This window comes from Megalobrama amblycephala, linkage group LG22 (genome assembly GCF_018812025.1).
Source record: "Megalobrama amblycephala isolate DHTTF-2021 linkage group LG22, ASM1881202v1, whole genome shotgun sequence".
Lineage (NCBI taxonomy): Eukaryota > Metazoa > Chordata > Actinopteri > Cypriniformes > Xenocyprididae > Megalobrama > Megalobrama amblycephala.
In genome coordinates, this window is record NC_063065.1 from 32,257,676 (window position 1) to 32,329,764 (window position 72,089).

General features: G+C 36.5%; 1 protein-coding gene across 5 annotated transcripts; it reads left to right on the forward strand.

Annotated features, from left to right (window-relative positions):
• Positions 1-9,640: 9,640 nt before the first annotated feature.
• Positions 9,641-59,969, forward strand: dipk2ab (divergent protein kinase domain 2Ab). 5 transcript variants are annotated; one of them, XM_048174050.1, is made up of 6 exons: positions 9,641-9,766; positions 16,865-17,437; positions 17,804-17,905; positions 25,899-26,782; positions 45,198-45,501; positions 58,226-59,969. In XM_048174050.1, the coding sequence occupies exons 4-6, from the start codon at positions 26,129-26,131 to the stop codon at positions 58,555-58,557; spliced, it is 1,290 nt and encodes a 429-aa protein (XP_048030007.1). In that variant the 5' UTR covers positions 9,641-9,766; positions 16,865-17,437; positions 17,804-17,905; positions 25,899-26,128; the 3' UTR covers positions 58,558-59,969. The 5 variants fall into 5 exon arrangements, with proteins under 5 accessions (XP_048030007.1, XP_048030006.1, XP_048030009.1 ...); XM_048174049.1 differs by lacking the exon at positions 17,804-17,905; XM_048174052.1 differs by lacking the exon at positions 17,804-17,905 and having other exon boundaries at positions 16,865-17,258.
• Positions 59,970-72,089: the final 12,120 nt, after the last annotated feature.

The window sequence follows — 72,089 nt, forward strand, 5'->3', positions numbered from 1 at the left end:
GCTGGCTAAAGACTGCAAATGACTCATTCTCCAGAACTCTTTCTGCTGCGTGTCCAGAGGGACAGGCTGGGTAATTGGAGTCTTACCAATGAAGAAGAGCAGTTAAGAGACTGAAAGCTTCTACAAAAGACTGCATACAGCTGATGATATAGAAAATTAAAGAGCTAAGACAAGTGACTAAGACAAGTTATCCTCATTCTCATATCCACTCTGGTCATATAAATAGCCTTGACTTGCAACAGTGCCTCATGGTGGGGCTTGAAAGTGACAGAAATGATCTTTTCTTCATTAATCGTGAGATATTTGCCCCTTTAAATTGATTTCCAAGGGCATTTTTTACTTCCTTTTTTAATCTTATTACATTTTACCAGTTTTGTACTTGGTGTAGCCTACTTCTGCCATCTGTGGGAAGAAAATAACTGGTATCAGTACGGTTTGAACTGTCTTAACAGATACGTATATGTAATACGGAATATGTTAATACGTAACTTTTGGTGCTCTATTGGTTAATAAAGAAAACTGCATGTGTCTTGCTGAAGAACATTGTAGCCGGAGTTACTTCTCTCTGTTTATGTCTCCGAGCTCTCGACTCTAATACATTGCATAAACAAAGTTCACACAGTTAATATAACCTTCAAAATAGATCTTTACAAAATCTTCATCATGCATGCTGCATGCATGCATCAGATCATGTAAGTACAGTATTTATTTGGATGTTTACATTTGATTCTGAATGAGTTTGATAGTGCTCTGTGGCTAAAGCTAACATTACACACTTTTGGAGAGATTTATAAAGAATGAAGTTGTGTTTATGAATTATACAGACTGCAAGTGTTTAAAAATGAAAATAGCGATGGCTCTTGTCTCCGTGAATACAGTAAGAAACGATGGTAACTTTAACCACATTTAACAGTACATTAGCAACATGCTAACGAAACATTTAGAAAGACAATTCACAAATATCACTAAAAATATCATGTTATCATGAATCATGTCAGTTATTATTGCTCCGTCTGCCATTTTTCACTATTGTCCTTGCTTGCTTACCTAGTCTGATGATTCAGCTGTGCACAGATCCAGACGTTAATACTGGCTGCCCTTGTGTAATGCCTTGAACATGAGCTGGCATATGCAAATATTGGGGGCGTACATATTAATGATCCCGACTGTTACGTAACAGTCGGTGTTATGTTGAGATTCGCCTGTTCTTCGGAGGTCTTTTAAACAAATGAGATTTATATAAGAAGGAGGAAACAATGGTGTTTGAGACTCACTGTATGTCATTTCCATGTACTGAACTCTTGTTATTCAATTTTCAATTCTATGGCACCTTTAACCCTGGTTGTGTCGAAATATGCAATGACCGTTGTAATGACACTCATTTAACGGGAGATGATCCTTCAATATGGCCACGTCACATCTCTAACTCAGTCTGCAATGCAGGCAAACCTAGCAGACGTGAAATTATGTTATCAGAGCAAACAACAGTAAATGTAATTTTTAAACCTACAAATGTGTATACACAAGTGTACCTTAAAGTTATTCAGGAAGATCACCTCAGGAAGTTTTCTCTCAGGAGAAGAGAAAAAAATACCATTACCAATCCAGTTTATTCCAGTTTGGCAAATCAGCAGTTGGTTATTATAACCCAGCAGGCTGGGTAGTGTAGTTCCCACGAAAGGTGTTCCTAGAACTAAGTTCGTTCCCAGTTCCTGCAGTGCGAACATGCCAAAAAGTGGGTACTTCCGCCATTAGTTCTAGGAAATATGAAAAGGTTCATGATGAAAATGAAAATGTCACGAGGCAAGAATGATAATGAAGTGGCTTGGAGATCATTACTTTGAAATGTTGGATCCGTGGCCAATCAACTCCCTGCATATGAATGCTATGGTCAGTCCTCAAAAGGCGAGTCGACAAGCAGAAGCTTAAGTGCAGGTATTGGGTAGGATTAAGGGATGTAGAATAAGGTCATGCAGAATAAGGCATTAATATATGCTTAATAAGTACTAATAAACAGCCAATATGCAAGATAATAAGCAAATAGTTAAAAGTGAGAATTGTTCCCCATACTGAAGAGCAAACATAAAACCATTGAAATATGGTATTTTTCCTGCCATCTCATATTTTTATCCATCATGTCTCATTAAATTTTTGACCTCGGGCTAGACAAATATTTTCAAAAAAGATATCCATGTTCAATTTCAAATTCATTTAACCATAATAACAGTTATGAACACAAGCACAGAGAAAAACACTCACAGTCTGTGCTATTGTCAGTGTTTTCACATTAATGTTTCAGGAATCTGTCAGACCCCCAAAGAACTCTGGTAATGATGATAAATGGTTCTTATGAGGAACATGAGACTGTAGCACTGCTGCAGTGTGAACAGATACTGGCTAGAAAAATCATTACATCCTATATTTAGACCAAAAAGATCATAAGAAAATGTGGTGCAAATGAGAAGTTTCACTGCAATACTCACCCATTAATATTTAACTGCTGAATTATGCATTATTGCACTGTGTATACTCGCACACAAATTATTGATTTGCAAAACTGCATGCAATGACAGGATGTTAGCAGTGAGGTTTACATTTACTTCTCTTAAGGAGAGACCTCTGTACAAGGGGCAATTGTGACGCACTATATTTCTTCTATAGTGTAGAGTGATGACAAGGATTCAGAGCATGACCAGTAGAGGTAACTCTCTGCCTCAGGGAAACAATATGCTTTTGAGGAAGAAAATCACTTTTTTTCTCTTGCAGGTTCAGTGTTTTTCTTCTTCTATGTAGTTTTGATACATTTAAATTTAAACTTGGTTAAAAGTCAACATGAATGAATGGAGTTGATTCATCTCTAAAGTTAAAAAAAGTGAAATTGTAATCAAGGACCCCTTTAACAATACTTCAGCAGCATTTATTAATCTTAGTTAATAATTGCAGCATTTACTAATACATTAAAATCATTTGTTAATATTAGTTAATGCACTGTGAACTAACATGAACAACCAGCGAACAGCTGGATTATTATTAACTAACATTAACAAAGATTAATAAATACTGTAACAAATGTATTGCTCATTGCTAGTTCATGTTAGTTAATACATTAACTAACATATAACATATAACTAACAACTAACATATAATATAAATAGATCTTTTTTTTATATAATTTATGTTTATATTAATATTATTATACTCTAGTAATAAGTTATACTCTAAATAATAATAATAATAATACACTCTAAAAATAATAATGACTTGTTATTCCTCGAGTAATTAACACGAGAGAAGAACAGGGTTCCCCGACAAAGACCAAAATTAAAAGTCTGCCAAAATTTAATATCTAAGTGACCAATTATTCTAATTTGACATATTTTCAACACCATTGCATTCTCATAGGCTATATTACTTACAAATGAACACTTAAAAGAAGATGCAAGCTTTCATTTCAGTGATCAGCTGCACAGCTGAACTGGAGCAGAATATTGCAGATTACTAGCGCCATCTAGTGAAAGATGTAAATGAACACCCAAAGCATCTACCTGTCCAACATGACAGCATGAACAATAATGTCATCGATAACGTCATCATGAATAGTGTCGTGGAACTCAGAATCAAGCATTGAAAAGTGTATTTGAAAACAAATCACACACTTTATTTTCTAACTGTGTGAACGCCTTGGCAAGTACATGTAACAATCTGACATTCGTAAAATGTAAAAATCTCACATTTAAAACTATAATTAGCACATTATGCATAAATCAGGATGTTATGTCATGACCTACAGTACATGTTGTATCTTCAGGAGGACAATTTTTGTTTTGAATGACAGAATCTGTAACATAAGCTGACACTTCCACAAACAGTATGAGGCACATAAGAAAGATGTTCCCAAGCTGAAAAAAATGTGACAATACATGAAAGACAGCAATCTGAAGTCATCACTTACAGCTTGGTAGTCCATTTTTGTCCTGCAACATCCTCTCTTTTCTCTTATCTTATCAGAGGCATTGCAATTTGGTCTTTTGTGCAATTTTGACAAGTGACCTTGTGTGTCTACGGTCTATTCTGGGTGACATTTGTCAGATATAATCAGAGTTCTGGAGAAAGCTTGTTATTTCACATGAAGGATGAACAATTTCAAATGTACTGAGTCCCTGAAGGGACTAATGCCTCTTGTGACTTACGACTTTTGCCTCGACTCCTAATTACTGCTTATTAATAGTTAGTAAGGTAGTTGTTAAGTTTAAGTATTGGGTAGGATTAAGAATGTAGAATATGCACTGTAAAAAAAAGAATTGTTGGTTTAACTTTAAAAAGTTGCCTGGTTGGTTTAAAATTTTGAGTTCATTAAAATTAAAATGTGAGTTAATTCAATGAAGGCAATTGGCTTAATTAAGAGAAACTCAAAATATGTTATTTAAACCACATTAATTATTTAAGTTGAATTATTTAAGTTGAAAAAAATGTTGTGATAAATCATGGAAATATTTTTTATAGTGTGGTCATGCAGAATAAAGCATTAATATGTGCTTTATAAGTACTAATAAACAGCCAATATCCTAGTAATATGCATGAAAATAAGCAACTAGTTTATAGTGAGAATTCGACCATAACTAAACAAGAACAACAAAAAACATTTCTTGTAATGAAATATTAAAAAGTAAAACACGATCAGAAACTAAGATAGAAACCAACATGGAAAATATAAGTTACGTTTTCTGGGTTAGATACTATTTAAAGGGATTGTTCATCCAAAAACAAAAATTATTATCATTGACTTACTTTCATGTGTACATGGAAAACATAGCAGATGTTTACTTATGTCTGAGCAGCTCTTTTCCACACAATGCAAATATGGAGAGACTGGACACAGTTGCTGTCAAACTTAAAGGTGAAATATCATGAAAATCAGACTTTCTTCGTGTTTAAGCGCTATAATAGGGTCCACAGTGCATCTACCAACTCAGAAAATGTGAAAAAGAACAACCCAGTAACTTTGTTCTGGCAAGTCTTTCTCTGCAAGCATGTGAAAAAATGAGCCGCTCAGATTTCGCTCCCCTTAAGGGGATCTTATTATAATATTACCGCCCGTTAATTCTGGAATATCCCTTTAAGTGAAATCCACACATTTGCAGTATACCATTAAGAAAATTGAATCTCTCTCTCTCTCTCTTCTTCTCTTCTTTAAAACTGACTTTTCATTTTTCCTTATTTAATAGCTATATTGAACACAGTGACAAAACTTATCCCAACGCTTTGGTCTCTGTGTATCAGACACTTGCAGTCTGGATTTCAGATCCAATTAGATGTGCAGCTCTGCACTGGAGGGTTTATATGTGTTCATTAGAGTCAGTCAGAGGAATGCCCTCAGAACAGATGGTCCCATTAAAAACAAGTCTCTATATTTCAAGTGCAGAAAGAGAGAATGCATTGGAGGACATGACTTGTATAAGTGTAATAAATGTTTATTGTGTATAATAAAAAAATGTATTTGAAAATTCTTCCAGAATGTCTCGCAGGACACATAAGATTTTATGCAAACCTGAGCATGAGTGTGTATTTATTATTTATGAATTTAATATTATATTACCAATCATAAGTTTGGGCTCACAAGGCTTCATTTATTTGACCAAATATACAATAAATAAGCAATATTGTGAAATACTATTGGAAAAAACTGGAAAAAACTAAAAAATGCTGGGTTAATAACAAACCAAGTTGGGTTGAAAATGGACAAACCCAGTGGTTGGGTTAAATGTTTGCCCACCCTGCTGGGTAGTTTTATTTAACTCAACTATTATTTAAAAATGACTATATGGCTTAAAATGACCCCAAAATAGGTTGGAGATTAAAAATCAGACACATAATTACTAGAGGAAACAATAATAATAACAAAAGGTGAACATTTATTACACTCTAAAAAATGCTGGGTTAAAAACAACCCAAGTTGGGTTGAAAATGGACAAACCCAGCAAAAGTTAAATGTTTGCCCAACCTGCTGGGTAGTTTTATTTAACTCAACTATTGTTTAAAAATGACTGTATTGCTTAATTAAAATTAACCCAAAGTATGTTGGAAATTTTACATTTATTAATGTTCAATGAATAATTATTAAACAATAAACATGTATTAAATTGCTTATTAATAAATGTATATTAATAAACTATTAAACTATTAAATTTATATTAATAAAATATTAAAGCTTATTAATAAACATTCACCTTTTGTCTATTATTGTTGCCTCTAATTGCATCTGGTTTTTAATTTCCCAACTATTTTGGGTTCATTTTAAGCTAGCCATATAGCAATTTTTAAACAATAGTTGGTTTAAATAAAAACTACCCAGCAGGTTGGGCAAACATTTAACCCAACCGCTGGGTTAAAACAACCCAATCGCTGGGTTTGTCCATTTTCAACCCAACTTGGGTTGTTTTTAACCCAGCATTTTTTTAGAGTGTAATAAACAATTGAATGAATGTTTATTCTTTAATTATTATCCATTAAACTTAATAATAAATGTTCATTTCCAACATATTTTGGGTTCATTTTAAGCAACAATGCAGTAATTTTTAAACAATATTTGAGTTAAATAAAACTACCCAACAGGGTGGGCAAACATTTAACCCAACCGCTGGGCTAAAACAACCCAATTGTTGGGTTAAAACAACCCAGTCACAATAATCTGTGATTTGTTAATTCTCTTTAAGCTTTATTTAACTGACAAGTCCAAATAAATGTTTTTGCCAATGTTTTGTACTGACCAACGTAATTGTATTTTGTAAATATAAACACATTTTGATTTTGATGACTAACAGACTCCAAAAGAGTTGGGACAGAGACATGTTTACCACTGTGTCACATCACTTTTCTTTTAATCACACTTGTTAATCATTGAGGATACTAATTGTTGCAGTTTTGCAAAGAGGATTTTTTCCGAATCTCACCTGATGGAAGACAGCTGCTCAACTATCCGTGGTCATCATTTCTCCTTTTCATAATGGGCTGTACATTTTCAATAAGAGACAGATCTGCAGATGGTGAAAGACCTAAATTCTTTGCAATCTTGCATTGAGAAATGTGATTTTTGAATTGTTTGACAATTCTCTCATGATTTTTGGCACAAAGTGGTGAGCCGTGACCCATCTTTGCTTCCCTCACCTATTACCAATTCACCTGTTTCACATGGAAAACAGTTTAATTCGGATATTCTATAGTCTTTTCACTTTTATTTTGCCTCTGTCCCAACTGTTTTGTTGTGTGTTGCAGCCATCAAAATCAAAATTTGTTTATATTTACAAAATTCATTTAAATTGGTCAGTGGAAACAGTGGAAATCTTGCATAAATGCATATTAAGAAATATCCCAACTGTGTATTTTAGTTTATGTTAAACTGTAATTTATATCCAGTGAGCAAAGCTGAATTTTCAGCATCATTACTCCAGTCTTCAGTGTCACATGATCCTTCAGAAATCATTCTAATATGATGATTTGATGATCAAGAAACATGATTATGATTATCAGTGTTGAAAACAGTTGTGCTTCTGTAATATTTTTGGGGAAACTATGATACAATTTTTTTCAGGATTCTTCGATTAACAGAAAATTTATTTGAAATAGAAATCTTTTGTATTATAAATGTCTTTACTTCATTTTGATCAAATTAGATGCGTGTTTGCTGAGTAAAAGTGCAAATTTGTTTTATTATTTATAAATAATACAATTTTAAAGAGGAAAACAAGTTGAGTAAAAAGTTGCATTGAGCAAATAAAAATAATTTTGAATGCCTTAGTATTTTGTGTGGCAGGCAAAGAGAGTTTTAAAAGAGTTAAAACCTGATTAAGGTTCCTTAATCAGGTTTTAAATGAATTTCTTAGACTTTTTGGGCCATAGTTTAATGATCTAAGCGCATGGTCTGAAGCGCATGCTGCACTTAGGACATGTCAGAATCCACTTTTGCTAGTTTAATGACAGGAAAAATGGTCTGCACATGGTCCAAAAGGCTTGTATCTATTCTCTTAATGAGTCATGGGTGTGTTTTGGGCGTAACATGCAATAAACAAGCCGGATTCCACCAAAGCATTTTTATCTTTATGTACACTATAATAATCTTTTACATTGTAATCCCTTTATTTTTAATATTTGGCATGTTTGTGTGCTGCTGCATGTGTAATAAGCAAAGTGTACGCGCGTTGTGCACCCGCCTATAGGCGGATATTTCTAACGCGCACTTTAAATAACAAAAAAGTTGTTTTTTGTTGGTCAATGGCACAGTCATTTTCAGTTCCTCAAAATAGCAATACGCCAACAACGCACCTGAACACACCTCATTTTCAGACCAGCACACCCATGGGTGAACAGATGGGCGTGAGGGCATTTGCTTTTTAAACAACATGGTTCTGGATGTGAAAATTATAACTGCATGGGCTGAAACTAGCAAAAAACACTAGCTTCGTGCCTGGTTCTGCATTGCACCGGGTGTATGATATGGCCCTATGACTCTACTGTCCACTACTGAACATGAAACATCATGAAAGCTTATCTGCAGTAATACAGTTAACATTGTTTCTTTGGGTGTATGGAACCTGGCATAAAAAAACAAAAACAAAACAAAATAAATAAATAAATGCAAGCCTTGCTCAAAGCTCATCACACTTTGCTAAAAATTGTTATACTAATAATTTGGTGTGGTTAAATGAAACTGGCAAGGAAGGCGTGAATGGGCCGTCTGATTCGGGGACAGGGATTGTCCTGTGGGGAAAAACACTAATCTGGACATGCAGCATCCCATTTCCTTCAGGCCTGTGTGCAGTCAGCCGTCGAAAGCGTAACAGCTGCCAGAAGCGTAAATGGATAATATTAGCACGCAAACGTTATTCAATTGAACACAAATTACTTTTCACAATTACTGTGATCCATATGGCACAGAGCCCGACGCAAACCATTCCAATGACCAATAGACAACAAACACAATCATTCCTAAAGGAACAGTTCACCAAAAAAATAAAAATTCTGTTATATGCTCATGTTCATGTTGCTCCAAACCCATGCTGGTTATATATATACAGTACAGTATATATATAAATACATTTTTTTTGCTTCATCGGAATGGGATGTAACTTGGTGACTTTTGTCGCATTAGCTATGTGAACACACAAAAAAATCATGGACATGATTCGGATATATTAAAGGGTCGTAAAAAATACTCACAACATAGGAAATTAATGGAAAATATGAAAAAATACAAAAACCCTTGGCAGTACAAACTATAATTCAGCCGCTGTGCAGAAAAAAGTGCTCAGCATTGAAGGGGTGACACACTAAACTATCAAGAGTGCAAAATAAACAGAAGAAGCCCAGTGTGACCCCTAAACGAAGAGGACCAGAGGGTTAAAAGAGTTTCTGTAATGTTGAAGTTTTTGTGGTTACCTCTGATACATAAAAGTGTGGGAATGTACTATTTGTCTATATCTATTTTATTTTTCCTGTATCTTACTAAAGGGCTAAAGGTCTAGAGTCCCTTTTCAGACAACGCAATTTGCAAGACCTGTTTCCTGTTTTGCTGTCAGAGGCGAAGAACGGGAACCAAGAACTGTCTGCTTGCATAACACCCACATACTATATAAAGATCGAGAGACTTAGAGAAAGACTTTTCTTCTTCTTTTCTGCTTCCACTCAACTCTACTGATCAACAATAAAGAACATTGATAGTCTCATCTCCACCTCAGGCTTTTGTCTCTTCCTTCGAACTGGTCCAATAAAGGTAAACACTACATTAACACTAAGCAATGACTGCGCTAATGTCAGAGACATTAAGTAATATCTTACTTGTTCATTAAATGTACATGGTAAATAAGTTTTGTTAGCATACGATATGATAGCTGTTGATTTGAACTGAAATAGATAAGATTAATTGGTTCTAGAGCTACAAGGTAGTTGGAGGAACTTAATTTTGTTGAGTAATCAACTTAAAACATTTTATGTTACAAATTAAGTTCCTCTAACTCAATGTAGCTTGTTGGTGGGATGTAAATTCACTCAGTTGTCATAAAAAAAAAAAATGATGCAAACTCTGTTTGTTGAGCCAACACATTACTTTTAGATTTTATTCTGTGGAAAATGAGTATTGGAAGCATAGATATTATCGAAAAATCGATATTTTTGACAACACTGCATTGCACTTAGTTTATTATTTCAGATGCCTTTTTAAAAGATTACACTTGAAACCGAAGTGGCTGGGAGTGACTGCATTACACGCCACTGCTGAAATACACACGCATTTGGCGGAGTTGGCAGATGTTAATGTCAAGCCCTGTATAGAATTATACAGTGCACAGCATAAATGAGTACACATCCTCTGAACAAATTCAAAAGATGTATTTTCTTCATGATCACTACTACAATTCATGGAAATATGCCAAAACTAAAATGTATTAAACATATACATAATAAAAACTGAGAAATATATGTCATTAATAGCCATAAAATAAGTAAATTAGGCAATTTTGTTTAAATTAAAGGTGCCCTCGAATGAAAAATTGAATTTATCTTGGCATTGTTAAATAACAAGAGTTCAGTACATGGAAATGACATACAGTGAGTCTCAAACTCCATTGTTTCCTCCTTTTTATATAAATCTCATTTGTTTAAAAGACCTCCGAAGAACAGGCGAATCTCAACATAACACCGACTGTTACGTAACAGTCGGGATCATTAATATGGACGCCCCCGATATTATGCATATGCCAGCTCATGTTTCCCAACATTATAAAAGGCATTAGACAAGGGCAGCCAGTATTAACGTCTGGATCTGCACAGGTGAATCAATCAGACTAGGTAAGCAAGCAAGAACAATAGCGAAAAATAGCAGATGGAGCAATAATAACTGACATGATCCATGATTAACATGATATTTTTAGTGATATTTGTAAATTGTCTTTCTAAATGTTTCGTTAGCATGTTGCTAATGTACTGTTAAATGTGGTTAAAGTTACCATCGTTTCTTACTGTATTCACGGAGACAAGAGAGCCGTTCGCTATTTTCATTTTTAAACTCTTGCAGTCTGTATAATGCATAAACACAACTTCATTCTTTATAAATCTCTCCAACAGTGTAGCATTAGCCGTTAGCCACGGATCACAGCCTCAAATTCATTCAAGAATCAGAATGTAAACAATATAACAGTATACAATACTCACATAATCCGACGCATGCATGCCGCATGCATGATGAACACTTTGTAAAGATCCATTTGAGGGTTATATTAGTTGTGTAAACTTTGTTTAATGCACTGTTCAAGGCAAGCACGAGCTCCTGTGGTGCGGAGAGCACGAGAATTAAAGGGCCAGTAGCCCTGAATCGGCGCATTTATAATGATGCCCCAAAATAGGCAGAAAATGAAAAAAATGAATAAAAAAATCTATGGGGTATTTTGATGCTGAAACTTCACAGACGCATTCAGGGGACACCTTAGACTTATATTACATCTTTTTAAAAAAAAGTTCTAGGGCACCTTTAATGTCAAGCCCTGTACAGTGCACAGCATAAATGAGTACACTCCTCTGAACAAATTCAAAAGATGTATTTTCTTTATGATCTCTACTACAATTCATGGAAATATGACAAAACTAAAATGTATTAAACATATACATAATAAAAACTGAGAAATATATGTCATTAATAGCCATAAAATACGTAAATTAGGCAATTTTGTTTAAATTAAGGATTGCAGAAATGAGTACACCCTAGATTTAATTCAACAAATGTATAATATTCTAGCACTTAGTATGCCCTCCATAACTTTGAATTATACTGCTCTGACCCTTCTTGGCACGGAGTGTACAAGTTCATGACAAATTGTCACATCAGTCCTGTTTAACTCCTGGATGATGAGCTCCTTAAATGCCCTGATCTTTAATGGGGAGTGTTGCTCAACTCGTCTCTACAGAATCCCCCACAGGCACTCAAGAGTGTTAAGACTGAGTTCAATACATGTCCACAGAAGGTTTTTCACCCTGGGAGAATGCATATCCTCATTGTCATGTTGAAAAAATGCCCAACAATGCAGGGAATGAGGAAAGGGTAACATCTTCTGTTTCAGGTTTGTGTATTAAATTACACAGTGGTGTGGGAATTCATGACCAGCATTGATAAAGCACAACTCCCTCACACCTTCAGCACTCAGACATCCCTATATAAGAGCTTTACTACCACTGAACTTTACTGTGGGAACCAGGACAACTTCTCACTGCACTCCTCCTCTAGCAACACCAGAACATTTTGGATGCTGTTAGATCCAATGAGACCAAGAGTATTGATTCCCAGAATCTATATTTTGTAAATATGGGCTTTGGAAATGGCTAACTGACTTTATTGTGCTTTGGCTACAGTAGGTAGTTCCAGTGCATGTCATTTCTGCAGGCTGCATCTTACTCTGTGAGATAAACACTCACTCTTTTCATAGCTTTTACTGGCTCTGAGACACTCGCTTGGTATTTCTCCTGCTCTTTGTCTAGCAAAAAAATCCCTCATCCCTAAATGAAAGCTTAAAATGAAGGCCTGATTATGTCACAAGTCCATTTTGAATCGTTCTCAGACTTAATGCTGACAACAATGGAAGCACTTAAAAGCGAACTGATTTCAGGTAGATCCTCTTATACCACTGTCCTCTTAGCACAGATAGAGGACAGTGGTATAAGAGGATTACCAAATCATTGTTTTAAGTGTGAAAATACAGCAAAAGTAAGAAATTCAAAATGGACTTGTGACATAATCAGGCCTTCATTTTAATTGTCAAGAAATGACTTCTCTTTAAATGTTTTGGTTCAGCATACTTACCTGTTGATCAAACATTGCCTTAAATTTACACCATAACATTTTTATTTTGTTTTATTTAGTAACTTTTAGGAGGGTGTACTCATTTTTGCTACACAACATTTTATCACCTTGATAAGAAAATCTTATTTTCCTGAATCATTTTGACATGCTTCTTTAGTAATTGATTAAGCAGACTTGCTGGAACATTATATCTCTAAAGAACCCTAACATGTCCTCAATTGAGTAATTGCTGATTTTCAGAAGTTTCAGAGGGGTGTGTACTCATTTATGCTGTGCACTGTATATGAAATTACATATAAAGATTGGAACTTGTACTTTTTAGATCAACTAAGTACAATTAAAATAAATTTAAACTATAAAACATTTTCATTTTGTTGTGATTAACATGCAATTAAGTGTCTGTAAACATTACAAAGTATAACTTCTTTTAAAGTATATTAATTCCAAAATAAGTATTCTTTTTAAAAGTATGCTAAAGTGAATGTATTTTTCACAAGAGATCTCATTCAAATTTGAAAAAGAGTGGAAAAGAGCAGCACTGAAGATTCTTTAAAATTTCTGAGCAGAATATGGCTTTAATATTAGAAAGCACACTGGATCATGAGAGGTTTGCTTAATTGTCTTTTTGAAACAAGGTAAATTTAATCAGTTACCAAATATTACGCCCTGCATACAGTGGTGTTGATGGTGCGATAAAATCCCACTCTTCCTGTCCTTAGGCCTAATGACTTCAAGATTTAAGCAGCCAGGACACACCTAATAGCACCCCCATACCCCAATGTGAGAGAAAAGCAGACGATTAATGAAGATTTTAACGCTGTCGTTTAGAATATGCCAAGTTCATTGTTCCTTCTCAGTCTCCCGCAATAAAAGCTTAAATGAAGCGTGCTTACTGGGGCTAAGCATTCGTTCTGAGTAATTGGTGGCGTCTTTGAGAGCGCTTTGAACCAGCTGACCTGAACACTCAGCCCTTGTTAGAGAGGCCAGCCGAAGGGAAGTGAGCAATGCACCTTAAACTGTGAGAATGAGTTTACATCAGGACCGTAAAACTGCTTGATTCTGAAGAGCTCTGAATGAGAAACATTTACATTTTTATTGAAAGAAAGTGACATTTTTCTTTGCTGATTCATGAACTGGATGGGTGTGTTTATTTTATGATAGAAAAGAAGAACATTTGCTTTATAATCATGTATTGTATGAATTAATCTCCAAAACCCCATCAAATCAAATCAAAAACCCCTAATCAAATGAAAAATGTTGAAACCTGTTAGTTTTGATAAAGATCACCTTCAGAGCATAAAAGTGCCCGAAGCCAAAGATAAACTCATGATTATATTTATTAAATTAAATTAAAAGGCATTTGAAATAAATTATGAAAGCATGATTAAAAAAACTTTTTTTTCTTTGTTCTTTCATAATTTATTTTTACATTTTATTTCAAATGCCTTTTAATTTTAACCCTTGTTCTAGACAAAGACTTTGAATGTTAAATTATGAAAAAAACATCATAAATATTAAATAATTATATTTATTAAACTATAATATTGTGAATACAGTAATGTAAGCATAAACATAAACGGATTAATTTGATTTATAGTTCAGTTCTGGTGTCATTTTCACCACAACCAACCATTTTGCCCTAAATATTTTTTAGAAGTTAGTGCCTTGTGAAAAAGAAGTGCACTTAATTGCACTTAATTCTTATAATCTTAAAATTATATATATATTTATTTAAAGTCCCTGTTATATCATGATGTTTTAATAAAGCATACTTATATTTTTAAATGAACTAAATCGCAACTTCATCATTACAATCATTATGTGTAATTACAAGTACATTTAAATACATGACATACAAGTATATTTTAGTTTACATAAATGATTGTCAGTATGTTTTGCAGCATACTTTAAACATCTTTCAAAGACAACAGAAGTTTGAAATTAAATAAAGATGTTCTACTTAATTCTTAAAAATAAAGGTTCTTTATTTGCATCCATGGTTCCACGAAGAATAACATCCATGGAACCTTTCTATTGGACAAAAGCTTCTTTATAGTGGTAAAAGGTTCTTTAGATGTTATAAAATGCTCTTCACACTGGTTCTTTAAAGAACCGTTAAGTAAAAGGCTCTTTGGGGAACCAAAAATGGTTCTTCTATGCAATCACTTTAAAAACCCTTTATTTTTAAAAGTGAAAAAAAAAGCACTCTAAAGTTCAGCTAAGTGTGTTTAATATCAATTTAAACTATAATAAATTTTTACATGCAATCATTTTACATGCAATCAAAATAAATATCGCTTGTGAAGAAAATAGTATTATACTTACATTTGATATTAGCAGGCTCTTGACATTAACATACCTCTCAGAAAGAAGAGAGACGAGAAAGAGCAAAAGTTAATTAAGTGGCACAGGAAAAATGCCAGCAAGTGAAATAATGTTTTTCAATACAGACCCCTCAGGATTCCATATTTGGAAAATATGCAGTTTAAAAGGGTAACATCCAGACAGTTCAGACGTTCAGACAGCTCAGGAAAACCATCAAGAAAAGATTATTTTTTTTGGTAGGTGCTGCTATTATCTTCTGTGCTCAAATAAAACTGCAAAATCAATACAAACTGCTTGAATCTATCTATCTATCTATCTATCTATCTATCTATCTATCTATCTATCTATCTATCTATCTATCTATCTATCTATCTATCTATCTATCTATCTATCTATCTATCTATCTATCTATCTATCTATCTATCTAATCATGATAGATAGATCAAATATTTTGTGTCCACATTTTTAATACATCATGCCCACATAAAAATGTCTTTTTTATTCATTTGCCACAAGGTGGCAGCACATGCAAACATTTTCCCTCATCGGTACTGAAGAAGGATTTCCTTTTAAAATCTTGTTGCTGTAATTTTGTCCCTGTCGTTCATGATCATTTCAACATGAACTTTCATCAGTGGAACCACCATCTGTATACATTCTCACTGCTTCCACTCCAAAGGTATTATTTTTATTTATTTATTTTTATTGAAGTGTCATTTAGTGTGGAGTATTAACATCATATGTTCCTGTTATTCCTGTGTGTGATTCCAAGCTAAAATATTTGTCTAAATATGTTTTTAAGATTAAATGTGATTAACAGCGTCATACAGAGACAAAATATGCTTGTTGCTTGTAATATCATTAATAATTCAGTGCAGGTTCTTCTCCTCTTCCCCTGTTTCAGCAGATGAGTGTGTGTTTTTGGGAACGAGTCCAGATCATCCACTGGCTCTCCAGGCTTTGGCCCACAGTCGTCCTTAAGGAATATGGCCACATGCTTTTACAGACACCATTTGTGAGAAAACGGATTTCAGGGCACGACTCAGAAGTGACACTCGGTTGGGTGATTTGCCAAAAGAAGCTCCCGTTTCTTCGCAATCCGACCAATAACCCCAGTGACACACACACACACACACACACACACACACACACACACACACACACACACACACACGCACACACACACACAAAAAAAATCTTTAATTAAAGTTGGCATGGACACGAAGCTGCGATAGTCTTTTCTTCTCTATTGTGATGTATATCTGAGTGAAGCGGCTTCTCGAACAAGAACAAATGTAGGGCGGGGCTTGAATTTGTCCACTCGGAATTGATTGGATGGTGATCTCACGTGAGTGACAGCTTGTTTTAAGGAGAAGAGAAGAGATGTCGGAGGGGGAAATGATTATTTAATCAGTTTGATTAAAGAATACGAGGGTACATGAATTAAAAAAAAAAAGATGTGCATGTATAAATAATTTATAATAAACACAGCAATATTCCATAAAAAATAAGAACCGAAATCTTTCTTTCTTTCTTTCTTTCTTTCTTTCTTTCTTTCTTTCTTTCTTTCTTTCTTTCTTTCTAATTAATCTTCTCCATAATTAAATATGCATTATATTCATATCAGCCTATTGTTTTTTTTATTTCATGTTTTTATTTTGTATTGCATATAATAATATATTTTATTAATTTATTTAGACTAGACTAGAGCAAAGCGATATTCACCTATCATGGAAAAAGAGGACAGTGCTGCGCGTAAGGGGAGGCGGGAGCGGGCGCCATGACAACGCCCTCAAACCAATAACGTAAAGCGATGAAGGACGTCGTAAATACTGCCTGCTAGATGTTGGAAAGAGTCGGTTGCTGTGGCTCGGTGTTAGTGCTGGAGATCAGCAGTAGTGTGTGTGTGGAGACCGCGCTCGATCAAACTCTTGCTCTCAGCAGCTCGGGATGAGATTCAGAAGTCTTGCACATATAAACGACTGATTCATATAAGAGACTGAGAATTAGAGGCTTGACCACTGCTTATGTCTCTCGCTAGGTTGCTAACTGGCTGATCTCCTAATGGAAAGAGCATCTGAGTTTGTCTGATGTGAGTATGTGAGCCGCTGAGCGTCTGGGATACAATGTTGTTTTTCGTGTGTCTTTTATCGGAGCGTTTGACGCGCGCTACAGAGTAACAGCAGCGCGAGCGCTCCAGCCTGAACAATGATTCAGAGTAACCGATCCAGAGACTCGCTCCTGCAGGACTGACTGAAGAAACTCTCTCAGGTTTGTTTCCAGCTTTTTTCCCCTTCACTGTCCTGTTGAGACGCCTGGCGTTCAGTCAGTTTGCGTTTCGTTTCTTAGTTGTAGTGAATTTAATTAATACAAAAACTCTTGTTTCTTGACACAATCTGCATTTTTCTATTTTCAAGTCATGGAAAACCTAAAAAAAAAAAAAATGTCTTGGAAAAGACATGGGAATTTCTTCTTTTGTGATTTAGTATTGCTATAGAGCATGCATGTCGACTAGAAGAGTGTAATATCCAATGCAAATACATCAGAAACGCCTGAAAAGTCATAGAAATGCATTGGTTTAAAGCTGTAGGAGACCATGTTGTAAAATAAAATGTCTTTTCTTTTCTTGTTACGCAGAATGAAAGTCTAATTGAAGACTTATAACACAGACACTGATGTACCCATCATGTCTTGCTCTCATCTTGTATTCAGAAACAGCAGAGCTCAGGAGATCATGAAGTAGGTTTCAGATTTCTTGGCACTGATCTGACACTTGAAATAACATGATAGGATTCAGCTGCTGACCTCAGAGCAGTCTGAAAGATCTCTGGATTATAATGTGATTTACTAAGCATTAACACACGTACACTTATCGATCAAGCCAGGACTTTTCAAACGTATGGGTAAATGTTGCATTTATCCTGTTAAACGGGACAAGAGTATAAAGATTTTAGGTTGTAACTGGTTTTAATATCAAGTTTTAACATGGTTTTTAAATGTCTTTTAAGTTCACTAGTTAGTTTTAAGTGATCCTACCGTCTGACAAATTAACAGTAGTCTTGACAAAAAGTATTAATAAACAAGACTGTCAAACAAAATGCTGTTTAAAATCATTTTAATTGCATTTACATTGTGAGGACACATATATTATTTTTATTTTTTTCCCCCCTAAAAGCAAGCCTCTGTTTGAGAAGTTCTATTGTAACCTGATCATTCATTTGTCAGGACACCGAGAGTGAGAAAGCCACACCTGCATGATAAACCGCAGCTCACAACACCAAACTCATTGTTAGACATTTTATTAAGCCTTTTTTTCTAAAGATATGCATCTTGCGTAACCCTCAATATGAAAAACAAGGCGTCAAGCCTTTATAAATGTGAGTTTTCATTCACCCTCCTAATGAAGTGAAGACTTCATGTTGGTGGCTGACAGAAAAAAGGGGTAATTGTGAACACAAGGCACACATTGTGTCGGATTAAACTGTAGCATTTGTTCGATTGTCTCTGTACAATACACTCATTTGCCTAAAGAACTTGCTTACATTTGGATTAGTGTTATTTCTCTGGGAGTTGCTTTAAAAATATCAAGAACGAAAGCCTTTAGAGAAGCTAGAGGTGTCATAACCACATCATTGAGCTTAAGATTCAGGTGTCATTTTTTGAATGAGAATGTGGTTAATCATTAATGTAGAGTGGTTTTTATTTGTTATTGTGTGAAAGGAAATTTGTTTCCATTCATCATTGTCTGCGCGGGTTGCTGGACTGAGGCGGCTCAGTTGTGGATGACTGTTTTTGTGATCAAACATTATTGACTCCTGCAGTCGATAACCTTGGCAACTGCAGTTCTTCACCCGAGCGCCTGCAGCTCAGCATGTGCGACGCTAATGACAAGGCCATTGTGAAATGCTTAATGTAATGGGAATAAAGTTAACAAAATGCACTCCGTACAGTCTCAAAGTAATATGGATTAGAGCTTGGCTGAAAAAAAAGAAAGAAAAAGTTTTCAAACTCTTCAGCTTTTGACCTGATGTTTCGGGACATGCGTATGAACAAGTGAAAACATGAATTTTTCAAATACTTAAGAGAGAGTTATTCACTTTGCTTCATGACCATGTGGTCCTTTACAGGTGTCTGAATGATGTCACATCCTGTCACATGATACTGATCCAAAATGGTCCCTTTATATTGGTTACTCCGAATGCCATCAATGAAATTAATTTTTCCGGACATTCTTTCCCATAACAAAGCAACGACTTCTACACATAATTTTAATACCATTTTGCACTATGTTGATATATGATGTTATAAAATCATGCCAAAATAAAACGTATACATTTATTACATTTTAAGATGTTTTAATCACAAATGAAATGGCTGTATTGGCCTTTGGACGGTTAAACCGAATGACCTTTTTGACACTTCAAAATCTTTAAAATACCGTTATATGAAACAAAATATAATTAAAACCTTTTGGATTCAATAAATGAGAGCTAGTTGTACTACCTTACATAGTTTTGGATGTCATATCTTTGTTTTTTATTATTATTAAGGCCTTTTGGACAAAAAAAAAAAAAAAAAAAAAAAGACCAGTCACATCATTGACCCACCTACATATTTTTCTAAAACATTTAAAGGATTAGTTCACTTTCAAATTAAAATTTCCTGATAATTCACTCACCCCATGTCATCCTAGATGTCCGTGTCTTTCTTTCGTCAGTCAAAAAGAAATGAAGGTTTTTGATGAAAACATTTCAGGATTTTTCTCCTTATAGTGGACTTCAATGGGCACCAAACGGTTGAAGGTCAAAATTACAGTTTCAGTGCAGCTTCAAAGAGCTTTAAACTTTACCAGACGAGGAATAAGAGTCTTATCTAGAGAAACCATCGGCCATTTTCTTACATAAATAAATTATATATTTTTTAACCATAAATGCTCATCTTGAACTAGCTCTCTTCTTCTTCTTCTCTATTTGAATTTCAGCAGTGTAGACACTGCTAAGTGTATTACTGCCCTCCACAGGTCAAAGTTTGAACTAATTGTTATATACTTGCACTAGCATATTGTATATGACAATTTAGTTCAAACTTTGACCTGAGGAGGGCAGTAATACACTTAGCAGAGTCTACACTGCCGGAATTCTAATAGAGAAGAAGAAGAGAGCTAGTTCAAGATGAGCATTTATTGTTAAAACATATAACATTTTTATTTTTTATTTTTTTTAGAAAATAAGCAATGGTTTCTCTAGATAAGACCCTTATTTCTCATCTGGGATCGCTGTAAACTGCAATTTTGACCTTCAACCATTTGGGCTCCATTGAAGTCCACTTTAAGGAGAATAATCCTGGAATGTTTTCATCAAAAACCTTCATTTCTTTTCGACTGAAGAAAGAAAGACCTGAACATCTTAGGTGAGTAAATTATCAGGAAATTAATTTGAAAGTGAACTAATCCTTTAAACGTGAAAAACTTAGTCAATATTGAGTTCTACTGAATCAAAATTTTGAATTGATACACTGAAATGAACTGGTTCATGGACTTATCACATTTAGCATTTTTGACATTTTAAACGAGTTCTACCTGTCTTAAGACATCTGTTTCAACACCTATTGCTTGTCTCAACTAGCAAAACAAGGAAGTATTGTGACACTATAGTCTTTAGGAAACTTGATCAACATGAAACGGCATTTGCTCTCAGTTATCTTATTTTTCTGAGAATGAAACTCAATATTAAGTAAAAAACAACAACAAAGCACTTGATTTTATCCCATTGGAATGTGAAAAGAGGGTGTTCTATACCAGAATAGGTCCAGGTGATTGAAGAAAGGAGGGGTTTAAAAAGTAAGAGGGTTTAGTGATGTCAGCCAAAAAAGTTTCAGAGGGCGGATCCTCATTATGATTCTGAAGAGAAGCATTCATTTTACTTGGACTAATATGCACTGATGTATCATTCACAATATAACCAGGAATGTGATTTAAAAGTAAAGAGTCAATTTGGATTTTACACTGACTTCAAGGGGAAAATAAATATATTCATCGCTAGATTCATAATGTAGCATATATCGGGAGCAAAATCCAGTGCTGGCTCATTATCTGTTCTCCTCGGAGCCGGTTTGTTTATGTGCGCTGACTCTTCTAAGATACTGTTCAACCCTTTGTTTTGGCTCACTCTGAGCTGCTTTTTGGTGTTAAGCGGTGTTCAGGGCCTTCAGGCCTGGGCTTCCTATTTTCCTATCCCGTCTGAGCGGGGGGTGAGAGAGAGGAGATACTTTATGGGTAATGGAGTGGTAATTCAAAACTGAGGCCCATGGGAAGGATGAGGTTTGTTGGAAACAAACATTTCATCAGTGAAGTTAGAGTGAATGTGTCTGTTTGTGAACGGACTGATTATTGTTTCCTAAACTTGTTGTCTTGTGTACCTCCAAAGCCCCATTATTATGGCTCAATTACATTTTAATTAACCAAACCATAAATGAGAAAATCATTCAGCATTGTCATTAATTGAGCAAGCTGCACAGTGTCTTCATATAGGCGATACCCATAAAGTCGTGCAGTTTTCAAGTTGCCTTAAAGTCAATGTGACTTGTGGCAGTGTAATTTGCTATGTGTAACTAATTTTACCTCAGTAATTTTACCAACTTCAGTGTGAAACTGGCTAATCCATGAGAAAAAAAAGAAGGGTTTAGCTGTGGGACATCATTTTATCCATTAAGAATTGATTGGATTGTGAAGTGTCCATTGCATACATTTGGAATAATATTATTCACCGATTAAGAAAGTACATAGGGTCAGTTTTGATGTCACATTAATGGGTTAGTTCACCCACAAATGAAAATTCTGTCATTAATTACTCACCCTCATGTCGTTCCAAACCTGTAAGACTTTTATCTTCAGAACACAAATGAAGATCTTTTTGATGAAATCGGAGATTTCTGTCCTTCCATTGACTGCCTATGCAACCACTTTCAAGCCTCAGAAAGGTCACTCTGAAAATAAGGTGTTGGCTCAACAACAACAAAAAAATAAATAATGCAACAGTTTGCATCAATTTTTTTGAGTGAATTTACGTTCAACCAGCAAGCCATATTGAGTTAGAGGAACTTAATTTGTAGCATAAAGTTGATTACTCAAAAAAATTAAGTTGCTCCAACTAGCAGAGTTGTAGCCCTGGAACCAATTAATCTTATCCAGTTCAAATCAACAGATTTAACATGTATATTTAACGAACAAGTAAGATATTACTTGTCACTGACATTACTTCATGCATCTACTCTTCAGCACAATGATAACCACAAAAACTTCAACATTACAGAAACTCTTTTAAATGTCAAACATAACAGCATTAAACACTAACAGGTCTTAAAAACAAATAAATTAACACACAATTTCAACATTTATTCTCCTTATCCAGTCTAACGCAAAGCATGCAAGTTATCAAGACATAATTTCATTAAATTACTACAATGTATTTAAAAAAAAAAAAAAAGCCAATTAATGCATAAATTTGTTTAAATTACAAATGATATTAAGTTGATGTAATGATCATTATTATGTCAACAAAATAATCGTAACTTAAAAGGTTTAATTAAAACGATAAATAAGAATTATTTAGTTGCAACCATGCATTTTTTTTTAAGTTGTGTTAATAGGTCCCCTGTATTACTTTTTAGACTGAAGACATCCATTTGACTTTACTGGTTTAACCTCAATTTTATGAAGTGACACAAGGCTATGTTTGTGCAAAAAACAAACAAACAAACAAAAAACATAATTTACCACTTTCTTTACAAAATATTAATCTCCAAAGCACATTCACGTAACAACGTGTGCTTTCATGTCAACACATCACGCATGTGTCATGGTGCTATTGTGAACGAGCATTGGAGATTAATATTTTGTAAATAAAGTGGTAAATTTTTTGCACAAACAAGGCACTCGCGTCGCTTCATAAAATTGAAGTTAAATCACTGGAGTCACATGGAATACTTTAATGATGCCTTTACTGCCTTTCTGGGCCTTGAAAGTAGTAGTTGCATTGACTGTCAATGGAGGGACAGAAAGCTCTCAGATTTCTTTAAAAAGATCTTCATTTGTGTTCCGAAGATGAACACATGTTTTAATGGTTTGGAACAACATGAGGGTGAGTAATTAATGACATAATTTTCATTTTTGGGTGAACTAACCCTTTAACTACAAAAAGGGAAAATTGTGATTTTAGTTTATTTTAAATTTGTAATTTTCTGTTTTGTGAGTTTAACAAAGCAAGATAAATCTCCTCTTGGAGATAGAAAAACCCACTGGGAAACACATACCCACGGTTTGGGATTATTTTTGTGTGTTAGCGTATTAAGGCTTTTAGTGGCATTCAGCTTGAAATATGAGAAGTTGGTCATTTACCAGAGTGACATAAACCATTTGGAAGCCTTGTAAGGATATTTGAGAGAAGTAAAATCAAATTCCGCTGTCATTTTCGGTTTGCGTGAGACTTGATCTGAATCATACCCCCACAGGCTTATCCTACTGAAGTCTGAAATGAGCCCTATAAATGTCAAAGTGAAAGAATCAGCAGGAACCTTTGCGAAGTGCTTTAGTTTTCCCCACCAAACCTTTCAACATGTCATTCATTTAAAAGAGGCCCCTGCCTCTTGAAATATTATGATTGAGTTTCCGTGACTGTGGGTGGACATAGACTTGACTGCTGGAGCGAGAACTCTTTAATCTGGTTCGGTGTGAAGCAGTCAGCCCGTGCAGTGAAGCTTGTTTGCTTTCGCTCTGCCAATCTGTACTCAAACCAACGGCGGTGCATCACATGGAGCACGGCTTTCCTTGACTGCCTCATTTTTCCGGAAGAAAAATGCACACAGTTTATCTTTGTCTCTGCTCAGTGAGTGAAAAACCGGGGATGTCATTCTGTTAAATGGCACGCAGAGATCATATCGTGTTCAGTTGTTTTATGAACGTTCAGTAAATCTCGTCCTCTGTAATAAGCAGTATGCACATTCTTCTTATCTAGATCTGTGTTAGCCTCTTCCTTTCGCTGCATTCCAGATGAGTTACTTCCCAGGTGTCCACCCCTTAATTGGTACTATTTGCGTGCTAAATCAATCTTTCCCTCCACTTATGTCTTGTTCTCATCATAGTCTGCAGTTATATCTGTCCGATGTCCATGCCTGTGGAACATGAATATATACCACATGTCCAAAACACAAGATTGTACTTGTGGTTCATGGCTGTGATGCAGTAAAGCCTTTTGGCTTCAATATGTCCCTCTCAGCAAGGAAAGAAACTGTGCTTTTCAAATAATGTCATGGGATCTTTGTGGATTAAAAAAAAAACATATTTTGTTCCATAAAAATGAAGCCTATTTTTAGCACTATTAAAATGTTTCACAATGTTTTGAGATGAAAATGAGATTTGCAAATAAATAACATCAAAAGTTAAACATCCAGGCAGTGAGCATTTGCAGAAAATATGTTCTTAATTGTCAGATGTCAAAAGGCCAATCCTATTGGCACTAACCAATGCAAATTACAATTTATTTGCATCTTAGTGTCTTTGATTTTGAGTAAAAATATGACATGGTTTAGTTAGATTTGCCCTTAAACACTACTGTCTGATAAGGATGTTTCAGAACTGATACGAGTTATAATTTCTGGTGTAGATTTTCTCTTCCACCCCCCAGCAACTCAGATCTCACTAGGTCAATTAAAATGCACAGAAATTCGTCAACATGCTCGCTAATCACACTGACTCGTCTACTAATGAGCAGAGCTCTCGAAAGCCATTGCTTTTAATAGGCATGGTGTAATGAGCTTTAATTGAAAATGGCCCATTTGCATGGTAAGCGGCCATATAAAGAATTTGATGCTAAGGGTCTGATTTCCGGCATGGTGGTAATGCAATGTAGCAGCCTGTTTTACCATAGCATAATAGTGACTGAATATTAGCATAGCACCACATGCAGGTGTCTGCGTCATATGCCTGATTTGCACGGATGTTGATGTGCTTCATCAGTATCAGTGACACCCCTGTGTTCGATGCATTCGCATGGTGCTCTATACAGCGCTGCTTCACCTCCCCACATTTCCTTGGTGACACCAGGCTTTTTCAAAGAGAAATCTTCAAAGAGAGATTTAAAACTTACCAGGGCAACTCTGATCAAAGGTTAAACTACGCTCAGCACGACTCTTCTGGTAATACACAGAGGAGTGCATCTGTTTGAAAGTAGAAAGAGCCTAACTTGATTTGCAGGTGTTAGAGCATTTGCTTTTATTGTTGACGAGCAGTATTATAGACTATTTCTTTAACGTTGTTTCAAAGAGGCTTGCTTTCTTAATGTTTGCACACTTTTTAAACACTGATATTTTTAAAATCCACGTTATTTTTATCCGTAGTTGTTAGGAGTTATTCTGAGGGAAATATGAGCCAGCACAGTCTGGTACAGAGTGTCTCGCCGTTTATTGGTCTGGCAGAAATCCATCTCGTTACAGTTCGGAAAGCAATGCATTCGCTCAAATGACTTGAACATTTCCAATTTGTTAAACATTTTGAAACAACACACAATCTTGGTTTTGCTTAGAGGTTTATATCTTAGGAAAGGAGAAATTTCAGGTTAGGAGAAATGGAAAGTAGCTGTTCAAATAGTGTAAAGTTGTCTTTTTTGTTCCGTGCTGTAGCCTTGGTAAAATTCAACTTAATGTAATATGTTTGATGTTTCTGTGTGCTTTTTTGCAGGCAAGCTTTTAAGTGCATTGGCACGGTGCACTCCAGAGCAATGGCTATGAGAATGTCTTAGCCCAGCAAGCACTTGCAAGGGGGGACTCTGCTTGTTTCTCCCCCTATGGAAAGTCCAGGTGATGAGTCGGCACCAGTGATGGGGATCCATTGAGTCCTGTCCCTGACACTATTCATTGCCCTTTCCCCCTTTACCCTTTACCCCTGCCCTGACTGGCCAGTGCACGAACATGCTGCGCTTCCTCCCTCTCAAGCTTGGCCGTTTGTACCGGTGTCTGAAGCTTCTCTTTGTCTTGGGGCTGTTTGTCATCTTGCTGATGAACACGCACAACCTCTTCGCCTCATTCCAAAAGAACGAACTCACCGACCGAAGGTTCATCAACCTCAACAAGTGCCCAGCCTGCTTTGGCACCAGTTGGTGTCGCAAGTTCATGAATGGACAAATATCTTTCGAGACATGGGGTCGCCTTCGCTTCCTGGATGTCTTCAATGTGAAAAACGTTTTCTTCGCCCAGTACGGGGAGCCTCGTGAGGGTACGCGGAGGATCGTACTCAAGCGGTTGGGTTCCAACCAAGAACTTGCCGATATCGACCAGAAGATTTGCAAGCGGGCAACAGGTCGGCCTCGTTGCGATCTCATCCAGGCCATGTACAAGACTGAGTTTGCCCGACTTAATGGGGATGTCAGACTCCTAACTCCAGACGTTGTGGAAGGCTGGTCAGATCTTGTTCATTGTCCGTCCCAAAGACTGCTGGACAGAATAGTCAGGAGGTACGCTGAGACAAAAGACTCTGGAAGCTTCCTTCTCAAGAACCTTAAAGACACAGAACGGATGCAGCTGTTGATGACTTTGGCTTTCAATCCGGAGCCCCTAGTGCTTCAGGTAGGGTTTTTCATGTTGTCTATTAACCCATCTCTCTTTGACAGACTCCCTAGGCCTGTGATATATTGTCTGTGTTATAAAAGCCAGATCTTAATGTATGCTCTTGAACTGCCCTTGATAATTCTGCCAGCGGAATGGAACCTGTCAGTTTGGTGGTCTGCAAATAGGCTAAAAAAAATGCCACTGTAAATTGTAGGGTGTGCTACTTTCCCTGCCTCTGTGTTTCCATTCCTGGCTGCATCTTATTTTTTAAGCCACAATTCTCGAGTTTGAAGTCCTGCCCCTGTAATCTGGGAGGACCTCAATTGGGAAGTGTTTAATTGCAGCCTTATAGTCCAAATCTGATGGATTTGTCTTGCCTTGAATTTTTAATTATTTAAAAACTGAAAACTGTTAATGTTCACAACTATGCTTGAGGACAGAGTTTAAAGGTATCACAAAATCTGCCTTGCAGAATAGCACAGTTAAAAGGTATCTCACTGTCATTGTACCATTTTAGCCTTCATATCAGTGTATTCTCTTCTGATAGACCATGGTACTTCCCATTTTGACATGGCAATGATAATAAGGGCCACTATCTGACCACTTTTCAATACTGATTTACGATTGGGCGATCAATTTCAATTTCACTTGTCATTGACCGCAGCTGGTAAATGCCCAGAACAACAAAGTAACACAAGCCCTGTGAAGACATTCAGTGTCTTGCTGACCTCTAATCTATCACAAGTTCCTGACACCCTCTGGCGTTTGCTAGACAAAGGGGAGATCATCCCAATCTATAAAATCTGATTAGTTGTGTGTGGTCCCTGTCATTCGGCACCCTCCTCCTTTGTCTATCTGTTTTTCTCACTCTCTGTTGCTGCTTCGGCACTGCCCCTCTTTCTTTCTGCTATCTAGATAATTACATCAAGTTCATAATGCCATTACATATCAGTTCAAAGCACCCTGTGATTTTTAATCTAATCCCAGGTCCACTTCCAGGACGACATCTCCTTCTGTCTGTCTCTGTTTAGGCCCGTCATTATTCTGTTTGAGCTGTTCCTGCATGTTTTTCAGTGCTCATAAATAGTTCATTCTGTGCTGAACTTGTGAACCGTTGGCATGGGGAATCCTTCCCCTTGGAAGTACTGAATAACCTGAACTCTTCAAGCACCAGGGGAGCTTCCGGGAGACCCTGAAGGGTGGTTTAGTGCCTTTGGCTGTTCCTTACACAAGAAACACCATAATGTTTCAGGAACAGAAGGAAATGAGTGGTTGTGCACCAGCTCATAAAGAATTAATGGCAGCTATGCAGAGTGTATACCAAGCCGGAAAAGATGCTTTTTTTGTTTTATAAGGCTAGAGTTTCATTGTTGTTTCAAGTAGAAGCTTCTCTCTTTACAAAACCTACTGTTGTGGTACAGTGATGGTATCAGATCAGAATTAACATATTTAATAATTCATTAATATACGAGGTTGCGGAAGCTGCTTTAAAAGCTTGGCAAACAGTTTCATAATAGATAAACTATAAGGAAGCTCCTATTATGCCCCTTTTTACAAGATGTAAAATAAGTCTCTGATGTTCCCAGCAGGGCTGGGACAATAAATAGATGCATCGCGAATTGAGAAATGATTCTGGATCGATTCTGAGATTTTCCAAATGCATTACGATTCTCTCTTGAATCGATTCTGAGCTTAGTTTTTAACAGCAGATGGCACTGCATGCTTTAGAAAAAGCCATACTCTATTTGCTTACATGCACCACTTGAACCTTCTATAAAATAATCATTCATAAAGTTTGAAAAGGTTGAAGCGAATTACAGTGGGCTGTTTAAATGAATTTCACGTCATACAAGCATTCTGAGGTGCAAGTACATTCTCAGACTCAGCCGAATGCACGGGTGCTCTTCTTCATGAGCATTTGAGTGTGCGGTTAAAAACTAGCCTAGAGCGCCATCTGCTGTTAAAAACTAAGCTCAGAATCGATTCGAGAAAGAATTGCGGTGCATTTGGAAAATCTCAAATAACGAGTGGTGCATCGATTTATTGTCCCAGCCCTAGTCCCTAAAGTGTGTGTGAAGTTTTAGCTCAAAAAACAGATAATTTTTATAGCATGTTAAAATTGGCACTTTTTGGGGATGGGCAAATGTGCTGTTTTTGTATGTCCCTTTACATGCAAATGAACTGGTGCTCCCTGCCCCCTTTCAAGAAGAGGGCGGAGCTTCAAGAGCTATGCTCCTGCATACTGGCAACAATAAACAGGACAATCTCGTGCACTAAAAACGTCAGAAACCGCCAGTAGCGGTGTTTAGTCATCTGTCTGTACTGTGCATAATAAATGCACGTTTATGAATTACGCAGAGAGTGAGCATGGCTGAATAAACATAATGAGATTGGTCTCCTGGTGCCTTCACGTGCTACAGTCCAAAATCACCTCATTTTCTGAGAATGAATTCGAGCAGAACTTGTTTTTCTCTCACAAAGCTTCTCACTCCTACTTTGTATTTTTGTAAAATGCCATGATGCAATTCACCACTGCTTTAGTTTCCAATCTACTGTGAGGTTTCTGGCACTAAAGCGGCTCTTTCTCTCAGCTGTGTGAGAAACCGGCAGTGGAAACCAATCCTCAGCACTGTTGTAAGGTTGGCCCACAACACGCTCTCCTTTTCTGTCCGCCGAAATCATGGTGCTGCTAGTCACGTGGAAAGAAATTCGTCCCAAAGGAATAAATATTTTTAGAAACCAATATGATGGCCAGAAATAATGAATAGCATGTGATATGTAAGGCCTTTGTTTTAAAAGTCCTGCCATGAAATGCTGAAGCCAACCATTGTGTTTATTTTACACTATTCACATAAACTATAAAATTTTCCTCTTTCAACCAGCCAAATTTTAACCTTTAAAACAGCATTATGCTTTGTTCTCTGCTGAATTCTTGAGACGGTTGAAGAGATTCTGTGACCCACATTCTTTGCAGAGACGGTTATTAATTCACACTTTCATGAGCCAGCGTTCCCTGCATTTTATCTTCTGTCTGTGAAGCTGTGATGCATGAGGTCATGTCCGATAGATGTAGAGGCTGGTTTAGGTGACCTTGCTCAAATTTAGCCAGGAGCATGGTACTTTGTTAACAGCCCCCGCGTTAGCATAGGCTCTGCCTGCTCAGCCAGCTTGACAACAGGACATGACAGGCCTGTGGGGTTAACGCAGTCAAGGGTGCAGCACTCGCCTTCAGAACGGGCGCTTGTCGAGACACTCCTCCCTGCACCTGACATATTTTGTGAGTTCAGCTGGAGAAAAAATGGCAAAACGCTACTTCCGAAAGCTCCCTCTGGATTGTGGAGTCAAATGAGGGCAGGGCCTTTTTTTTTTAAATAAGAGAGCTTAAAAAACAACATGAAAGGGTTTCAGACATAACCAGGCAATTGCCAATGAGCTGATGTTGTTTAAGCCACTGCGTTTGCACATTGTTTTCTGAATGCGTAGTATTGACTAGGGCTGGGCAACTTCTTGTAGAGTTTAGCTCCAACTCTGATCAAATTCATCTGCCTGTGACTTTCTAGTAAAGCTGCGGTCACACTAGACTTTGAGCCTGCAAAATTTGCATGGACACTTGAACGGTTGTAATGTGACATCACACTCTACAGTTTCTTTTTTAAAACATTTAAAGTAGGGTTGTCATGGTACCAAAATTCTAGTATTCGGTATAAGCAATATCATTACAATTTTTACGGTTCTTGGTAGGCCTACCAATTTCTACCACAGCAAAATCTGTTGGAACTATTTTACTACTTTTTTTTATAAATATTACATTTAAATGTTTACTATTTATGATGGTAATCTGAAGAGTGAGTTTTGTCTTCCACAGTGGCAAGACATTTAGGCTATGTTTGATTTTTGCGCTGCTAGAGAAAGCAAAACTAAAATCACTGGCATGTGTGAAACGCGCTATACAAATAAACTCGACATGCTTTATCAAGTCTAATAACAAGCACAAACTGTGTTAAATATAATTTGATGTGCAAACAAAAAGATTGCTGTCTTGCAGTGTTTTTTTTCTATTTTAAGAATATGAATATAATAGGCCTTATTAAAAGTGAACCAAAGGAAGAAACATTTATAAACCCCTGCGAAAATGGGTGAGACATAAGTGAAGATTTGGGAAAAGAAACAAGGGATTCTATGTCCAGTGGAATAACTATAGAATATTGTTAAATTTGCTAATAATTGGGTGACCGGATCGCAATTCACAAAACAGAATACAAAGCTGAGAAAGCTTAAATTTAGGGCTGCACAACAATTAATCGTTTGCAAAATAAAAGTCTATGTTTACGTAATAAATGTGTGTGTGTTCTGTGTATAATAATTATGTATATATAAATACACACACATACATGTATAAATTTAAGAAATATATGCATGTATAAATAAAAATAAAAATATATATTTAAATATATTTTATATTATAAACATTTTTCTTAAATATACATATGTATGTGTGTGTATTTATATATACATAATTATTATACACAGAACACACACATTTATTACATAAACACAGACTTTTATTTTGCAAACGATTAATCGCGATTAATCGTTGTGCAGCCCTACTTAAATTTACGTACCTCTCTCATTCGTCATGAATCTAAATGTTTCCATGGCTGCGATTTAACATTTAATTGCTAACCTATTAATTCTTATGTAAACAAAGCATTGTGCTTCACTCTTGTCCTATCAGTGGGTACCGAATATACCCAGTACTCTGTATATCTGGTACTACAGATATGCTGGTATCATCAAATTTTCAAAAATTCAGTACCGACTTGGTACCGAAGTACTTTTGACAACCCTAATTTAAAGTAAAAAAAAATTATTCCACTTTGCAAAAAATGTGATGATTCAGTCTTTGGTCACACGTCTTCACGTGATACGAATTCCCAAGAACTCTCTAAAATGTGAAACTTCTTTGCATGCGTTTGCGTTTCTGGTCTCAAGAGTTTGCATGTGTATGGATCAAAGTCAATGAAATCCTGATTACCTTGATTAGATTGTTAAACTCTTCAGGAAAGTGGATCTTGAGGGTCAGAGTTGTCCAACTCTGGTATAGAGCATTACAGTTGGATAATAATACCTGTTTGGGTTCTTCATAGAGGAATTGTTTTGTAGGAATTACATATTTAAAGACAGATCTATCATGAGCACCAGAGTTTGAAAACATTGATGTATGTGTCTGTAGAAGCTATCCGTACATCTCTCTCTCATATACCATTATGATTTTTTGTATACTATTTAGGTAATGCATCTTATTCACAATGTTTAGATTTAGCAAAATTGCATTATTTTCAGAGAGTATATCTTCAATTAAAAGAATAGTTCACCCAAAAATAAAATTTTCTGATTATTTACTCACCTCAAGGCCATCCAAGATGTGTATGACTTTCTTTCTTCAGCCGAAGAGAAATTAAGGTTTTTGAGGAAAACGTTCCAGGATTTTTCTCCATCTAATTCAAGTGATCATGCCAGCACACTTCGCCAACCCAGAGGGTTAAACTATAAAACTGACAGAAATACTAATATACAGCAATGACTAGTCAACGTTTGGACAGCACTTATTCTCCACACTTGTAAAAATAGGTATCACAAATGCACATTGGGAAGGTCACACTTGACATATGAGTTCGTGAACAACCTTATTGTGGACGCGCATCGCAGAGCTGTACCAAGGCGAACATTTGTAGTTTTAAAAAGTATATATTTTTATTTTATTAATCAAAATAATGTGCTTTAAAATAAATGAGTTACTCCTACCTAGGGCTGAAACGATAAGTCGACATTATCGACAACGTCGACAATAAAAAATTGTCGACAAATATTTTTGTTGTCGAATAGTCTCTTGATCTCATACGACCTATTTGAAGGGCCTGCAATAAGGCGGTGTAACCAGTGGGGCGCTGTAGCGCAATACTGTAATGCAGCCCTCCGGATCCAATCCAATAAAAGAAGTCAGCGCTTTGGAGAGCATAGTGCAAACAAAGTCGAACCCGTGAAATGTGGGAGATTAACAGCATAAACATAACAAACATAACGTTTAGCATAACTACAGAATACTGTCATGCAGGGCCACCAACTCTCATTCAAACTCACTGTTCTCACGCCACACGTTCATTTTCTCACACAGTGAAAGATGCATCGCAGAGCAAAGAGGACACAGACAACGCACCGACAGATCAGGTTACTTTTGATATAAAACTAAGTCTAAGCTTTTAAATTCAGTCAATATTACTACGGGATTCAAACAATACTTGTGGTGGTGATGCTGTTTAACGTTGTGTGGCAGATCGCTGTAACACCTCGGTTCAAGCGGCATGTGAACCTATTCCTCTCTATTACAGCGCGAAATAAACATGAATAAACATCAAAAAGTACTTACTGAACTTACTGAAATGAATCCATCTCTATTGTAATCACTTAATCGGAGTTTTAACCGCAGAAAGAAGTCAATAAAACTTGCAAACAAATATATCACACAAAATGTAACCATTTACCTCAGGAAAGCCATTCAATGACCATAAACTCGATAGTTTGTGTGTGTGTGTGTGTGCGCATATATATATATATATATATATATATATATATATATATATATATATATATATGTGTGTGTGTGTATGTATGTTGTTGTTTCATTTTTCAAAAAAAACACCACATAATTACATTATATTTTTTTAACCTGAAGGATATTGGTCTATTCATTTGGCTTGAAAATGATTAAAAATACACTTTTAAAAGCTGAAGTGATTTCCTTGTTTTATTTACTAGTTAAAGTACAGTATAACTCAATATTTTAACTAATTGCTAAAGTAGAATAATCGAACAAAGCTTACTGATTAGCCAGTGCAATAATCGATGATTAGTCGATTAATCGTTCTAATAATCGATAGATTAATCGATTATCAAAATAATCGTTTGTTGCAGCCCTACTCCTACCAAGTGAGCATCACCCATTGTGTCATTCTTACATTCACTTCTAAAACCTCAGTTGCCTGTGCTTGCTCACCCAGCAGACGGAGTATACAGAACTAAACCTTTATATCTCTCTTCACTCGTTCTTGTCCTCAGCTGGTGGATTGGTGGTCTGTAGCTCAAAATGGGATGCAGAGAGGGAGATTTTGGGGGAAGGGGTGTAGAAAAGTCTGCCAAGCAGTAGAATAAGCACGGCACCCTGCAGGGACGAGTTCTCTCTGTAGACTGACTCGGTTTTAAAATTTAATGGCCAAGCAAAATGCCAGACGGGGGCTGTTCTGCTTCCACGCCTGCGTGGCGGACTGTAGGTCAACGATGGGGTTTGAGGGAAAAGGGCAGCCGTTTAATGTGAAGAACAAAACAACTTATGTTTAGTTCTTCCTCAACAGCCCTTTAAATTGGCTTATCAGACTGTGTAATATGTTTCACAGCCAACACGTTTTTTTTTTCTTTTTCTTTTTTTCCCCATTTACTGTAGCTTTACGTCACTCTTTATCTGAATCAGTGCTAGGCATTTGTTCTGACATGTCTGTTGTGAATCTTTGGGATTGACGACTGGAGAAAATGTGGAGAATTTCACCACACCCTGGCAAGGCGTTTTACATGAGAAAGGCGGTTAGTGACGGTTACACGTGAAACACTGGGAGGGATGGATGCTAATTACTGTTGTCTGTAATGAGACTGTTTAAGCTCCAGTTTAGGGCTGCAGCTAACATCTATTTTGGTGAACGCTATCATCTTGATGCCAAGGTAATGACATCCCTAATTCTAAATATTGAACTTATCCAGCACCCTAGCCTAGACTGGTAGGCGTCGTAACTACACTTCTGCTGGCAAAAAGTGTATTTCTGCATTGATGGCTATTAAAAGTATAATTGTGTATTACAAATTGTGTATAAATATCATTAATATTTCATTATAGTATATGTTTTACTACTATGAGCTAGGGTTTATGCGCGTCATTACGATAATTAAGCTATTTTAATTAAAACATACTGTTGATGAAAATATGATGAGATATAACTTCTTGTTATTATTAATAATGCACAATCAATGTTTTTGTGGGGGAACGTGGGTTTGGGGCATCGTGTACTTCTTGAAAAATGGACAGTGAACAAGCCTTTGACAACTGTGCAACACCGCAGCTTCCATTTGGATAGTAAAGGGAAATGCCGTACAAAAATGATTTGTGTTTTTCACGAGTCTCTGTCTTTAAGACCAAGACGAGTCACAAATTCGGTTGTTCACAAGTCCAGTTCGAGTTGCAGGTCGGTTGTTCACAAGTCCGAGTCGAGTCGCAATGTTGGTTGTTCAGAAGTCTGATTCGAGTCGCAGGTCGGTTGTTCACAAGTCTGAGTTGAGACGCAATGTTGGTTGTTCACAAGTCCGAGTTGAGTTGTAGGTCGGTTGTTCACAAGTCCGAGTTGAGATGCAATGTTGGTTGTTCACAAGTCCGAGTCGAGTTGTAGGTCGGTTGTTCACAAGTCCGAGTTGAGATGCAATGTTGGTTGTTCACAAGTCCGAGTTGAGTTGTAGGTCGGTTGTTCACAAGTCTGAGTTGAGACGCAATGTTGGTTGTTCACAAGTCCGAGTTGAGACGCAATGTTGGTTGTTCACAAGTCCGAGTCGAGTTGCAGGTCAGTTGTTCACAAGTCCGAGTCTGTAGTTTCTGGATGGCATGCTGTCCTAACATCAACCAGTCAGACCGTCCAACATGCCGCAACATTCAATTAGGAATTCTGGTCACGTTCGAGTACTCGTGCCCATGCCTAGTACCTATATACATTGTACACCTGTTTTTCCAGTGGTCTGTGCAACAGAAGATCTACCATTGGCATGCAAGTTTGTTATAGAAGTGTGTTTAATAAAGAACTGTGGGTGACACAGGAGAAGGTTAAAACTAGAATGATAAAGTACTGGGACTCTGTCTATCATGTGTTGGTGTCATTTATTGGGTAAGCAGGTGGTCAATATAACTGCAACATTGCAAGGCAGTCAGACAAGCCAATAACAAGTTTGTGATGAACATTTTACTGAGCAAACAAATTAATTCTGTGACTGATCCAGTTCAGGACAAGATGAAGCACTAACAAGAGCATTGTAATGATGTTCGTGCCATACTGTTAAATTAAACATTAGAGGATATTTCCAGCCAATTTCACCTTTGACATTTTACCTATATTTGCATTTCATATGGAATAATTAAAAGGCATGTTAGTCACGTATCACGAGGCAGTCTTGAACGTTGGTACACACTCTCTAGCCGTATCCGAGAGCCAATCATGATGAGTTTACATCTAGCTGTCCAGCAACCCCCCCTTGTTTAACTGCTTGAGCAAACCTTGTTAAACAAATAATACATTATGTAACATCACAACAGCATCATAATTGGAGTTCCACGGGAATTGTGGTTTAAGTGACTATTCTCAACTACAGTATGTCCGTCCAGGATGTTAACAACAACTGTATTTAAAATACTATCATTCAGATTCTTTTTTAAGAGAATTATAAATTTAAGTATCAAAATAAATGTGTGACAAAACAAATGCCAACATAATGGTTATCTACATATGTTTTAGAAAATGTTATTTGAATTTAAAAATACATTTCTTAGTCTAACATGCCATTGATGTTTTAAGGAGAACGTCAACCTGGCTTAACAACAAGGACATTTTCCACTAGCCCCACCATAAATCTGATCATTTTTAGGGTCACATTTTTATATGCACATATAACTATGTATTATTAAAATACTTGATAGCAGCAATATCGTCAACATCATTGATTCTCAAGTGTCTTGTAGCAAACATCTAGAAAATGCATGAGCTATGTGAAGTACTGCAACTAACATTTATTTGGGTAATCGAATAATCTTTAGATTATTCCTTTTGATTAATCAGATAAAAAGGCTGGTTTTATATTCTCTTTTCTGTAAGAAACAGTCACAAAATAATGAACATGTAAGAGGTAGAGTGTTCATTACTGGCTGTTGTTTCTCCAGGAAATGTGTGGAAATTCTTACATTCATATTTCATTGCATGTTGTAATCCAACTACAGTTACTGTTCTTATAAAAATATAATTACTTTCATTACGTGTAGCCTAGGATTTGAAACCCACAAATATTTTATCAAAATTAATATTTTAGGTCAAATTATTGTGCTCCCTTTCTCTGTTGCAGTCTGTGGTTAATGCACATATGCACTCACTCATTTTATGAAGTGTTTGATCTTTAAAAGGGATTCGCTTGCTGTCAGGATGAACCTTTTTGCAAAATGGAAATACCTTTGGTATTGAGAGTTGGGAATATAACCATAAACGTTATGCACTATGGAGAGAAAAAAAAAAGCTCATTAAACAACACGCATATAATAGAATAAATGTCACAGAATCCTAAATGTTTTAGTCTGCAAGATATAAATACACATGCAGTGCCACTAGTTAAATTTGCACACAAATTTTTCCATCTTTACTGTTGATCATTCATTGTGATTTCCGCCATCTGACTCTGCACAAGTAGTGTTACCAAATAATTATCTGACCAGCAGATATCTCTTACAAACAAAACGCACACAACAGACTTTCTCTTGTGAGAAGCTGTTGGGAAGGGCATGACATTGTAAAAACTGCAGGTTTACTCTTTTCATCCTCTCCTCTGGAGAAAAGCCATTTGTCTGAGGCTGTTTCATTTTGAGCATGGTGTGATTCTCTAGAGATCCGCTGGGCACATGGTCTCATTCTCTCTTCTTTGTTCTCTTTTTTTTTTTTTTTTCATCTTCTTGGTTTTGCCATTTACAGGTTCATTAATTTAACGTGTGACATTTAGCCAAAGTAAACTATTTACATTAGTCACAAATACTTAAAGGGTTAGTTCACCCAAAAATAAAAATCTGTCATTACTCGCCCTCATGTCGTTCCACACCTGTAAGACCTTTGTTTATCTTCGGAACACAAATTGAAGATATTTTTGATGAAATCCCAGAGCCCTCTGACCCCTCCATAGACAGCAATTGAATGACCACTTTCCAGGTCCAGAAAGGTAGTAAAATTATATTTTTAAATTCTTAAATTTTTGATTCAGTTATTATTTTTTCTTATCCATGATTGCAATACTTTTGACAGAAAACTGATACCATAATATTTGCTTCTATTTTAGAACACTTGATAATTATATAATCTAAATAACAAAATGATGATAAAAAAGAAGTGAAATCGGATGCGTTTCTGTCGGTAGCATGAACATGTCAATTTGCTTTCTCATGTCACCAGCTTTAAATATGCAACTTCACTGGATAATGAATGCATAAGTGACCAGCTGGAACTAATGGTAACAATCGTGACATTAAATGTTTGCGTGTTTTTGTCACATTGTTTTAGGTACTAATGTTAGCGTCCTTTCAGCATTGACGGCAAACATACTGCTGTTCTTTCTCTACTAATGCAGCATCTAGTCAACCACTTTAATGGTATGACAACATGTACTGTTGTACATGTACTGAATCCATTTCTGAAGTGTCCCGATGTGTGCAGTGCGCAGTCTCACGTGTCAAAACAAACTCCACAAGGCATCAGTGATTTCGCCTCTAGAGGTCGCTCTTGTACTGTGACAACGAACCCTTCTCAGCCGCTCCAGCGATGGATGCAACACAGAAAAAACTATTGATGTGGATTTTTGCCAATAACCAGTGCCAATTGATTGTTTTTGAAGTCTTTTACCCTTTTTTTTTTTTTTTTTTTTTTTTTTTTTTTTGGGTGAGAAACCTTGAATAAACTTTTAAGTGAGTTTCAGAAAAAATAAGATTATTATTTTAAGATTGAATTTGGTTCTTTTTAACATAAACTACATCAGAGGTGAGAAAGGAACTTGTTATTGTATGGATAAGAATGGAAATTTTGCACTGATTCTGAGCGGCCACTGTATCACTTCAGGTGGAGTTGTGCTCCCTCAGCACTTCTGAATGCCAGAAGTCTCTCTCTCTCTCTCATAAGCATGCTTCTTAAAAAAAGATAAAGGGAAAGATTTCCACCCAAGCACCTCGTTTTATTAATATTAAAGTTTAGTCAACGTTAAATGAGACCCCAGTTTCCAATTTATTTTGCCACTTCAACGCCTCATCGGTAACGTTAATAACTCCTGGATACTGGATTAGAGTTTTAAGTGCACTGGGGGAACGTCAAATAAGCAGAGCATTTTTCAGCTCTTCATGGACTGAACACGATTAATTACTTGAACTTTTTTCTAAATTATTCCCCAATTATTTCAATGTTTGCTAGGCGCATCGCTCAAAAATGGGTGAATTGTGAAAAATGAAAGACCGTAAATATGGTTTTGAATCTGTATTTTTCATTGTTTTTAACTATACAGTATTCACTATTATTTTGACACAGTAAATCACGTTCAAACATTGATTCTGATACCCAGCAGAGAGAAAAACGTGCTAATCATTATGACAATGGCAACGTTTAAGATATGAGAGAAGAATTTTTAGTCATAACATCATTCTACCAACAGCTCTTATAATATTAATAATAATATCTAGTTCAGTCATGAAACTTTGCATGCAATATGCAAGCTATGTCACCATTACCTTGTGACAAAAGCTGATTGACCTTTGCTGATTAAGCAGCCAATGAGATTGCTTGCTCAACATTTATATATATATATATATATATATATATATATATATATATATATATATATATATATATATATATATATATATATATATATATATATATATATATATATATATATATATATATATATATGATAATAGTCCTCTGAAACCCTCCACCTCCCCCAGCTCCACCTGCCAAGATTTGCTATGGGATTTATGAATGTCTATTCATGCAGCAGCAAAATATCTTACTGTGTATCTAATGGCAGTAGCAAGTCTGGTAACACTTTATTTTAAGGTCTTTTAACTAGTTGCTTATTAGCATGGATATTACTAGAATATTGTCTGTTTATTAGTAATTATTAAGCACATATTAATGCCTTATTCTGTATGACCTTATTCTACGTTCTTAATCCTACCCAATACCTAAACTTAACAACTAACTTAGTTAGTAAGTTCTTAAGCAGTAAATTAGGAGTTTAATGAGGGGAAAATATGTGTTCCCTATACTAAAGTGTTACCGCAAGTCTATACTTGCTCTGCAGCAGCATGCATAGCAGGTCTAGTCAATCAAGACCCAATACATTTACATTGATTAACATACCAAAACTACTTAGAGTTGTCATGATTGATTATGTTTTTATTCAATCAAAAATACTGTAAAAAGTAATATTGTGAAACTTTGATTTAAAATGTTTTCTATTTGAATATATTTTAAAAATTAATTTATTCCTGTGATGGCAAAACTGAATTTTCAGCAGCCATGACTTCTGTATTCAGTGTCATATGATCCTTTAGAAATGTTTGTGATATGCTGATTTGATGCTTAAGAAACATTTTCTTATTATCAGTGTTGAACACAGTTATGCTGCTTAAAGGATTAGTTCACTTCAGAATTCAAATTTCCTGATCATTTACTCGCCCCCATGTCATCCAAGATGCTCATGTCTTTCTTTCTTCAGTCAAAAAGAAATGAAGGTTTTTGAGGAAAACATTCCAGGATTTTTCTCCATATAGTGGACTTCACTGGGGTTCAACGGGTTGAAGGTTCCAAATGTCAGTTTCAGTGCAGCTTCAAAGAGCTCTACATGATCCCAGATGAGGAATAAGAGTCTTATCTACCAGAACGATTGGTCATTTTATAAAAAAAATGTATATACTTTTTAACCACAAATGCTTGTCTTGCACTGCTCTGCGATGCGCCACGCATGACGTAATCATGTTGGAAATGTGTGACATAGGCGGAAGTACCGCGGTAGGGCGAAAAACTCCATCTCATTTTCTCCTCCAACTTCATAAGTGGCCGAAATTATTGTTTTACCTTTTTTTGTAAAGGGCGTTTGACTTAGTCTTTGCATGTTTGCTTTGTAAACACTGGATCGGTACTTCCGCCTACGTCACGCATGACCTTTCCAACATGATTTTGTAATGTGTGATGCATCGCAGAGTTAAGCCCCGTTCACACCGCCAGTGACAAGCAGCGACAAAGCGACAGGATCCCATTCATTTCAATGGAGCGCTGGCGACTTCCGGCGACAAGAGCAACAGTGACCGTTGGCGGCGGAATGTAGGCGTGGCAAATGACGAGAGACAAGCGACAAAAGTTCAGATATTTCAACTTTATGCAAATCAGGAGCGAATTTCACGAGCGACAGCCAATAGGAATGAAGCTCTCTGGAGCTCACGTCACCGTCTCGAGTGCAGGCAAGACAGACAGGGATAGTTCCGGAGCGATTTCACTGTTTTATATGATTTGACTGTACATACATGGATATAATTAAATGATGCGTGGAAAAGAAACGGTCAGCAGTCTTGTGAGTTTGATTCATACATTTTGTGTTGTTATTATATGATGCTGTGAGCAATTTAGCACTGCTGCAGTTCATATTACAGTTTCCCCTGCATTGTGTTTATTATTAGGGACAAGAAAAATGATTATTTGTCAAATTCGAATGACATTTTAGTATTTTTGACAGTATGAGTGAGTTTAGTTTGTTGATAGACCGATCGTTAATCTAGTTAATTATTTAATGCACCAAGCTCTGCAGTCACAACACTCTACAACAGCAGAATGTTACTTTTAATTATTTTAAACCTAATTCCTTGTCCAATTAGAATGATTTCTTAGTTTTATCTATCATTTGTGACTGCATTTTCTATAGATATGATCAGATGTGCAGTCTACCAATGGCATTAGAGCGACAGCACTAGGAACGCCCACAAGCGACTTCACAGTAGGAGACTAGCGACATGCAGCGAAAAAGTCGCTGGCGGTGTGAACGGGGCTTTAGTGCAAGATGGGCATTTGTGATTTAAAATGTATATCATTTGAAAATAAGAAAATGACCGATCGTTTCACTATATAAGACTCTTATTCCTTGTCTGGGATCGTGTAGAGCCCTTTTAAGCTGCACTGAAACTGACATTTGGACCTTCAACCTGTTGTTAATCGTTGAAGTCCACTATATGGAGAGAAACCCTGGAATGTTTTCCTCAAAAACCTTTCTTTCTTCAGTCAAAAATAAATTAAGACATGAACATCTTGGATGACATGGGGGTGACTAAATTATCAGGAAATTAATTCTGAAGTGAACTAATCCTTTAACAAAAAATATTTTAGTAGTTCCAAACTTGTATGACATGCATATTTTTTTTTTTTTTTATATTTAAAAAAAAAAAAAATGTCTGCCAATGTTGTTTTGGACCCTGGTGACTCAGGAAATTAATTCTAATCCTTTAATATTTTTGTGAAAACCACAATACACTTTTTCCAGGATTCTTTGGTGAATGGAAAGTTAAAAAGAACATTTATTTAAAATCTTTTTTCAGGCGCAAGTCTTTACTGTCACTTTTGATCAGTTTAATGAGTCCCAGACTGACAGCTGCTGCTGCTGCATGGACTAAGCTATGTAAATGTGCCTGTATATGCTGTAATGCCAAACAGTCTCCAGGCCTCCTTACACATGTCTTTCTTTGGTAAAGGCCACCCTTAACCCTCATTAACAGAGCAAGACTTCAACAAAGCCCAACACAAAAGCTATTGGCCTGCTGTTTCTCTATTCAAATCCTTCTCTTTGAGGTTTGGGAGGTGTATTCCTCCCCTCTCCGTGGATTTCTCCCCCTTCCTTCTGGAGAGCCCCTGATCGAACAAACACAGGAAGTGTGCTGGGAGTGAGCAGCGCTTTGAGGCTGGGCTGTTCTCTGCTGATTGACCCAGTCCTCTTAGAGTATTGACCGCCCTTACTCGCAGACTGCATGCCCGCTTCCGCTCTGCTTCGCGCTAATTACTAATATCAGAGTGGGATAATATTGTTATTATTGCACTCTCCGTTTTATAGTGCTTTGGAGCAAATTGGATTTGTAGAAATTGTTGGCACGGTTTAGCACTGATTAGAGGGGAGTGTGTGTTTTGTTTACCGTGTGGATTTGTTGGTCTAACTGGAGCTCGGCCTGATAGTTTGAGTCTTATCTCATCTGTCCCTTCTTAGGCCAAGGCTAAAGAGTCAAAGGCTTAATGCAACATCAAAGCTGTCTAGCCTCTGTGTGTACACTGCTGATAGAAAGACAGATGGAGAGGAAGACGAAGAAGGGGGTCGACAAGACAGAACTGATGAGGGACGATGACTTTGTTAATGTGAGAACGAGTGAAATGTAATGTGTTTGGTCATTTGGTCACATGACTGGTTCATTCAGTAGTGGCTTATTTCAGTGACCAAATAATTATGAATATTTAGCATTTTTACAATTTTGTGGAAATTGAAATGATGCAGTAAAACATCAAAGATTTTGTACACAATTGGACATGGTAGTATGTGACTTGGTAGTACAATCAAATAGTGAGTCAAAATTGTTTTATCTATTAAAGGTGTCCATTTATGCCCATTTTACAAGATGTAATATGTCTCTGATGTCTCCAGAATGTGTTTGCGAAGTTTCAGCTCAAAATCCCCCACAGATCATTTATAGCTTGTCAAATTTGCCCCTATTTGGGTGTGAGCAAAAACACGCCGTTTTTGTGTGTGTCCCTTTAAATGCAAATGAGCTGCTGCTCCCGCCCCCTTTCCAGAAGAGGGCGGAGCTTTAACAGCTCAACAACAACAAAGCTGGAGAATCTCACGCAGCTAAAATGAGGATTGTCAGTAACGGTGTTCAGCCTTACATTGTTCAAACCGGAGTCGACACTGATGGAGAGACTCAGGAAGAAATTGATGTAGTTGCTGTGGAGTTGATTCAACTCATCCACTAGCATGTGTCGTCATGTTCATCTTTTGTGTTGAATTGACCCTCGTTTGTGAAGCAGTCCGGCGTAAAATGACGACATGACAACAACACTCTACTACAACAACTCTTCCTCTTCTCTAAAGCAGCCCAACATGGCCCCGCCCCCTTTGTTGCATGTTCTCAGGGGCGGGGTTTAGGGTTAGTGATGTCACCAACCCGGGAAGAAGCTCGTTGTAGTCCTTAAAAAGCGATTTCTGTAAAAGAAAATATCTCCCTTTGCATTGAACTTTGAGCATTGTAACTTGGTCACTATTATTGAGATCCAATTGCATCTTGTGGGTACTGCCATCACCCCAAACTTCAGTATTAACTTAATTGTCTTTTTGCATGCAATACCCAGATAAGACATTGTGCAAAAAACACTTCATACTGCAAAAATGACATGCATAGTATGGTAGTGTGCTATTCTGAATGCTCCATTTGTGTTCTCCCGTTCTTCATTACTAAGTGCGTAACAAAAAAGCTCTCAGACTGAACTGCAGACGTTTTATTCTGCGTCCTTTTACTGATTGTATGTTTTTAAATAATATGTGTATAGTGAAATATTAATGAGACTCTACATTAAATTTTAACCAGATTCTGAGGCAGATTAAACTAGACTATTAAATTTCTCTGACTGTGAAATAAAAGGGAATCCAATTGCAGTTGTACGCCTTTTTCCCCTTGCGCAGCGCTGTCTGTCAATATCAATGAAGCTCGTGTGAGTCATTTGAGGAGCTCGGGGAAAAAAAAAGCAGGTGAAATTATTGCTGAATATCAACTGTAAGTTCCCAGAGCAAAACAAGACGGAGGTTTTGTACATTTCAAATATGAATCATTAGAATAGAGTGGCAGTCTGATTGAATAAAACAGATTGTGTGTCCTGGACAGTGAATGTATTTGGTTTTTCCTTTTATTTAGCTCTAATTTGTGCTCTTTCATATCGAATTGACTCTGCTCTTCCATGCCGCGGTAGATGGAATAGACAGAGAAGCTGTAATGAGACGTGCCCACTCAAGGCCCTGAGAGACCAACCCAGTTACTGGGGTACAGCTGCTTTACTTGCCTCATTTGTTTATATCTGAAGAGGCTAGAAATGTAAAGTCACAACTGACAGATGCCTCCCCAGCATCCACGATTTTCCTGCCTCGATGTGAGTCAGACAAAACAAGCATCGTATTAAAATAATAACCTGCTGTTTTGCATGCAATTGATGCTGTGTTTTTCCCCCTCTTCAAGTAGCCCTCCTACCAGAGCTGTTAGCTTTCATCTCAAAGCATTTCAATTCCGTCGTCTGGACACCAGAAGCATTGCCATCAGCATTGAAACCAATCACAATTCCCCACAGTCCAATTTACTGTTGTTCTATAAAAGTTCATATGGAGTAGCCAACTTAGTTTGGCCGAAGAAACGTTTTCATTTCAACTTGACGTTTGTTGAAGGGCTACGATGGGAATTACGAAAACTCACTCAGTAGGGTCTTTTAACTGTTATTGAGCATAAACTCCAAATCGTTCCCTTGTGTGCTTTTCTCAGAGTTTCCCTTCAGACGAAGGCTGGCCGTTTGCGAAGTACCTGGGAGCTTGCGGGCGAATGGTGGCAGTGAACTACGTGGGCGAGGAGCTGTGGAGTTTCTTCAATGCTCCCTGGGAAAAGAGAGTAGACCTGGCCAAGCAACTGATGGACATTGCTGAGCAGCTCACCAACAACGACTTCGATTTTGCTCTCTACCTGCTGGACGTCAGCTTCGATAACTTCGCCGTGGGCCCGCGGGACGGGAAGGTCATTGTGGTGGATGCGGAGAATGTTGTGGTGGCCGACAAGAGGTTGATCAAACAGAGTAAGTAACATGTACAGTAAACCTCATTCTGCACACAGAGTTGATTTACCGCAGTGACAACAAAAATGAACATTTGAACTGATAACAATTTCTTGGACATATAGGTTTAGTATGGGGAACACATATTCACTATCAACTATGACTTTTGCCTCAATAAACTCTAATTTACGGCTTATTAATAGTAAGGTAGTTGTTGTAGTGTTTAGGTTGGGGTAGGATTAAGGGATGTAGAATATGGTCATGCAGAAAAAGGCATTAATATGTGCTTTAGTACTAATAAACAGCCAATATTGTAGTAATATTTATGATAATAAGCAACTAGTTAAACGTGAGAATTGTTCCCCATACTGAAGTGTCACCATCATATACAACTCATGTTGTTGCAATCTCTTATGACTTTTTCTTTCTTTTGTGCAACACAAAAGGAGATTTTTTTTTTTTTTTGAATGTATTGATTGTTTTTCCCCATGCAATTGAAATTAATGTGGACTGGAGAATTCTAGAATTAAAAAAAACACCCCAAAGCACCATAGACGTACCATAAAAGTAATCCATATAGCCATATGGACTACTGCTAAATTCAAGTTTTCTGAAGTCATACGATTGCTTTGTGTAATGAACAAACCATCATTTTAAGTGATTCTCTCCATTGAGATGTTAACTGCTGTATGTTGATTTTGAGATGAATCAGTCAGTGATTCTGTGCAACAAGTCAAATAGTAAATTGAAAACACAAGACTTTCTTTAACCATGCATCAGTATTTTGGTTTGTTCTACACACAAAGACTTGGAATATAGTGCACAGACCCATACAGACTACTACTATGATACTTTTGTGGTGTCGTTCATCCTTGTGAATAACATAAAATAGATAAAATGATAAATTAAAAATTCTGTAATTTACTCAGTTATGTTGTTCCCCTGTATGATTTTCTTTCTTTTGCAGAACACAAAATGGTCATTTTAAAAATGAAATAGTAAATAGTGCACACAATTTAGCAAATCGAGGAAAGCGAAATAGTAAATCGTGCACACAATTCAGTAAATCGATGGAACTAAACAGTAAATAGTGCACACAATTTAGCAAATGGAGGGAACGAAAAAGTAAATTGTGCACACAATTTAGCAAATCGAGGAAAGCGAAATAGTAAACCGTGCATGTTTTAATATATATATATATATATATATATTTTTGTCCTTACAATGAAAGTCACCGGGGTCCAAAACAACATTAGCAGACATTTTTCAAAATATAATTTTGAAGAAAAAAAAAATAAAAAATGCATACCATACAAGTTTGGAACTACTAAAATATTTTTTGTTAATTTCCTAATAATTCATTCAGCCCCATGTCATCCAAGATGTTTATGTCTTTCTTTCTTCAGTCGAAAAGAAATTTAAGGTTTTTGAGGAAAACATTCCAGGATTTTTCTAAATATAGTGGACTTTACTGGGGTTCAACGGGTTGAAGGTCCAAATGTCCTTTTTGACTGAAGAAAGAAAGACATAACCCTCTTGGATGGCATGGGGGTGAGTAAATGATCAGGGAATTTTAATTCTGAACTCAACTAATCCTTTAAATGGAATAAAGCGGAAATAAAATAAAATAAAATAAAATAAAATAAAATAAAATAAAATAAAATAAAATAAAATAAAATAAAATAAAATAAAATAAAATAAAATAAAATAAAATAAAATAAAATAAAATAAAATAAAATAAAATATTAGGTTAAAAACTTAAACTTTAAAACTTTTAACATAAATTTAGAAATATTGTCCTGGCAACTAACTGAAATAAAATAAATTTAAGTACTAAAATTGAAATAAAAAGCTAAATAGAAATATTAAATTACAAAAACTAATACAAATAACAAAAGCACATCACTAAATTTTAAACTAAAAATTAAAATCTAAAAATAAAATTCTAAATATTAATACATAAGCTTAATAGTATAAATTAATGCTAAAATAAGTTTGTTTTTTCAAATAAATGCCTTTTCTTTCTTTTTTTTGTTACTCATTTACATGTACATTTAATAGACACTTTTAACCAAAGCAACTTACAAATGAGGAGAACAATAGAAGCAATCAAGCCAACAATATGTAAGTGCTGTGACAAGTCATGGGGGGAACACAAAGAAATAATTTCTCATTCATTTTTGCATGTAATGACCAGGTATAGTGACCAGTTGTGCTGATGTTCTACATGCAATCATTTACTCAAGGTGCATTATAATCCCTGCTAACCACCTGTAGGCTCAGAATGACGCAGAAAGTGCTGTTATAAACCCCGCACGTGAGTATTAGCACGTCACCAGAGCATAGAGACGTGTGCCTCTGTGTTTTGTGACCAAAATCTCAGGGGAGATTCCCAACAGCAGATAGAACACCATTCAGGGAACAAGGTTTGTTCCTGAAAGCCTGAGATAGAATACGTGTCTATGTGCGGGTGTGTGTGCGAGAGACTCATACGTGAGGACAGAGTGACGCCAGTTGGTTCTTTCTTCAATGGCGACTTGTCGCGGTGCCAAAAGCCTCACAGAAGAAGCTCTGTCATTGAAGTGGGAGTGAGCCCTCGAGGGGAGGGTGTCCCCTTTTACCAGTCAAACAGCTCTGCGAGGATGAATTTAAATTGTTTTAGCTCAGCTTTGAAATAGTACTAAAGCACTGTTTTTACAAGCTAGCTTAAGGACATTGGTTTTCATTCACAAATAATTACCTTTAAGTTTTGTAATTATGTGCATAGAAAACATTCTCATGCAAAGTGTGATTCACAACAGGTGCGGATGCACTAGGACTGCACGACATTGGGGAAAAAAACTGACTTTGCAATATGAAAACAGTTCTAGAATGATTGAGGTGATTTTGTTGAGGAGTGAATCTGCATAGAAGATAAACAAATTGCAAGCATTACATAAATACAGTAGTGCAAAGATACAAATGAAATAAAGTGCTTTGTTTTTTAGGCAAGTTAACTATTCAGGTACTGAAATAATCAAATGATTAAATAATCAAATGTAAAATAACACTGCATAGTCTTTAACATATTAATTAAATATAATTAATCTTAATCTAAAGCTATAAAATTTATTTTCTCTCTGATTTTTTTGTTTCATTTACATCAGACAGCAACAGGAATATTAGGCTGCTGTCACTTTAAGACCGAATGCATGGATCCAATACAATGATATGCATCCATTTTCTTAATTGTTTTGTTCATGTAAGCTGTATGTGACTGCGTTTACATGGATACTCACTGAGAAGTGCATTTTAACATTATTTTGCGTGTATGTGTCCGTTCAGGCACAAAGTATGTTCGTATATGTTCTTTATTCTGTCACAGGCATTTTCAAATGAATCAAATGTATTTTTTTAAGATATGCTATAGCACCTTATTTACAGCTAGATACATATATATGTTCTTCCTCATTTAATGTAAAGAATCCACATACGATATGTTACACTGTGTCCTAACCGAACGTGATGTGATGAGATTCCGCAAACAATTTGTCTGTCCACACCAGACACGACTATGTGATAGGGCTGGGTAAAAAATATTGATTCTCATTTTTATGAACCGATATCGATTCTTAAATCCCAAGAATCGATTAGTCTAGTCTGTTTTCAGTTGATGAATGAACAGAACATCTCGTCTCCCATCCAATAAATCGCAATAATCTTTGTGCTTTGTTACTTTTGATATGAAGCAAAGTCTCAGATTTCAAATGACGTCCATCTTATTATGAGATTCAAAAAATAAATACCGTTTTGGCGCTGTTTAATGTGGCGTGACAGATCGCTTTAGCGCCTCAGTTAAAGAGAAGCATGTGATCATCCTCTCCTCCGCTTTAATACCAGTTACAGCGTGAAATAAACATGCATGAACATCTGAAGGTATGTTAAAATATACAGTACAACTTACTGAAATCCGTATCATGTCTCGTGTAATCGCTCAATCAGTGCTTCAACCTCGGAAAGACGTCAGTAAAACAGCTTGTAAACAATGTCACGTAACGTCACATTTACCTCAGAAAAACATATTCAGTGACCATAAACTCATTAGTCAGCTAGAAAAGTGACTCTAGAGAGCAACATTCTGATAAATATAGCTATGCATGTTACATATATTCATTATAATGTTTGATGTTCTTCAATATTTAATGCATGTTTGAATAAATCAGTTATGACAGCCACAAATTAAAAGTTTATTTAAAAAAAAACAAATTGGAGTAGAAATATGATTATGATTATGTAAGTCTAAACTTTGTTTATTATATAAAAAAACATCATTGAGTGTAATTTAAGTGTTAAATAAGTTAAATTTAACCTTCAATATTATTATAGTAGTACTAACTGAAAATGCTGTTCTTACTTAGAGTTTTTGTTTGTTTCTAGTCAAAATATCTTAAAGTTCTTAAACAAGCAAAATAATCTTATTTCAAACCAAAAATAAGCAATATAATCTTGTTTTCAGTTTGGATTAAGATTATTTTGCTTACCCCATTGGCAGATTATTTTGCTTGTTTTAAGGAAAAACACACTTAATTTTGACTTATTTTTCCTAAAAACAAGAAAATAATTTTTACTTGTCAAGAAAATGCTTCTTGATTTAAGAACTTTAAGATATTTTGACTAGAAACAAGACAAAAACTCTAAGAATAGCATTTTTTGCAGTGCGGCACTCGCAACGAAATGGATAAGTACATAATCAAATTCATGAATATTACACTATTTTAATATTATTAAAAATACTTGCACAACTGAAACAATCTTTGTCATATAACACACTTGTCTGTTCGCAATGAGTTGACAGTTTGAACGTTTTCTTTCATTTATTTTGAAGATCTGAGGTGAATTGTCCATTGTTGCTTTCAGAAAGACACACAAAATGATATTCAAACTCACATTAGATGCTTTTAACATTAAATAAAGCCCATAAACAGTACCTGAGATTATCATTATCACACTTTGTGTTGTTGTTCCAGCCTTGACGTCGCAGAAAAATAGAAACCATTTCTAAAATGGAATTGTCACGTGTCGCCGTTGCGGCTAGTTAGGACAAAAACTCTGTTTAACATGGAAAAAAAAATTTTTTTTTATCATGTGTCATGGCATCACGTCTGGTTAGGACATGGTCAGTGGGGTTTTAAGCAGCAGATATAGAACATTTTGAGTGTTCTAGATCATGCAGCTGTTATCAGACACAATTATTTTACTTTAGTAGGGATAGTAAAGGGATGTGCAGTATCGACTAGTCGATTAGTGCGATCGACTAGTGAGTTTATATTTTAGTGTTGGTGCTTCTTTACAGCGACGTAGTTCTTAAATAATTAAGGGATGCAATTTCTCTGATAGTAGGACGTGCTGAAGCACGGTAAAACCCTCTCATCTCTTACTTAATCTAATTTAAAGCAGCACCGCTACAGCCATCAAAACATCACACACTGTCTAAAACAATAAATGAAGACACTCAATGTCAGACTTCAAATCGTCTCTTTTGATCACCCAGTGAGTCGGAGCGCTCAGATTATTGAAGTGCATCATTCTGCGACGTGTCGATCTCAATAGGAGTCGTTCTTGAGAGGACTTTGATAGTTTTGTACAACTGGTTATAGTTATTTTGCCTGCTTATTTGTTGGATTACCCTATTGAATGGTTGTGCTTAGTTTCCATAAATCCCTGAAAAAATGTGTCTGAATGGGGTTTTGTGGATCTGACGCAGCCTAATTAATTATACAGGGCTCCCTCAACACTGACTAGTCGATTATGATAATTGGTTGTTTTGCACAGCCCTAATAGAAAGACAATTGATAAAAAAAAAAACCTTAAAAACAAGATAAACCTGAGAAGCAACACTGGCCAGTTTTCTTTAAAGCTACAAGATGTACGATTTTTGGATTAAAATATTCAAAAACCACAAGAACACTGTTATATATTTTGTTGACTTGTGTACTTAAATTATCTCAAATGTTTTCAACATTTAAATCCAGAGAAATCAGCAGTGTAACAGCCCGTGTCATTGCATTGTCTGTCAATCCACGTTACCCTCGATTTCCAGTTTTACTTCCGTATGGAAACATCAAACACGCTTTAATATATTCCCCTGGATTCACAGACATGTTTTGTCTCAAGATGCACACCAGTAATGTTTTTCTTTTCTAAGGTACGTTTATAAAATGGCCTAATCCTGGCTTAATCTAAGCCCTGTCTGTGAAACCTATGTGCTTTATTAGACAGATGAGCAACTGTTTGGATATCTTTATCGACAGAAAACGTTCAGTTTCGTTTAACCTTGAATATTATTAAAAATAAATAGAGAATGACCTGCATTGAGCATTTCTCTAGCCTGAATTCAGGTTCTTCTCATCCTCTCAATCCCCTCCCTCTCTTCCCTTCTCCTTTTTGTCTTTACAAACACATCATCCTAATATGTGCTGTATTATGACTGGACAAGACATCCGCCCATTGCCAGGCTGGAAGGAAGCTACTAGATCATCTTTAGCAGGCCAAGGAGACAAATGTGATTGTGAGCGTCAGTGGAGCGGAGCCGTGCTTCAGATCGAAATTCATTTTAGGCTGTGGCTTTCCCTGCATCGCTGGTCTAGACAAACATTCTGTTTCCAAGACTTCTGCTGGGCTCTCTCCAAAGCACTGCAGATAATTTCATTACGGATCTGCGGATCAATGTTGCTTTGTGCTCTTTAAATAGTGCACTGGAACTTGCAGCCTAATTGACTGGCCTTTGCACCATCAATTGTTCGTTCATAACAAAGGGGCACAGTTGTCGAAATGTGTTTCTACGTCAAATTCTTGATGCAATGCTAAACTTCCTGCTGAGTCTGATTACAATGACTGCCATTCACAATCAACTGTTTAAAATTGTGATTCATCAATAAGTTGGCATTTAAACTGGATTTAGAAAAAAAAACATAAGAACCAGCATACAACGAATAAAAAATAGCTGATTATTCAGAGTGATATCTACCGATAGTTTGGGGGTTCTGCCTTTTATACCTTCTTTTAAATTTGATGATAATTTAATTATAAATGATAATTAAGCATTATATTTTTAATTATTATATTTAATGAAATGCAAAAAAAATGTTATTCTCTCCATTTCATCAACTTGTTTCAGAGTAACTGGAAACACATTACTCATTAATATTGACACACATTAACTAAATTCTGAAGATTAAATTAATATTCAACTTTCTGAATGTTATTGATTCATATAATTACTAATATTGAACATCAAACTGGTTTGTTAGCATTTTCTTTACACAAATCACAAATTCAGCGCATTTTCCTTCCCCTTTTTTGATTGACAGGATATATCAGCCCCGACGATCAGCTGTTTTTAAACTATCAGTGTGAAAATTCGCTTTCTGCTAGTTGGGAGTGTTACTTTTAAAATGTATTCCACTAAAGATTACAGAAAACATTATGCAAAATGTAATTCAATGTGAGTAATGTAATCTAAATAATTTGAAAAACTTTGCCAAACTAGGCAGATTTTTTTTCTTTTAAAGTCCCCCTGTAGTCATTTTTTTATTATAATAAAACTCATCTTTGTTCACCAAAATGACATATTTAAACTTTTTTTTTTTTCCTGTGAAAAAAAAAAAAAAGTCATGCCTTAAAATAGCTTGAATGTAACTGTAATGGTGCGTTCACACCGGACGCGAATGAAGCGGTAAGCGCGAGTGATTTACATGTTAAGTCAATGCAAAGACACGAATTGACATCCTGCGGCGCGCTTCGCGCGAATGAAGCGGCGCGAATTGAGCGATTTGCGCGAATCGCGCAAGTTGAAAAATCTGAACTTTGGCGAATTTCCGCGCTGCGTTAACCAATCAGGAGCTTGCTCTAGTAGTGACATGACATAGCGAGCTGAGGCAGAAATTCGAAACAACAATGGAGGACAAAATCATCGTCGCTATACATCTTCATACATTTATAGAAACAGAAATAAAAAGGATTGTGTTTGAAAGAAAGTAAGTGAGGAGGTCGGACAATATGATAAGTTGTTAAAAAACGGTCTTTACTCAATTTTAGATATATATAGATACATATTAAGACTACAAGCCAACTAAAGACGACCAATTGAGCTTATTCGCTGTAATTTACAATTATTTCCCCACTGACAAGTAACGTTAGTGTTTATTCAGAGGAAGTGTGCAGAAAGCAGTGGGAGAGTCTGGGACACATAAAGGAGCGGGAGAGCCCCTCTCATGACGCGAATTCGCGTCTGTTGTGAAGGGATTTTCACGTGCGAATGATGCGAATGTCACACGCGAATGAAGCGAGTAAACTCAAAATGTTCAAGCGTCCAACTACGCGCGAATAGCGCGATTTATTCGCGCAAGTCGCATCTGGTGTGAACGCAGCATAAGGGTGTACCTTGCTTCATTTACTATGCGTGGATCTATGAATATGCTAATTAGCCCCGCCTCCACTCACTCACACGAGCTCAGAGATCCACACGGTCAACATACTGAGGTAAACACTACACAATGGTATCGTTTTTTACATAACAATAATTATTATGATTAGCCTTTTGCTTGATTGTTATCAAACAGCTAATAATATTGCTAATGTTACACAAACCATGTTCCCATTCGCCATCTCAGAGTTCAGACAGCTGTATTCTAAACATCAGCATCCTCACAAACGCTTTGAATAACGCTGAACGTAAGTGGAGAAAGGCATATAGTTCATCATTACATCGTAATATACATTTTTCTGCAAAAATTTCAAGGTTCTCAGTACCATAGCAAAAACTATTGAAACACACTCATTTTCAAAAAATAAATAAATAAAACAATTAAAAAAACAAAAACAAAATTGATGTTGCAGCAAAGACATATGTAACAGATTTGTGCATTAGAGGCGAGAAGATCGCACATCAGTCACACAGACCGACATCTCCCAGAGTAAATGACATCTCTTCACCTTGGCTCTCAGCGTCTGCAGATCTGTGTCGAGCAGTGATTGAGTTTAGGCAGTGGTCTGGGGCCTGAGGCAGAGCTGGACGCCGGAAACACAGATCGAGTCATTGGAGTGGCAGGAGTGCATTGAGGTTCTCAAACATGATTAGGGGTTGGCATCTCCTGGGTTGTTTCACTCTAATCAATTTGATCATTAATGCAACTCCAAAGAGTTTCTCATCATAGAGAATGTTATTTATTTGCCCTGGTTGCCAGGTCCTTGAAAAATAATTGTGGAGATGAAGGTTGTATGCGGCCGGTGTTCTGGGTAGAGAAAACGGCCAATTTGTGTCCCTTTATTAAGGAAGGAACATGATGTACTTCAGAAATGTCCACCTGATTGCTTCTGTGCAATTTCTAAGTCACAAATTGCTCTCTTGGTCCAGCGACTGATATTTTCATTGTGTTCAAACTGAATGAGTGTGTCCAAATATGATTTATAAAAAACAAAAATTGTTTTCAATTTTAAAATGAAAAATACTGGATTTTTTATTTTTCAAAATGTCAAACTAAAAAAAAACAAACAAAACAATTAATGATATAATTGTGAAGAGACACAATAAGTAAAATGTGTTCTTTTGTGTTGCAGAATAGGTGCAATTGAGTCAATAACATATATAGATTTTTTTTAAACGTATAGTAAAAAAAAAAAAAAAAAAAAAAAAACAGATTAGCCAAATTAGTAGAAATATCCTCTTTGTATTCATGTTGATTTCATATTGTTTTTAAAAAACGTTTATACTATTTTTTTTTTTTTTTATACCAGATTTAATTTAATGACTCTAAGGATGTCATGCAGTGTAACCAAGTAAATAACTTATTTTTATACATATCTTAATTATTTTATTATTATTTAAAAAAAAAAAAAAAAACGTGCATGTAATTTAAGTGTTTGTATACAAAGCAGTTAATTTTAACCTTCAGTATTATAGTAATGTAGCACCAACTGGAACAGATTTTTTTTTTTCCTTGAGAAAATTTGCCATTAACTGTACATGATTATATATTCAAATTAATCGATAACGATTTGAATCGCAAGCTTGTGAATCAAAATCGAATCATGAAATTTGTCAATGCAGACTTAGTATTTGTCAAGATGTGGTAGTTTTCCAGAAGCAGTTTTGTTTAAAACATAATCTTAGAAGAAATAATAATAAGAGTGATATAGAAATTTTCCATTATGATCTCAGGACAGTTGTATCACCCTGACATATATATTTTTTGTTCCGATATCAAAATGAACATTAATTCAGTGATTAAAAACATGTTTGTTCAAGATGATATGTATATCTCTATTCACTGCATGCAGGGCTTGACATTAACACTCGCCAACCTGCCAAATGCAGGTGGGTTTCAGTAGGGATGCACTGACATGAACATTTTGACCGATACCGATAATCCTTTATATTTGAAAGCCAATAATCGATATATTGGCCAATAAATCTAAATCCAAATTTGTTCTCATATTTTATGTAGCCTATATAACAGACTTGCGCTGCACATGTTGCACTTAACTGTATTTTCCGTTTTGGAGCGATTTCAATCATATTTCAAGCAATTCAAAACCATCATGGTGTACAGTGCACATCTGAAGCGTCTCAGCTGAAGGAAATAGTCCATTATTTATCGACTTTAATATATTGATAACATTAAAGGTGCTATCGAACTTTTTTTACAAGATGTAATATAAGTCTAAGGTGTCCCCTGAATGTGTCTGTGAAGTTTCAGCTCAAAATACCCCATTGATTTTTATTTTTATTTTTTTTTATTAATTTTTTTTAACGGTCTATTTTGGGACATAATTAGAAATGCGGAGATTCAGGTTGTGGCCCCTTTAAATGCTCACGCTCCCTGCCCATGGAGCTCGCGCTTGCCTTAAACGGTGCATAAACAAAGCTAATATAACCCTCAAATGGATCTTTACAAAGTGTTCGTCATGCATGCTGCATTAGTGTTGTCAAAAGTACCGACTTCGGTACCTATCGGTACTGAAATTTTAAAAACGTGACGCTTTGAGCGCTGTTGAGCGGATTCATAAACATCTCTGATTGGCCATTGTGTTGACGCGCTCATCAGATATGCCTGTGATTGGCTACAATGATCAACGCGTGGGAGCATTTGAAAGCACACGGAAGTGTTTGAATTTGAAAGCGTTTTGAAAGTGGGAGCGCGAGCCATTGAAAGCAGGCGTCTATCACTGGACCGATCCGCGATAGACGCCTGCTTTCAAACACTCCCGTGTGTATCTGTGTAAGCGCTTAGTGAAGAGATTAATTGATGACTGTTTACAACGTTTTTACAGCGTTGATCATTGAAGCCTATCACAGACATATCCGATGAGCCGTGAAAACAACAGCCAATCAGAGATGTTTACGAATCCACTCAACAACGCTCAAAGCGTCACGTTTTTAAAATTTCATTACCGACTAGGTACCGAAGTCGGTACTTTTGACAACACTATGCTGCATGCATGCGTCGGATTATGTGAGTATTGTATTTATTTGGATGTTTACATTTGATTCTGAATGAATTTGAGGCTGTGATCCGTGGCTAACGGCTAATGCTACACTGTTGGAGAGATTTATAAAGAATGAAGTTGTGTTTATGAATTATACAGACTGCAAGTGTTTAATAATGAAAATAACGACGGCTCTTGTCTCCGTGAATACAGTAAGAAACAATGGTAACTTTAACCACATTCAACAGTACATTAGCAACATGCTAACGAAACATTTAGAAAGACAATTTACAAATATATATCACTAAAAATATCATGATATCATGGATCATGGCAGTTATTATTGCTCCATCTGCCATTTTTCACTATTGTTCTTGCTTGCTTACCTAGTCTGATGATTCAGCTGTGCACAGATTCAGATGTTAATACTGGCTGCCCTTGTGTAATGCCTTGAACATGGGCTGGCATATGCAAATATTGGGCGTACATATTAATGATCCCGACTGTTACGTAACAGTCGGTGTTATGTTGAGATTCGCCTGTTCTTCGGAGGTCTTTTAAACAAATGAGATTTATATAAGAAGGAGGAAACAATGGAGTTTGAGACTCACTGTATGTCATTTCCATGTACTGAACTCTTGTTATTCAACTATGCCAAGATAAATTCAATTTTTAATTCTAGGGCACCTTTAAAAATTAACATATATATCAGCTGATACTGATATGGTGGCCGATATATCATGCACATAAAGCCACCGTTCAGCACTAAATTGACTTCTTTGTCGCTGCTTATTGCACTTAAACAGTCGAATACACTCAAAATAATGTCAAAATGCCAGTCTTGTCGAGTATTCACATAAACGCAGTCAGTATGTTTGAAGTGAAAGTAAACAGTTGAGAAAGAAAAAGCATGTGTAACCGTATAACGGATCTGTGTGTCAGTTCTTAAAGTGACAGCAGCCTAATAAACCTGCTGCCAAATTATGAGATAATATTAAAAATATCTATATGGTAGTTTTCTCCCATGGTATCAGTGTCAGAATTGTGGCCAATGAAAATGCTGGCCATTTGAGTGGCTAGTAACTTTGGAAAACCACTAGCAACAGTGGCTGGTGAGCAAAAAAGTTAATGTCAAGCACTGATTGTATGTATGAATTGCATTTAATGTTTTTTTTTTCTTTTTAATATTATTGACCCAGTTAGTTTGAAACTTGTCATATTCTTTACAAAAACCTATCAAATCATCAACTTCTGCAATTTTACTCTTGTTTTCCTCTAGATAAGCCTGAGAACTACGACGTCTGGTACGAGAGCAAGTTTGAGGAATGCGACAAGGAGGCCTGTCTTTCCTTCTCTAAAGACATGTTGTGTTCGCGGGTCACGGTGGATCACAACTATTACGCCATCTGTCAAAACCTGCTTTCGCGATATGCTACGTGGCGGGGCAGCTCCGGTGGACTTCTTCACGACCCCCCGCCACACATAGCCAAAGACGGCCAGCTTGAAGCCCTGTTGGACGAGTGTGCCAACCCCAAAAACCGGTACGGCCGCTTCCAGGCAGCTAAAGAACTGCGCGATTACTTAACCCAGCTAAGCGGTACCGCTAGGTAATGACCGTCCATGCCTGTCAATGCTCAACGTTCACTCATCAATGTCCGACGATGTCTTCAGGGTTTGGGGATCCCCATTTGACTTTCGACAGAACCGTCTCTCTGTAACTCTATTTCAGACCAATCGTCCCATCACTACAATCTGTTGTGTACATTTTGTTTCTCTTACATTAATCTTTAAATTATTGAAATGTCTTTGGTTCATTGCTTTTATTCAATGGTTTATTTTGCAATAAAGGCAGCGGTGACACTGGGAAAGGCAGCTTGGGAAGCATTAACTCTGTCCAAAACTTTGTAGTGAACGTCTTCTGCCTAATTGATTCACTTACATTCCAGGAAGAATGAGTTTGGCACAAAGCATAATTTTGAGATGGTAGAGAGGATGTGGAAATCTGTACATAATTGGAGCAGATTGGAGGGGAAATGAGTTGGAATTGCTTTGCATATACCAAAGAGTCTGGTTCAATGTAACTCAAACCTCTGAACTAAAAGGGCAGAGCCTTTCGCTAAAAATTTAGCATAGTCAAACCGCCAGAATTACCCCAGAGCGGATTCACGGATGTGGTTAGACTTGTTACAAAGATTTGTGTTTGTATTAATCAAGCAAAGTCCAGAGAGGGCCACAATGAATCCAAATTACGTGGCGCTATTAAATCAGAGAGGTCCTGGTCTCTAATTGGCCGTTAACTATAAATAATGTACCGGCACATGGCGTGATGCAGCGCTAACTCCTCGACGTGTGAACGTGCATCTGAAACTTTCTATCTTTAAAATCCATCTTAACATTTCAATTTCACAGCTCTGCAATTGAATTAATCAAAATTTAATTAAACGTCTCTAACACTTAAGATCGTTTAACTTTGAGCCATCCGCCTGCTGTTTTTTCCCCCTCTCTGGTTTGATTTTGCACTTGGTGGACCAATGAATTAGATCAGTATGCTAATGAGTATGCGTTAGATAATGAAGTACGCTAGCGCTTGACTGACAGCATCACTCCATTGAGCATGGATTTTGAAAGCTAGCTAATCACTTTCAACTTGATGCTTCTGCCAGAGCAAATGAATGAAATGAATTAAGATTTTAATCTTTTTATTTCCATGTTTGAGTTCTGGCCGGTCAGGCCCTGAAAAGTCAAAGCAATAAGTGTCAATCAGCCATTATCACTGAAGATCCCTCTGCTCTTGTCCAATCTAAACCGGTGACCGGATGGCCTCTTTGGATGTTGGCACGTGAGAGATTTTTTGCGTGCATAAGTAACTGTCCGCTTTTGTACTGTACTTCTGTTTCAGTTGAGTATTATATCAGCTGTGTCTGATTTTACTGTGCCTTTCATTCAGAAGTTGTATTTACAACTTTTTAGTCTGTTTAAATATTAAATAAATGAGTATATATATATATATCTATCTCTATATATATACTTCCAGTGTCTGTTTTATTTTTGATGTCACATTGCTTTGAATCTCATTGATTTAGATTAGAATTTCTAGAGAAGTTTAGGCATTTGAACATTCTTGATCACAATTGTTTTTTAACGATTACATGTCATAACAACAGTGTACCTAAACCGAGGGGTTCCTGCATTTTTCTGGACTTATTAATATATTTAAGGAGCAGATGTGAGTGTCTTTACTGACACGTTCATTTGGGTATGGAGACCGACTTGTAAGCTCAGTTCCAAAACGAAGTGAGCTGCCTTGCTGTCTACTACCTAGGTCACATCCTAACCAAAATGAAACTTGGAAGAATGTTGGTAACCAGACAGTGGATGGTAGCCATTGACTTCCATAGTATTATTTTTCCTACAGTGGAAGTCAACGGCTACCATTACCAACATTCTTCAAAATATCTTCTTTTTAGTTCAACAGAAGAAACTCATACAGGTTTGGAACAACATAAGGGTGAGTAAATGATGACAGAATTTTCATTTTTGGGTGAACTATCCCTTTTAAGTGACTGACTCTTCATCAGCAGAAACTCAAATGCGGCACACAGGATACGTGATTTTTTTTTTTTTTCTTTTCTTTTCAATTATAATGATTGTTATGCACTAATAATGTATGTATATACTTTATTGTTAAAGGGATAGTTCACCCAAAAATGACAATTACCCCATGATTTACTCACCTTAAAGCCATCCTAGGTGTATATGACTATCTTTTTTCAGACGAACACAATCGGGTTAGGATTTTGAAGCCAAAAAAATGCATCCATCCATCCATCATAAAAGTAATCCATACGGCTCCAGGAGGTTAATAAAGGAAGTGAAGCAATTGTTTTTTGTAAGAAAAATATCCATATTGAAAACTTTAACTATAATAACTGGCTTCCGGCAGATGACCGTACGCGCTGATTTGCGGCAGAAGAGTGACCTCTGACACGATGCATGACGTAATGACGAGCATGGAAGCGCAGAGGTTAACACCGGTCACAAATTCTAAGTCTAAAATTATAATTTTAAAAGAGAAATGTTGAAAGATTTCGATATAAGAGAAGAGGAGCTTGAGTTTGTTGCACAACCCTATTTTTTTTTTTTTTTTTTTTTTTTTACCTTGACAGTTTTTATCTACGCTTACGATGCTCCTACATCCATGCGTCATACATCACGTTACGGGTTACTCTTGTGGCACAAGTTGACATGCTAGCCATCTGCCGGAAGCTTGTTATTTGAATTTAGCTTGTTATTTGAATTTATAAAGTTTTAAACATGGATATTATTCTTACAAATACCCGTCACTTTGCTTTGCCTTTATTAACCCCCTGCAGCAGTATGGATTTATTTTTTTATTTTTTTATTTTTTTTTATAATGGATGGATGAATTTTGGGGGCATCTAAATCTGGCCCCCAATTCACTACCATTATAAATCTTGGAAGAGCAAATCTATTTTTAAATATATCTCCGATTTTGTTTGTCTGAAAGAAGATAGAAGTCATATTCACCTAGGTTGGCTTGAGGGTGAGTAAATCGTGAACATTTTTATTTTTGCGTGAACAATCCCTTTAATATCCTTATATACTTCAAACAAAATCGAAGAATAAACTGGTGACTTCATTTTGAACAAAATTAGGCCAAAAAGGAATTTGCTTGGAGTTTGTTTCAGGAGTTCGAAATGGCTTGCTAAAGCAAACTTTCTGGAAAAGTTCGCTCCGACTGATATACATTTTCAGACTAGAACTGTATCCGTGGTGATAATCGGTAGATGTGTGCTCAGCTCCACCGCCTTTGAGGTGAAAATAATGCTGCGTTCCAGGCAGGTTTTTGAGCCCGTAAGTAGTCACGACTCGCAACTTTATAGCGTTCCAGGAAAGTCATGCCAAACTGCGTAAAAGTGTAAACAAACCAACATGGCGGACCGTGCTTATTCCTTGCTTATTTGAGGGAAACAGAGGAGGAAAACGGCGCATAAGGCAAGAGAAGCTCTTATATCTTTTATTTTACCGTGCACTTGCATAAACACCGCATTGTTGTTGTTGTTTCACGGGCTATATGACGTCAGAACCCGTAACTGGGACTACATCTATCTAGTACGAGTTCACGGGTGGGAAGTCACGGCTTTGACTGCTGTTCCAGTGCACTTTCACGGGTAGAAGGTTGGAAAAACACGGGTTACGGGTTGCCTAGAACATAAGGTGCGTTCACGCCATGTTCAACTAGTAATTGCAACTTGTAAACTCTGAATTTTATGAGATCTCCCACTTGAACCACATGACCACTGTACCACCTGACAGCCCATCGGCTAATCTTCAACATGTTTGATCTTAACCATAAGCTTTGGATTGATCTATTTTTAGAGTTTACACAGAAAAAAAAGGTTGTTTTATAAGGGAAATCAAGGACAATTGTATGACTGGTATGATTCAGTTTACGGCACTTCTCATTCATTTCTATGGGATCCGCAATCAGTAGGCGTTTCCCAATGTCGAGGAAGGATCCTCGGAAGCCAGAATTTCGAGGATGCTACGTCATCGACATCCGTCGAAGGACTGTTCCAATGTCGAGGATCCTCGGAATTTCAAACAAGGACTGAGTCCTTCGTTCGAAAAATATCCCATATACAGGAAAGGATGCATATGTGTAGCCTTCGCGCTCTTCGCGCTAAATCACCCACAATCCTATGCGTGCAGCTTTGCGATCTTGTTCAAAAAATTAAAAAAAAAATGTCGGACGTTAGCGGGCAAAATGCTTTCAAATGTAAGTATATTTACGTTACCAAACATTTGTTATAACTGTAGTAAATATGTCAGATAAATAAAGTTTAAGGTTTAAATGCCAGTACAAATTACTACCGTATTGATATTATAAATTAAACAAATACAAATTACGTTATTGATGGCTAACTGAACCGGACCATCATTTAACAATTGTTAGCTTGGTTGCCGTCACCGGCATTTCTTTTACCTTTTCACTGATGTAATGACGCAATGACGTGCACTTGCTAGTCTGTTCCATTTACGTGTTCTCCGAATGCTAAAGAGGAGCCTCGCCTAGCCTCTGAAGGAAGTGACTTGGAAGGACCAGTCCTGCCAAGGAAGTATCCTTGACATTGAGAAACGCCTAGTGATTGACTGTCGCACAACTCTGAACGAAAATCAATAACGTCAAGGCTGTAATGCGATTGGTTGTCAAGGCACACGTGATCCAAGTTAGCTGTTACGCTTTCTCCAATGGTAGAGCCACGGACCCTCGTATCTCCCGATAAGACCATCTCTGAATATTCTCTGGTTCATTTCTTCTATGCAATCCATCATAGAAACAAAGATTTTTGAAACTTTGAATAAACCAATAGCTTTGCAAAGTGATCCACTGTTTATGTGAGCTTGATACGCCACACTCTGGTTGGAATGGTGTAAATGCAACAAAAACTCAGAAAAACACCTTTTACAAACCAGTTGAAAATGTTTTATTGAAAGTGTAATTAAACACAATTAATGAATCATCTAAGACAAATAATAAGTGTTTGTATAATATGTATTTAATTGTATGGCTTGGTTTGTTTGTTTATGGAGAGATTGTTTAAACAGGCCAGCAAGAGACTATTATCTACAAATCTTTATTTTTATTATACAAATGTGTCATTAAAAAATGTCTCAAGATCAGATAAATCCACAAAGACACTGGTTCATGGGTTCATAGAGGTCACCCCCTAATTGCAAAGTATTGAAATTTTGAAATGTTTTGATGTAATGAAGCCTCATTTACTGAAATCATGTGACTTTGTCCCAAATTGAGCCCTCGCGATTTTCCTCTGTATCCACACAAGTGTTTCGAAAGCGCATCACATCAGATTTTTTTGACTTGCACTTTGGGAATTTGTCTGTCTTCAAATGCTGTCTCAAGACATTTTAAGATTTGGAATGGGAAAAAAAAATTGGTAACACTTTGGTATGGGGAACACATTCTCACTATTTACAACTTTTGCCTCAGTAAACTCTTAATTTACTGCTAATTAACAATTAGTAAGGTAGTTGTAGTAGGATTTAGAGATGTAGCATAAGGTCATGCAGAATAAGGCATTAATATGAGCTTTATAAGTATTATTAAACAACCAATATGCAAGTTAAACTAGCAACTAGTTAAAAGTGAGAATTGTTCCCCATATTAAAGTGTTACCAAAAATGTCCTTATTCAAGGAAATTCCTTCCTTATTCAAGATCTGAGGCAAATTATTCTATGCCACTTGCGTTAAGCAAAATGTCAATCAAAATTATATTCAAACCCAAATTAATCAATTTTAATACTATACTAAACGCAAAATAAGTAGGTTACCTGAGATAGCTGTCAGCCGCAATGTTGTAGAAATAGAAACCACTCCAAAAATAGTTGACTCCACTCATCCCATATCGCTGTCTCCGGTGATTGCTTTTCTTATCGCATGTCACTGCTAGGAAACATCTATACTGTTATACATTCTTAGAGCATGTGTGTAATTAATGTTTAAAATAATTCAAAATCAAAAGTTTTCCGCCACCCTTCCTCCAGGAGGGTGGCCGGATCAGACTTTGCCCAGGAACTGGCCACCTCCCCCGGTATGGAGGAGGAAGGCCCGGGGTCCTGGAGCTCGCAACGAAGACCTCCTTTTCCGCTCATATTTGGACTAAAATTTTTCTAAATTTTTCCAGGGTACTCGACCCTTGTACGATGCCCAGGATGGTGCACTCTTTCCGGCCTTGTCACTCCCCACGAGCCCCTGGAAGTACACCAACTTCCAGTCATCCACCACCGCAGTGGAAATTGAATTATGCCCACAAAGGTGCATCATAGCCGGCCTCGTCACGCCACTTGAGTCCTGGAAGTACAACCACTTAACAAAATATTCCTCTGATCCTGGGCTAAAATCTGAAGTCTTTGATTGACATGTTCGCCGACTACTGGTTAATGACCATTGCGTTCATAATTGCCCTCGGATGAAATTCTGCCAGTGTCAGAAATTTTGAGGCACAGTCCTGCAGGAGTAGCTTCTCCTACAACCATCAAATCGAAAACCAATAGGAGCACAGAAGCTGCTGACGCAATTAGTGAGACAACAAGTCTTTTTTTCCCCACAAATCTATCCTGCATGTAAATGCAGCTCAAAGTCACTGAACGTGTCACGGATTGATGATGATTGATTGATGTGAGTCTTCTGTTTTTAACGCATCTTGACTACTGTACAGTCTGACGTTAATGACAACTGAGATCCTACAGTGTGACATGGGTTACAGCGGGGATCATTTTCATGCAATCTGACAAGCAACAGTCGGAAAGGACTATTTTAAATTGTACAGTGTGTGCACCCGGCTTACCATCATTAATTACATTAGACAAGACCTTTTTTTCCCCCTTTTTTAATGTTACATGTACACACTGGGCTTAGCATTTAATATCAGCTTTCCCCCTTAAGTTTACCAAGTTCTACATCCAAATGTTCTGCTCTTCTGGACAGCTGTTGGGGATGAGAAACTCTGGCAAATGTGAAGCATATTCGGACTGAAATGAGTCCCTGTGCTGCAGCTAAGAGAGTCTGACAGCTATTAAGATCGGCTTCATTACTACTGCAGCGGCTCCTCTGACAGCAATCAGCATTTCAGAAGTTATGTATGTTCAAAGGCGTTTCACTAGCTAAAAGAATTACATGATCCCCTGAGCCACAACACATTTCAGACTCAATGCATATAGGGTGGAACTGCTAAGTGGCTAAATTATGTGTTTGTACGTGTGAGACAAAAAAGAGATGTGGACTTACTGTAACTGTCTGCCAGTCTATAATTATGCCTCTCTGTTTTGACAAACACATTGTTGTCGGTATTCATCATAACACAGACACTCAGACACAAATTGTCTTCTTAAAGTGCTTTATGGAGCAGAATAATTCCAATAGTGTGCGCTTACAGGGGAGCACTGCAGGAAATGAATCTGACTCCAGGGGCCCGTACCATCCTCATTTGTTGAAATAAACACGAGCCTGAACCGACTCGGGACCGAGTGTCTTTATCGACAGAGCACAGGACGAGAGGAAGCTTAAAAACTCCTGCCATCTCCCATGAGTCGAGCACGGTATCTCAGAAAATCGTTCAGAAATCTTCTTAGGGCTCCTTAAATATGATCTGTGGTACATGATCAAACTCAGATATCACACTAACTGATCTCACTCAGGCATTTTTTAACATTGCACAACAATGCTGTCTTGAATTTAAATACTGCGTAGGAAGCTTTTCAGAAATAAAGCCATGTTTCTTGATAGTCTTTGATCTGGAAGCTCATTTCTGATTGGCTGGCTTTATGCAACCTCTGATAGTCAGGGTTCACAGGCTTTTAGAAATCGTGTTTACAAGGGATGTGTTCAGTTCCCCAGTGTGATAGAAGTGTGTAGGGGATGAAAATATTTGTCTTTTGAAGCACAGTTTTCTAAAGTTAAAGGAGATGTGGTTGATAGGGGTATAGTAGTCTCAGCCTCAGACGTGGACCGTCGGCTGAACGTCTGATGCATGTGGCACACTTAACTGGAAACGCTTCAGGATTTTCAAAGTCTTCATCTTGTTGGATGTCCAGGAGATGTGTGTGTCACATTCTTTAATGGTCCACCTGGAAACAAATGCCATGACGCCAAACCCCCTTGTGGAGGAAGAAAGTCGTGATGTTGAACGTTTTTGAGGACCAACTAAACACTGGATTTTCAAAAGTATGTGAAGTTCACGACTTCATTGTTGCAGTAAACTTGCACAACACTTTTAAATTAATAATTTATTAAATGCAAATTAAAAATGTATATAGCTTTTAACCACAAATGCTCATGTTGCACTGCTCTGCGATGCTCCACGCATTACGTAATCACGTTGGAAAGGTCACGCATGATGTAGGTGGAAGTACCGCAGTAGGGTGAAAAACTCAAATCAGCCCTTCAAAATCAGCCGACATCGTTGTTTTACCTTTTTTTTTTCTTCTGTAAAGGCCGTTTGACTTAGTCATTCACATTCACTTTGTAGACACTGGATTGGTACTTCCGCCTATGATTACATAATGCGTGGAGCATCACAGAGCAGTGCAAGATGAGCATTTGTGGTTAGAAAGTATCTTTTTTTTTTTTTTTTTTTTTTTTTTTTAGAAAATGACCGATCATTTCACTAAGATAAGCTGGGATCATGTAGAGCTCTTTGAAGCTGCACTGAAACTGACATTTGGACCTTCAACCTGTTGAACCCCAGTGAAGTCCACTATATGGAGAAAAATCCTGGAATGTTTTCCTCAAAAACCTTCATTTCTTTTTGACTGAAAAAAGAAAGACGTAATCATCTTGGATGACATGGTGGTATATATTAATTATTAATTAATAATAATAATAATAATAATAATAATAATTAAAATATTTTTTTTTCAACTCGTTTATTAGAAGCAGCTCAAACTAATTTAGAGTATAACAACAGCCATAGCTAGTTTAAAAAACAAAAGAAAGAAAAAAACAAAACAATAAAAAGACATGTTTAAAGGGTTAATAATAAAAGACTTTTGTAAAACCACAGAGATTAAGGGGCCTTTTTATTTATGTTTTCAGATGCATCCGGTTTCATTTATGTTACACTTGGCAAACCTTGAGCAGATTTATGTCTGAAAGGGATTTAATTATACATCAACACAAAGAATCTTGAAAGCGAAATGTCCATTAGTTGAACCATGCAAAAAACATTCATTATGATAGGGCTCTTTGACATATTTATTTCTTTACTTTGATTTTGAACAACTCTACAGGCTGCTGTGATTGTTCTCCCTTCAAAGTGCCCTGTTTACAGTATGCTATTTAGAATGCACTTGAAAGACATTAGAGGAACCAATGTCCAGATTTGCAAAGTTAGTGATAAAGTATGTTTGAAAGATAATGTTTAGTTTGAGGCACTTGAGCACAACTGTCCTTTTCACTTATGTGTTATATGTGTCAAATAATAGTTTAACAGTTTAATAAGTAGATATTACCTTATACAGGCAGACATTTTGATTACATTTTGATTATTTTGATTAACACATTTTCACTATTTTCCGGAGTGTTTTATGTATAACTCAATTATTTGTGATTATATTTGTGATGTATTTGTTGGCAGTGTTAATTTTGATTTAGTTTTAGCCATAGTCTTTTGACCAAAATGCCATTTAGATGTATTCATATTTTAGTCATCTGAATTGTTTTAGTCTTAGTCTAGTTTTAGTCAAGTAAATATCATACAATTTTAGAGCGAATTGTAAAATCTAATGATTTTTAATTGTAATGCATCAATTAAGCATTTCTCTAAAATTTCCAAACTCATTATATACTCCTGGAGAAAACATCTATTGACCTGTTAATGTGAATGATATTAAGGTTTGAGCATGCAATACAGACATATTTAACATGCCTTTATTTATAGTAAAATAAAATCCACTTCTCATAAAGAAACAAGAACATGGTCTTTTCAGTTAATGATATATGCATTCTTTATGACAACTTGCACAACATTCTTCATTTTTTGAAGCAGACATATTCATTTGTATAAATTAAACAGATCAATCCTTATTAAAGCTATTAAGGTTATTCAGTCAAGAACATTGAGTGATTTTCTCTTTTCCTTTTTTTATTTGATTAACATTAATGACCTACAGCTACAGGTTTATGAGGCTACTGTCACTTTAAGGCCGGATGCACGGATGCAAAACTCTGATACACATCAGATATTCTCCCAACTGTTTATGTTCACTTAATTTCATCTGATATTCTTCCATCTTTACGTGAATACTTGCCAACATTTTTTTTGACAATTTTGTGTATTTGTCCGTTCAAGCTTGAAAAGATGCAAAAGAGAGCTCAATTCAGTATCTGTGCACTGTCTGTGAGGCGGCTTTCTGTGTGTGTACAGAAAACTGGACTCTTTCTTGTCGTCACGCTTTTTCACATTTATCCATATGTCTGCTCGTCTCTTTACATTTTTAACATTTTACAAGACATGCAGCAAATGTATGCAAACTTATGTAGATCAGCACGCAGGACATTTCTGACTGGATCACTTCCCAAATCGCCCTAACAGTTTTATCTTGTTTTTACTCGTTGACGAAAATGTCAATAGATATTCATCATAGTTTTTGTCATTCAAAACTGGTTTTTATTTAGTTGTTTTGTTTTCATCAGTGAAAAAATGTTGACGAAAGCGATGATGAAAATGATTCGTCAGTACACCACTGCAATGTGGTGTATTACTGGTGTTATCAACCGTTTCAAATGAAGCGCCCCTAAATCACTCGAATTTCTGTCTAAGTAGGCAGTTCTTGGCCAAAATAATCTACAAAGTGGACCAGCCTTCATGCCAACAGTCAAAAGCTGGTTTGCCGGCCATATGATTTGCACCGCTGTAAATGTTCTGCTTGTCATTTGATCTCACCCCAGCAATAACGGCAGGGCAACTCAAATCTCCCACCTCTGAATCACGTCTTTCTCGCTTATCGGTGGAAGTACTTTAAATAAGAAGCATGCTGGGAAGGTTCTGGGATATGTTATCTTAATCTGAACATAACTCCAGCTTTGCTTGTCAGAAAGCAGGGTTTGTGTTAAGGCCCAGATATCTCATTTAGACCAGAAAGTGAGAAACCTCCCTGGCTTCCATTACGGAGCCAGAACGGAAAGAAAAATGAACAGTGACAAAAGGAAAATGTTCCCAGCTCACCGTTGCTCTGCTAACTTGATAAAAAGTCTATTTAGTGCTTGTCAGGCAGAGCCTGAGAAAGAGAGAAAGTGTCTGTGCATGGGAGAGAAAGCGTTTTTAGAGAAGTCTGGGTGTATTTGTTGGGAAATAACTTTGGCCAGCATATTCAGGAAAGGTTGTGATGTTTGTCAGGGCTGGTAAGAAGAATATACTCTGAGGTTCTAGTCCAAATCCATCTATGTATGTGTTTTGGCAGTGCATAAGGTCTTGTGGTCTAACAGAGGGTATGCAGTAGTTGATGGGGTGGCATACCTAGCAAGTGGTAAAATGATTGCTTGTGTAAATGATCTATCCTGTTGAAAGGTTAGGGTCAAATAAAGCATGAAAGCTGTTTTAATGGCCATCTTTAAAGTGAAGCTGATGATGACATCCCAAGTATTTCATATGTGGAGGTTAAAAGCATAAAATAAAAGTTCTGTATGTAGTGAGCTGCTCACCTGCAACCTTTTTTTTTTGGCACTATAGGCTTCCAAACATTTCCAAATAGTCGGCAACAAAACTAGATTTGTGCATGTTATGAAGAAGAATTGAGTAGTGCTTGTCAATGCCAAATGTCAAACAGTCAAAAGAGCGTTTTAATATTCTGGCACAAGGTATGGCTTGACCTCCTCTTTCAGAGTAATTCTAGCATACCTTTCCTCAACAAGCCATATCTGTAACACAAACCGGACAAGTTATTTGTAAAGATTTCAAACAAACTTCTAACTCAAAGTATGAGCATCACTAATTACACAGCCATACAAGACTATTTTGCCAAAAAAAATAAAAAAATCACATCGGATCCCAACCCCAGAATCCATTGCAGTGAACATTGCAAGATGGTCTCCTGGTTCAAGTCCTGGCTGAGCCAGAAGGCCTTTATTTGTGGCCTTCATCCATCCAAGGTGTTTCCCTGCCTTTGGCCTGAGACACTGGGATTAGCTCCAGCATCCATGCGACCGTACATAGGACAGGCGGTTTAAAAAAATAAATGAATGTTTGGATGGATGGCTATACAGAATCATACTCGATTGCTCGATCCCCTGCAGTCCTGCCGGGTGACAAACTTATCTTCTGGAGGGCCACTGTCCTTCAGAATTTAGCTCCAACCCTAAATTAAAGGGTTAGTTCACCCAAAAATGTAATTTCTGTCATTAAGTACTCACCCTTATGTTGTTCCAAACCTTTAAGACCTTCATTCATCTCCGGAACACAAATAAACATATTTTTGATGAAATCTGAGAGGTATCTGAACCACACATAGCACTGATTGAGATAAGGGACAAAATGTCCCACACATAAAAGCCCTCTTTATGTTAAAAAATAAATAAATTCATCAAAATAAAAATACTTAAAAAGTTACATCTAAAGGAAATCTGGATACTTAGAACATTCATGGCTTTAATTTTAAAATAATTTTGGTAGTATTAATTAAATGCATGCTCTATACTTGACAAATACATGTAATTTAGCCTGTCCTCAGCATGAGGTCACAATGTAAAATTGCCAAAGTGTTTAAAAATGCAACAAATTCAAACATATACATTTAAATTGAAATGCAGAGATCTGTAATATATCAAACAATACAAAAAGCAAGTCTTGAATTATATTTTCCATAAAAAATGCCTATCAAAGTTATGTCTTCACTTTGTGTTAACTCTGTCAGGATTTTTTATAATTCTGAATAAATCAGGCAATGTCATGGTAATCTTTAACTCTGAGGAGCTCTTACTATTTCCTGCTCATTGTGGATCTCACAGTAGGACACATAGTCCTGGAAGTTTTATTTATTTATTTTTTAATATTTTATACAAACAGTGTTGAAGTCTCTGTGGTCACAGCTGTGGACACAACATGTCAACTCCATCATCCCGGTGTAAAAGTTCCTGTAAATAGTTGTGAGATAAATCTTTTTGAAGAAAGAAAACAAAATTGCTCCACTGGAAAACACGTGATTAAGTTTGGAAAAAATATATAAATTTTGTCAACTCTGTCAGATGTCAACTCAGTCAGGTTTTATGACTGATGGTTGACAAATGCTCTCAAAAAGTCTGTATAATGTGATTTAATATGTTTTTTTTTTCATATGGGAAATTATTCAAATGTTGTTTCATGATTCTATTTACATATACTGTATATTTGGCCCCAGCTGGACCTTTGTCAACACTGTCAGTATTTGTCAACTCCATCAGTATTTATCAACACTGTCAATATTTGTCAACTCTGTCAGTATTTGTCAACACCGTCAATAGTCAACTCCGTCAGTATTTGTCAACACTGTCAGTATTTGTCAGCACTGTCAGTATGTTGACGCCATAAGTATTTGTCAACTCCGTCAGTATTTGTCAACTCAGTCA

Excerpts from the sequence above, each read along its gene's own strand:
- dipk2ab (XM_048174050.1), top strand. The coding sequence starts at position 26,129 with ATGCTGCGCTTCCTCCCTCTCAAGCTTGGCCGTTTGTACCGGTGTCTG. Across the intron at positions 26,783-45,197 it reads CGGAGCCCCTAGTGCTTCAG|AGTTTCCCTTCAGACGAAGG; the intron begins GTAGGGTTTTTC and ends TGCTTTTCTCAG. Across the intron at positions 45,502-58,225 it reads CAAGAGGTTGATCAAACAGA|ATAAGCCTGAGAACTACGAC; the intron begins GTAAGTAACATG and ends GTTTTCCTCTAG.